Source organism: Cotesia glomerata, linkage group LG10 (assembly GCF_020080835.1).
Source record: "Cotesia glomerata isolate CgM1 linkage group LG10, MPM_Cglom_v2.3, whole genome shotgun sequence".
NCBI classification, from domain to species: Eukaryota; Metazoa; Arthropoda; class Insecta; order Hymenoptera; family Braconidae; genus Cotesia; species Cotesia glomerata.
Window position 1 is genome coordinate 3,513,172 of NC_058167.1, and position 72,089 is coordinate 3,585,260.

Sequence of the window (72,089 nt, forward strand, 5' to 3'; positions counted from 1 at the left end):
TCAACTGAAGATAAGCGCAAAATTATATTGCAATGGTTAGTAAAAGAAGAGGTTATCACAGAAATATTTAATAATAAAAAAAAAATATGTATGAAAATGATTTAACGAAAAATTATAAAGATCTGCCTTTTTCTATCATTGAAGAAGATAATGTCGATTTATCACTAATCAACCGATATTTTACTAAAAGCGGATGGAAAAAATTGAAAAAAATGCTTGAGCAAAAAAAATTAGATTCATGGGAATGCAAGTATTGCAATTTAGATTTAGAAAAAACCATCGACGAGAATGAACTTAATAAAGATAAAAAAATGAAGATTAGCATCGGATGCGATTATTGTTTGGAATGGTACCACTTGAAATGTACAGGACAGTTAAAAAAACCAAGAAAAAAATTGTGGATGTGCGATAATTGTAAAAATAGTTCATGTTAATGTCTGTGAAGTTAGACCACATGTAATAATTTTTTGATATTTTTTTTAAACAAGTTATAAAAAAAATATTCTACAAATTTGAACATGTGGGAAATTTTTCAATTTGTATTGATATTCTCATTATTATTTAGTTGTTATAAAAAATAAAAAATAATTATTACCTGTGCGCTAATTTTAATATTATTTAATCTTACTTAATTCCATTGTCTTATTTTATTTTTACTTAACAATGATAGCCAATAATTTACGATTTAATTAAATAGAATTGTTTTATTTACTAAAACTTCAAACTATTATAATAATTTTATTTAGTATAATAAAATTGTTTCCGTCGTCATTGTATATTGACTAGAAGTAATTTAAAATAGAACTTTACACTGAAAAATTTTCATTTTCTGAACGATATATACTAATGTTTGTACATGTTTCTAAAACTTGTAGGCATCAATTACTCACCTGACAAAAGAAAACTATTATACTTTTATTAAATTAAAATCCACTATTTCACCTTATAAATATTAACTGTTAAATTGAATTCAATAAAAAATTTTCCAATTTTTTTTGTGGCTCTAAGATAAATAGTATGATTACATTTTGACATTACCATTACACTCATATTACACATGGTTCAGATGTAGTTGAAAAGTAGATCCTAAATTCATTCTGAAATTAAAATCATTAATTTTTAATTTTCTTTTCTAATTTGAAGACTTCCAACAAACCTCATTATTCTCTGTGGAATTTTCTTATATTAATGTATTAGTTGGCTTCAAATCATCACATATTTTTCTATTTTTAATTATATAAGATTTATGGTAATATAATTGATATTGGATTAAATATGCATGTTAGTATTTAAAATCTTCATTCCAATATTTCGAGACCAAAGCACACCTCACATCACATGCCTCACATTGTATGAGTACCCTTACCTGCGAATTCATAAAATAATATAAAAATCTTACTTACAGATAATTGATTATTAATACAAACATTAATTAAATATAACATAATGTAATTATTTACAGCTTATCAAATTTTCATAAAAAAAAATCTATTTGGTGTAAAAAATCCATTATAAGCACTAACTTTTCTTTTAAAATAAATACTTTTATAATTCATTAAAAGAAACACCATAACTTTCAATATTTATTTCATTGTTATAACTATTACCATTAATTACAATTAAAATATTAAATATTTGGTTGAGTAGTTGTATTTATTCTCCACTTACCTCTATAGGTCCTTTTAAAATGTCAATCAATTATATCAATTAATTATTGAAAATGAATTAAATATTTTTATAACTAGCTTATTTTCTATATGGAATGTAGACAAAACATAAACATAACCTCTTCGTGTATGTTGTATATTTTATCATTTCTTGAATTACCTCTCTATTTTTTTAAAAAGTATAACTCATATATTTAGCTACACTTCCTTTTCAATATTTTTATTTACCTCTATATCGCACCTATATAAATACACTTATAATTTAGGGCTATTTGCAATATTATATAATTTTGGGAATGTTGGTACTCAATGAAAATCTTCAACATAATAAGACTTAACATATCGGACGAATAAAAATAAATTAATCGTCCGAATATCGGACGAATAAAAATAATTTAATCGTCCGAATATCGGACGAATAAAAAAAAATTAATCGTCCGAATATCGGACGAATAAAAAAAAATTAATCGTCCGAATTATCGGACGGCCAGCAACAGCCAATTTTTTTTTATTTTTTAAAAATAAACAAATATTGTTTACTATTATTTTTTCTGTGTACATAAAAGTTTAATTTTTTAATATAATTATTTTAGGCATTTGTAGTACTATAAGTACTAATAGCAACAGCTAGTGATAACTGCTATCGTCCAATTTTGAGGCAGTTAAAACAAACAATGCCCAATGTAACAATGATATATCCCAATTACGATCGGTTATTGCATGAAGATTGTAAAGAAGAGTTTCCTGATGCAGTTATTAAAGGAACCTTATTCAGTTACTGTAATGTAAGTCCTTATTACCTTATTTATAAAATGGGCCGTAGAAAATGTGCTCCTCCTACGTAGGCGTTCCATGGGTGTTTACAGTGCTGTAGCAGTACCGTATCGAAAAAGTTAAACTACCCAACTATATTCATATAACAACAAGTCTACAACTTAAAGTTATTTAATTTTTATTAAGTGATGTTTTATATGTTCCAGCATATTGTTAATGAATCTTTGATACGTCTTCGTGGAGTTAATATTTTGCGCAAAGATGAAATTATACAGAAAATGTGTGCGTTACCGTTATTACCTCCAGAACAAATTACTATTTGTTACCGGAAAATACGTGAATCTATTCCTAAAGAAACGCAGCAAAGCTATGATAAGTTCTTCAATTTATTTGCGGAGAAATGGATGGAAGGTGTTGGACCGGTAAATTTTTTCAAATTATAATGACTTAAAGTCATTACAAGATGTGGAAAAGGTCAACCTTTAATATCTTCAGTAACTACTGGTACAGTAATAAACACGGAAATAATGATATTTGGAAAATTTTACGTGAGTATATTTGTTAATTTGGATATCTATCGCTTGCTAATTCAATGAAAGTTTAATAATAAATTATTATGATTTTATAATAGGATATAATCAGTACGTAGCGTATGGTGCTGAAAGCAATCTAAAAAATTAGATGAAGGGAAAGATCCGTGTAATAAAATTGTCCAACTTCACATTTAATTCTTCAAGGAGGAAAGCCAGACATAGAAAAATTGTGGAGGAAATTTTTAAATGATACCTTTGACATTGACCACATTTTGAGATGTTTGAGATTACAAGTTCGGCCATGTTATGATATATTAAATAATAGCGATCAACAAAGGATTCGATGCTCGGTTCTGCTCATTGATAATGTACAACAACAAGCGCAATTACAAGAAGAAGGTACTTTCGATTAATCATTAATAACGCATTTTATTGTATTAATAAAAAAATTCGCTAAAATAATTGTGATTAATCATATTTTCAGATAACGATATTGTGATGTTAGACCATGACTACTTGCAAGTAGCTGCTGTTGAGGAAGTCGAACGTCACGCAAATGAAGATGGTATGATTAAAACTATAAATTTTATGACAATTTAATTTTATTATAACTGAGAAAAAAAAAAATTATTGAAGTAGTGATAGTATTAGCAATCATAGAATAATTTAAAATAGTATGATTTGAACTAAAATTTTTTCAATTAAAAATTAATCTCAGAACAAAATTTTAAAACATTTAATATTTAAAAAATAAAAAAAAAAAAATTAAACCTTGATTGTTAGTGCTGTAAAATATACTGTTATAATAAATTTTTTTTTTTTTACAGATGTGATTGCCGCTCATGATATTTGTCAGCCCTTAGATGAAGCAGCAAATCTTGATGCCGCAGATAATGTCATTGCAAACGGTAAAAGCTTATATTTAATATAAAAATGACTTATAGAAATGTTTGATTTCATTAGTAATAATGACTTAATCGTAATTGTTTATTAATAATTCCGTGCTTAAAATTAAACACTGCATTGGTTATAGTTATATTGATATAATACAGCAACTTAATATTTAACAAAATAATGATTTTTATTTATTGTCTTGATTCTAGATTGAAAATATTCATTTTAAAACCATTTTATAAAATAATTGTAAGAAAAAAAAAATTGTAAAGTTATTGAAAAAAAAAAAACTGATACTTATTTATTTTTCGACAGATGTAAATGTCGCTGATGATGTTGGTCAGCTCTTAGCTGAAGCAGCAAATCCTGATGCCGCAGATGCTGTCAATCCAGACGGTTAGTATACAATGTAGCATAATAATACATTTAAGTTTTAAATCTTTTGATTTTGTTTCTAAAACGAAATAAACATATTAATTAAAAAAAAAAAATTTTATGAAAAATTAAACACCGCGATGGTGAAGGTTGTTTTGATAATAATAGCGATCATTGAATCTTTTACAATAGTATGATTTAAACTAAAATTTTTTCAATTAAAAAATAAATCTCTAGATTAAATTGAAGAATATTAAATTTAAAAAATTAAAACTTCGATTGTTACTGCTGTGAAATATACTGTTATAATAATTTTTTTACAGATGTGATTGCCGCTCATGTTGTTGATCAGCCCTTAGCTGAAGCAGCACGTGTTGTCGCCAGGTGATCTGTCTGAAGATGGCAAGTATCACATTAAATATAATAAATTATTAATTTCAATAATCTTTTATTCTATTACAATAATGATATAATGGTATTTATTAGTCAATTATATCGTATGAAGAATTAAAAACCTCGTTGCGTAAAATCATATTGATAAGAATAGAATAATTCAATTTTTAAAATATAAAATGATTTAAAACAACTTGAAATAATTTGGAAGCTTTGGATTTAAATGCTACATAAATATACGTTTGACATAAAGGTAATCATTCCAAATCATCTTTCTGAACCAGGAAAAGATATTGTTATAGTGTAATGTAAGCACATGATTCTATATGATATTACAACACTACAATTTTTTCTGTTTATTAGATATGTTAGTCATAAATTAAAATACTTCAAAAATTTTTAAAGTTTACATTTGCACTGTTATTGTTGTTATGTTTAAGATCAATAATCGAGAAATAACCAATCATTTTTCAAAAATTTATTAATATTTATTATGTATTAAAAAAAATTAATTGTTTATATCATATTTAACAAGTTAATATTAATTCTATAATGATTTTTAATTTTACAGATGACCAAATTGGCATCAATGTGAACGATGATTTTGATTTTTGGCCGATGCTCGAAACGGTAATAATAACAGTCATTTCATTCAAATTTATAATCATTGCGTTACTGCAAAAATACAAAAAAAAAAAAAAATATAAAAACTAATTTTCTTCCATCAATAATTAATGTTTTAAATCTCTTGTTAATTTACAAATATATCTCATTTGATGGCCGATATAGTAGAAGGATACAGAAGTAAGTTAATAATAATTTATTTTTTTTATTGATCAATTCTTAAGTGAAATAATACATTTAATTGATTTTCAGGAATAGCAGAGCTTGAAGCACGTGGCTTTACAAATCTTCGCTATATTGGTAGTGGTGAGTATTGAAAAGAAAAGTAAAAACTCATGAATGAATATACCGTTTGAACGATATAAATAATGACAATATTGATAATGATAATAATTATAATAATGATGATGTATTTAATACATGTTGTATGTATTTATATGTCATTCTGATATAATTATCAAACGTTGTAGGTCGTGTCATTAGTGTCCGCAGAGAAGACGATCATGAAGCTATAGAGGAAGAAGAAGGAAGAGAAGGTAATAATAATAAAATAATAATTTACACCAATAATATTAAATATTTTAGTTTTATTTAAAATCGTATAGATATCGTTAACGCATTCATACGTGGAGTATTTTTTATCCTTTTGGTACCTTCATTAATCAACGATTTTTTATTACAAATAATGCTTATATTTTGGAGAGGATAATAGGTAAGTTCACGACTATTTTTAATATTAAAAAAAAAACTAATTTTAAATATATTACCATATTGCACATAAAATTTGTTTATATTTACAGCTAGGCCTCCGTACCGGAACGACAACGATGAGATTTCCGCTAAGTGCTGCGTGTGTCTAGAGAACCGAATTGCTTAAACATTCGCACCGTGTAATCATTTTATGATTTGCCAAGCATGCCTTGTTCAACTATTAACAGAAGCAGACAGCAATCTATCACCAGGATTGAAATGCCCTGTATGTCGGGCCTTTACAAAAAAAATACGTCACGTATTATTTACCCAATAATTGTCATGACTTTCATTTCAATAATTCAATAAATTAATCAAAATTTTCACAATTTAAAAATGCATTATTTATTTTTGTAATCAATCCATTTGTTTACATGGTTTAAAAGAAAATCAAAAATTCATTTATGCAGAATACTATAAATAATTCAATTTCTGCAACAAATATATAATAAAAATTAATATTTTATAATTGAAATGAATTTTCAATATTATCGCACTGTTTAAAAATGTAGTATTAATTTTTTATATATTCGATTGATGTTGTTAAGTTATGAATATTTAGAAAAAATGTAACTGCATTTTTGATATAATTTTTTTTTTAACCATGTAAATATTGCTGTAATTATTATCTTCATTATAATAATATTAATAATAAAAAAGTTATGAAAATAATTATGATAGTAATTTAAATAACAATATTATTATTTTTTACTTTAATGTAGCAAGAGACATCTTTATAATACACTTGTCACCATTTTAAAGTTAAATGATAATAAAGTGTTACGAAATCAGTATTACCGATCGACAGCAACCTGAAAAAAAATATTTGGCTAGCGGTCGTTTTGTTGATTGTATGTTAGACTAAAAGTTCATCCACCACATGGTTATTTTGTCAATGGTTTTTCTGTTTAACGTTGTTTTGGTTGACAGTTATTTAAATTTTTGTAATGAAAGAAAACATTTGGCTAGCGGTCGTTTTGTTGTTTGTATGTCCGACAAAAAGTTCATTTACCACATGGTTATTTTGTCAATGGTTTTTCTGTTTAACGTTGTTTTGGTTACTAGTCATTTGGATTTTTGAAACTTTTGCTAAATACTACTTGGGCTTATGTTTTTTAGCTAACAGTCTTCTTGGCTGGACGTCATCAAGTGTTTTCACGATTTTGTGTAAATAAATTTGGTTAACTATCGTTTTACTGCTCGTACTATAGGATATATGTCCGTTCGTTATTTTGTCATTTTTATTGCAGTCATTTTTATTTACGTCATTTACGGTTATTATTCATTTGGTTGGTTTACTTTCTGCTAGATGACACTCTGTTAGAAAATTTTTGACTGAGAATCATCTAGGCTCGATGTAATTGGGGGTTCTTCCTGCGTGCCCAACTGCCGCGGCATTCGGCATTATCTATTGACCACGAGATGGTAGTCTAATCACTTTTAGTTACTAAGAATTTAATTGTATTATATTATATTGGTATTGCACAATTAACCATTAAATTTGACTAAGAATCGGGATTTCTAACCTAAGCATAGTTTTTCTATCTACATTTTCAATCCAAGCTACTGTGAAAGTAATTGAAGATTTTATTTACAGAGTAATTGATCAAAATTAAAAAATCACGACACCAAAGCTGACTACCAATTTTTTAAGAAAATTTTTTACCAATCCAAATATATTAACAATGTCAGTTGGAGGAAGCGGTGGTCGAGATTTGGCCCTGTTGATGTTAAAATCATTACCGAGAGTATGTTTGGGAAACTTACGAGCTAATCCTGGTACATTGAAAAAGGTTCCGATCAATTATTGTCAATAATTTTATTTTATTTTTTTTTATTTTTCAAAAAAATATACTTCATTTTAAGAATAAAAGAGGAAGAGGTCAACACGGCGGTGACAAACATGGTCATGGAAACAAAGGCTCTGGTCAACGACAAAATTACATGAGACTTGGATATGAAACAGGAAATAGACCATTCTATCTTAGGTTTGGTTTCGAACCATACTATAAAAATCACCAGTGAGTACTTAACATAATAAAAACTCTGCATTTTGGAATAATAGTTTTATAAATAAAAAAATTTTTTTAGTTTGAGGCGTCAATATCCTCCATTCAGTTTACAACAACTGCAAATGCTTATAGATACAAACCGAATTGATACCTCAAAACCGATTGATCTCGCAACTTTGATAAACACTGGTTTATTTTCTATCGATACAAGGCAGACTCATGCTGGATTCCAACTCACTATTGATGTTTGTATAAGAATCAACTATCTATTAATATACAGTCAGGGTTTTACGGAAACCTTTCAATATTAATTTATTCTCCTAAATTTATGATGGACTTCAAGTAAAACATTTTTAGGGATTTAATAGTAATGATGTGAAACTGAAACAGAGCTCAATTTAACGTAAATATTTTAGGAGTTTGTCATAATCACACGGTAATGTAAGAAAAACCTAAGAAGTTGTGTTAAATTACACCTGATCTTGACTCAATGTTTTTTGCTCTAAATTTTTTAGATCTTTCAAATGTCAAATATAAGCATTTTTTATGTTAAATTTCACTCTAATTTTATTTCAAGTTTAAAAGTACTAGCTATCAGGATCGCAATTGTTTACTTTTTTTTGAAGAGCCGTTTTTTAATTAATAGGGTGCTGATCACTTCAATTCCAAAGTAAATATTGAAGTACAATGGACAACTGAGCCAGTAATAGCGGCAATCGAAAAAAATGGAGGCACGATAACTACAGCTTATTATGATAAGATTAGCTTAGATTGCTTAGCAGATACAAAAAAATTTTTCCAAAGAGGTAATGCATTTTATATTTACTTTATCTTACTCAATTAAATACCTAACGAGTTATTGTTAAATGTTGGTCATTTCACTGAATAGCTTTTTTGTACGCATGATACTCTTTAATTATTTTAATGTTTAGTGATCTTATTTAAGAGCGGTTTATAGTTGATTTTCAAACGTGTTTTTCTCATGTATGTGATAAAATTTCGAAAAAAAAAACGCTTCGCTCTTCGATAGATAATTAAATTATTGGAAAATTTTAATTTATTTAATTTATGCATAAAATGCGTTTTAAGATTCCATTTGTTGTACAAGTATGACAGAGATACTTTCGTTTGTCCAATAGAGGGCGAGAGAGAGAAAAAATGTAAACCCTTCTTAAATGAAGAAAAAAATCAATTAAATTAATCTTTTTATTATTTAAATTACTTTTTGCAAATAGAAGCAATTGTATGGAGCTATTAATTTTTTGTTACAAACAATTGAAGAAATTTTGTTAAAATAATGAATATTCAGGAAATTTCTCAGTGTTTTATATATATTCAATATTATTGTAATCTGAAATTTATAAGAGTGAAATTTTAAACGCTTGGAGTTTATTCTTTTTAAATGTCTGTAATTAGGCAAATATTGAATGTCCGTATTCATTAACTTTTTAATGATACCAAATCGTTATTTAATTTTCAGGTAGTCCAATTCCTCGAAGAATGCTACCACCTATAGATTGCTTAGAATATTACAGCAGTGCAGCTACTCGAGGTTATCTAGCTGATGTACAACATGTTGCACATGAAAGACTTGTTTTATCACAAAAATATGGTTACACTTTACCGGAATTAGAAAATGATCCTGAATTCAACATACTTGCGAAACGTAAAAATCCACGGCAGGTATTTCATGGTCTAGCACCCGGTTGGGTTGTAAGTTTGAAAGATAAAGCTATTTTGAAACCAACAGCTGACTATCTCAAAGAATATTATACTAATTAAATATAGTTAGTGTTAAAAACTAATATCACAGTTGGAATCGTACAATAAATATCAATTGTTTTCAATGTTACTCCGTTTATTTTTTTCTAAGTCTTTTTATTTTCATATTGTTTGAATAACTTGTACATATTATATTTAGATTCAAACACTTAATAATTAAAAAGTGTTGAAATTTGTATGTTTGGTGGCTGTTGCTATCATATCTTGGCTAATAGACCATAATTTAGAAGCTAAACTTAGGTTCAAAGAAGTGTCAGATGGTTTACAACGATAGCAATTACTAAAATACATATTTGAAAGGCCTTCTAATTCGCTTGCTGTTGCACAAAAGACTACTGTACTGGCTGCCTGCTGCAATGATTTTGTAAATGGTCTTACTAAAGCAAAAAGAACTTTGTAGAAACATGAGTAACGGGGTAAATCGGTAAACACCATATTTCCTGGATGACAACTAAAAACACTGACTGATGGCCATCGTTTAGCCAGTTCTTGAGCAAACACAATATTACAAAGCTTTGAGTTGTTATACGCATCCATCGGCCAATACTTGAAGATAGACGGAGATAATTTTAATTGATAAATATCTTCCCTTGTTAGTATTGATGAGAACCTAAATGAATACAAAAGTGAGTTTTGAGAATTTATTAATGTATTGTATTTACTCTACCTGTGTGATTCACTAGCAACCACCACTACTCTACTGTCAGTACTGATTTTCAAATGGTCTTCCAGTAGAACGGTTAAATAATATTGAGACAAATAATTGACTTGGAATGTTTGTTCATAACCATCTTCGGTCAATGAGTACGGATGTGCGAAAATGCCTGCATTCAATATCAATATATCCAATGCACTAAAAAAAGAAATTCATTTCAGTTTTCTAAATTGAGATTTAGATATAAAAAGTTTGGAGAATGCAAAAGTGCACGCCTCATAACGCTCATTCATTAAAAAAAAAAAAAAATAAATTGTGTAATTGGCTAAAAATAAAAAAATAATAACAAATAATTAAGTAATTTCTAACTATGTTTTATATTTAACTTCCCTCTAAGAAAATTGAAAATTTTCAAAAGTTGGGAAGTTATTGGTTTTGCCGCGTTTTTCGAAAATCGAGTTTTCAACGGATGCTGACGTTTTGAGGTCCCTGAAAGCTTCCCCGAATGTTTCCGCGATGATGTCCGTATGTGTGTATGTATGCGCGCGCGCGCGTGTGTGTGTGTGTCGCTACGCTCGTCCGGATAAATAACTCGGTCTTGATAAGAATGCGCCCATGGCCTAAAACTTGTGACGTCACTTCAAGCCGTCAAAATCCCTATCTTTGCGCATATGTATCGAAAATAACTATTTCGAAACGTTTCTTTTTTTTTTCAAAATAGCAACATTAAATGATTTTAGAAAGTATAAAATGGTTTAATTGAAATGGTTTAAGTGTTTTAACGGTGTACATCTACTTATATTATTGTATAAGTGCAATATGGTTGTGACAGAGGCATTTGAAGATCACAAGATTGCTTAACCTTGCCGAGTAGGGGATCAAGTACAACCTCACGCGCTTCGGGCTATGAAGCGTGCAATAATATTGAATAATCTAATGTCTGTGTGAAATATTGATGTTCTGAGTATCGTATTCTTCAAAAAGGAGATGCAACATTATGAGTATCATTCCTTTTCCTCCATTTCACATAAACCCTCTTTTTTTTATTTATAAGTTTAAAGTTATTAAAAACAAATCTTCAAGTTACTGATATTTTTTCCGTAATAAAATTATTTGATTTGATTATAGAATAGATATTTATAGTATAACTGATAAATTTGGATTTGTCTTTGACAAATTTAAGGTAGTTTGGGCTCCAAATGACTTCAACTTGACCCCATATTTTCAACTTCCCGCTAAGAAAATTGAAAATTTTCAAAAATCGGGAAGTTATTGGTTTCACCCCGTTTTTCGAAAATCGAGTTTTCAACGAATTTTGACGTTTTGAGGTCCTAGGAAGCCTCCCCGAATGTTTCCGCGATGATGTCCGTACGTCTGTATGTGTGTGTGTGTGTGTTTTTTTTTGTTTTAAGGGGGGGGGGATCCTTTTTACGGATTCTAGGCATAGTTGTTTGGCCTGGATATGTGGCGACTCGACGCAGTGTCATACTAAAACTCGACGCTAGCGCCCCTACCCATTAAACCCTAAACCCCTTTTCCTCTTTCCCCTAATCCCTCATGGAAACCGCCGTTAGGCATTACTTCGTGAGGGGAGGATCTAGCTACTGCTCTTTCTTCTGGTAGCTAAGGTGTTATTTTACCTTTATTCTAGTTGTTGTCATTTGCTCTTCTTCTTTCGATGGAACGCAAGTCTATGAGGACTTCTGTTGCAAATGTGCTGATGGCGTTCCAGGAGGCTCTTGATGACAACATTGCTTTTACTATTGTCTCTGGTTGGATTTTCTTCTTTAGGATCATCTCCAGCTCATCTCGCTGTGGGTAAAATCGTGGGCACTCAAAGAAAACGTGCTCCGCGTCTTCATTGATTCCTGGGCAGGACGGGCACTCCGGTGAATCATCATGCTTGAAGCGGTGAAGATACGTCCGAAAACATCCATGTCCTGACAACAACTGCGTCAGATAGTAATTGACCTCGCCATGACTTCGGTTTAGCCAAACTTCGATCTTCGGTATGAGACGGTGTGTCCATCTCCCTGTTGTCGCGGCGTCCCACTGCGATTGCCATCGTGCGATGCTGTTCTGCCGTTCTTTAGCTCTGAGTTCCTCGGCACTTTGTGCGGTTGTCCTCTTTCGTTGGTAAAGGTTACGTCTTTCCTCAGCTAGGACTCTGAGCGGCAAAATTCCGGAAATGACACACACTGCTTCCTCTGATATTGTTCGAAAGGCGCTGGCTACTCTTAGCACGCTCAGTCGGTAAACTGGACATGCTTTCCTCCATGATTCTTGGATCTCAAGTGCGTCGGCCCAAATGGATATACCATATGTGAGGACCGATGTAACTACTGATGATAGCAATGACCTCCTTGTCTGCTTCGGGCCACCGATGTTGGACATCAATCGTACTAGGTTGGCTACTACTGCTGATGCTTTGGTGGTCACGTGTTCAACTTGTTGTTTAAAGTTAAGTCGGGCATCGAGCATCACTCCCAGATATCGAATGAATGGTTGGGATGTGATTTCTTGGTCTCCGAAGTTTAGATTGATCGTTTCCACCACTTTTCTGCTAGTGATTACAGCCTTGGTCTTCTGTTTAGCCAGTTGTAAATTTACTGTGTCCATCCACTGGTTAATTTGCTCAAAGGTGATAGCGAACATATGTTTTATCTCATCAAGATGCTTGGCGACTATTACTACGGCTACGTCGTCCGCGTACGCTACCAGTTTGACGTTTCTTGGTAGTTTCAGTCTCAGCAATCCGTTGTACATGACATTCCAGAGAAGTGGACCGAGAACAGAACCCTGCGGTACACCTCCAGTAACATCATACTCCTTTGGACCATTCTTCGTGTCATATCTCAGGACTCTATCTGTGAAGTAGCTAGCGACTATCCTTCGTGGGTATCCTGGTACGTTCATCTCTTGAAGGGCTTGCATGATGCAATCCCAGTTGGCGGAGTTGAAGGCATTTTTTATGTCTAAAGTTGCCACCAGGCAATATTTCTTCGTTCCCCCCTTCCATCTGGTACCGGCAATTGCGTCTTTGGCTATACCGACAACCAGGTTGATCGCGTCCAGGGTTGATCGTCCTTTCCGAAATCCGTACTGATTGTCTGCCAAGAGTAGATCGACAACTGCTTCTATCCTTTGGTGGATTATACGTTCTAGTATCTTACCGGCTGTATCCAGCATGCAGAGTGGACGATAAGATGACGGTTCTTCCGGTGGCTTTTTCCCTTTAGGAAGTAGTACCAGCCGTTGTTGTTTCCACTTCCGAGGAAAAATCCCTTCCTTCAAGCAGATGTTGTAGACGTCGAGGAATAACGCTGGCGCTGCTTTAATAGATGTTTTCAAGGCAATATTAGGGATTCCGTCCAATCCCGGTGCTTTGTTATTCCCGACGCGGTTACAAGCTTCCATCAGTTCTTCTTTCGTGACAGGTGGAATATCATTCAGTTCGTCCTGTGTCAACAGATAGTTGAAAACGCGCTGTCGTGGAAACAGCGCAGTCACGATCTTCTGTAAGAGTTGAGGACACGTAGGAGACGGCATTGGCTGATATTTCAGGTGTGCCATGACTACCTTGTAAGGTCTACCCCACAAGTCTTTGTCCACCTCGTTGATTAGCTCTTTCCAGCAGTTCTTCTTGCTATCCTTGATGGCTTTGTTTAAATGTCGACGAGCTTTCTTGTATTCTGCGACTAGTTCCGCTGAGTCAGGCCGCCGATAACCACGCTGAGATATTCTTCTTTTCTTGAGACACTCTTTCCGTAGGAAGCTGATGTGTTCGTTCCACCAGTGCACCGAAGGTCTTTGGTTCATGCCCCGTTTACGGGGCATGCAGGTGTCGCAAGCCTGGGTCACTCTCTTCATCAAGTCCTTGGTCATTTCTTCTGCAGATCCAGTAGTAAGCGGTTCACTATTTAGGGCAGCTACTAGAGCACCTGGGTCAAAGGATTTCACCTTCCACCCAACGATGTCAAGTTTCTTAGCCGGTCTTCTAGGATTCTGGTCCTTTGATACTTCCCAGAGAATCGCATTGTGATCGCTGGCCGTGTAGATCTCCATCACCTTCCAGTCGTAGTTTCCTCTGATGAGGCTGCTGCTGACAAAAGTAAGATCCACAATAGAACTTGCGTCTCCTTTAGTGTACGTCGGCGCATCGCCGCTGTTTAACAATACTACATCTAACGTAGAAAAAGCTTCCAGTAGTTCTTTACCTCGAGCGTTGGTGTGTTTGCTGCCCCATTCCACTGCCCAGGCGTTGAAGTCTCCAGCTATTGCCACTGGGTAGTACTGCTTCGCGTTCTCCGTCAGTCGATCCAGAAAGTCCATGAATTCAATAATAGTGAGGCTAGGTGGTGCGTAGCAGCTGTAAAAGCGGATGCCATCTACCGATGCTGCTACAAAGCCGGCGCTGCCATTGTTAACGACACTCTGGAAGGGGAGCTTGCGACAGGACCATATGACAGCTTTTTTGGTGCAGTCAGTTTCCCATGGTTGGCCGCCGAGGTGTTTATACGGTTCCGATATAAGCACAAGGTCAAGCTTCTGTTCACGTACTGTCTGCATGAGCAAATCATGTGCTGCTTCACAGTGGTTGATGTTTAGCTGCAGTATTCTCATTTTCGTTTATCAGTTATCTTGTGACAGGGAATTTGAATTCCCGCGGGACTTAATTTTGATTATCGTGCCGCGGTGAGTAGGAGCTACTCTTTACCTTCGGAGCGCGATGAAGTAGTTGTACGACTCGTCACCGGGTCGTATGTATCGCGGAGTCCCCACCGCTGTCCCCGGAAAATGAAGCGCGGGAGCGAAGTTGGAGAGCACGAGCAGAGGTTATAAAAACGCCGGGTGTTGTGTCAAGGCTCTCTTTCTTCCTGCAATTTTTGCGAGTACGTTAAGTAACTGTGTTCCAGCGTGGGATAATTTTCTAAGACAAGTAAGTAGTTGCTTTCTTAAGGCTTCACGAATGGAACGAAGCGATTAAATTTTATTGTCTGGTATTTCGTTAAAAATTACTTGTCGTTAGGCCATTTGGCTGACGATCTTCGTCTTATTCAAAATATTTATTTACTGGAATTTCTAGGATAAATTGATCGAGGATAAGATCGGGAGTTGGGTGTAATTTGGAGATACGAGTTTCTGGAGCCTTGGAAGTCAGTAAGCACAGTGAAGCCGATTCCGTCATTTTCTTTCTACTGGGAAAAGATTTCATCGCTGGAGTACCGGGTTCAGTTGTCAGGTATTCTAAGTTATTTTAGGCCAAATTAATTAATAATCTAATTAAGAGGCCAAAATAATTAAATTTAATTTCTTGAGCGGTCATCTTAGTATTAGCAAGTTTTGTACTTTAGAAATTCATGCGCCAAGGTCATTTAGCTAGTTTTTGTTATTGGACATTTATTTTAAAAGAATGAGATTAATAGTTATTTGTGAATTTACTGTAGATAATTTAATCAGTAATTTATTATAGGCCTGCTGGCTATAATAAGTTAATTTAGTTAATAATTTTCGAGATATAAAGAAAAGTAAATTGGAATAAGAAATAAAAATGCGTAATTAAGTCAGTGAAGGTCATTCTAGAGAGTTCTATGGCTGAGAAATTTTGTTAAGACGCTTAGGATTATAACAGTTGATATTTAGAATTTTTTTTGGGAAATTAAAGTAGTTAATTTAGCGAATGAATTTATTAAGAAATTTATTGAGTTTAAGAATAATTGATTAGAGAAATTAGCTAAGAAGAATTGATGAATCTAGTAAATTTAGAAGATGAGTAATGAACTTTGTCAATAAAAGTATTTAGTGGATTTTGTAAAGATTATTAGTGGAGATTGAGAAAAAAATAAATTAGTGAGTTTAGTAGAATAAATTGATTGATAATTTTAGTTGGAAATTTAGTTAAGTAAGTTAACAATGAATTTAGTTAAGTAAGATGGATTAATGAATTTAATGAATTAAAATTGAAGGTCGGAATTTTGTATTAAGAAATTGTTGGGCAGTAATTTTGGTAAATTTGGAGAATACGAAGTTTGGGATATAGTTTTATTGGTAATTAAGATGTATGAATAATAAAAGAATTTTGAGAAATGAAGTTAACGTCCGGTGAATGATTTTATATGAAATTTAGTAAGATTATATGGTATTCCGTCAGTTGGACGAGGGTTAAGGAATTAATAATCTAGATGCGTAATGGTCTATGATTAATTTTAGAAATTAAGTATAGATGCGTAATGGTCTATGATTAAGTAAGAAAATAGATGCGTAATGATCTATAGTCGAAAGAATTTTAAGATATTTAGTTGTAAGTTTTGGCAAGTGCCTGCGTAGGTGAGAGGTCCTCACAATTAAGTAATTGATAAGTTAACTTCAAGGGTAATATTATTAAGGAATTTTGTTAAAATTAAATTGTTTAAATTAAATAAATAATTGAATTGTAATTGTTTCTCAGTATTAGTTTTTCAGCCTTTCTCAACTTCTCACGACCCGATCTTTCCTTCTCATGCTCCCCGGTTTCTGGGACACCGAGTATAAAATCCCAGTGGCGCCCTTTTCAAAGAGGAAAGGGGTGACCAATTGGACAGGGCTAACCACCCCGTTACAATCTTCTTGAGTGCCTCTTGGTATACTGGGCATCTGCTTGTACTGGCATGATGGGCGTTATTCTCTGTACCGGATTGATCCGCACACAGTGCGCATTTAGCAGGCTTATTACATTCGGCGATTTTGTGTCCCTCTTCTCCACATTTAATGCAATGTTTGGAGCGGTCGACTTCACTTGTGCACTGAACCGCACGGTGTCCAAAATGCCAGCATTTATAACATCGGACTGGTCTTAGTACTGTTCTAATACGACAATTGGTCCAGCCGATCCTAATCTTGCCGTGTTCTCCTACCACTTTCTGCGCTACCGTTGCTGCCAGAGTCACCGACGCAATTTGTGTTCTGCTACGTAAGACCTTACGAATTTTAATGGCCTCTACTGTTATACCACAATCGGTTCCAGCTGCCTCTTGTAAAGCTGTTAGAATGTCATCTTTAGTTGTAGTATCGTCAATATCGCGAATTTCCAGGTCTTCTTCAGGTCCTGTACTAATGACATTTGCGTCCTCCTTAAGTATTCCCGCGATAGTCTTCTGCAGGTCTTTATCTCTATCACTACTGCCTTTCGACAGCGTGATGAGAATGTTCCCTGTCGCGGTCCTGCGTATCTTCTCGACTGTGTTGCGGACCTGATCTGGGCGAACGTCCGCCTTGATCCGTGTAAGTATTTCAGAATACTTATCTATGTTCGCTGGACGGATAATAAGTGCCTCCGGTCTCGTTGCTGTTCTTCTTGGCTTCTGGTTCGGCTTCGGTGGAGGCACCAGAGGTTTTTCTGGGGGCAGTTTCTTGCGCTCCTTCTTCTTGTCCTTTCTGGACTGCACCTTTTCCCAGCCTGGCTTCTTGTTCTGTTCACAAGAGTTTTGAGGAAGATCCTTAATCACTTCCTGCTTCTTGATGGGATGACCAGGTCCAACGTCTTTCAGCTTCTTGGGAGTATGAAAAGCTCCGCCTTCGGGAGAACGAATTTTTCTTTTCAACTTCCTCATAATGCGGCCGTCTTGGTCAAAGGATTCAGTCTCTGCCGTTGTGATAGTTTCACTTTCTTCTTCAGCGACTGATTCTCCGTCACCTTCGGCTCCAGTGTCCATCGCTTCTTCAACAACCACTTGACTGTTTCTCTCCGATGTAGCACAAGGGGTGCGGTGTAATGATGAGCGCCATTCTTCGTCCAGTTTCTTAAACCTTCCAAGAGCATTGACTACACCGGTTGTCTTGGTCTTTATCTCCTTGTGGATATTGACCTTAGTTTGAACAAACTCTTGCAGCTCAATGGTCAGCTTCTCAAGGCGCTCCAACGCTTGCGTTCTCTTTATGTCAGCGCTTGCTTCAATCGCTGCTTGTTGAGCATGAAGCCCGTTTCTATTCTTGTTTGTTTCCTGTAAGTTACTCATACTTTTTTGATTTACCAGCGCATCGTACGGAGTGGAGCGGGTTGCCATAACTAGGAACGGGTGTACCCTCGGAGATAGTACTCCTACCCCAGTTCCCTGAGGCCTAGCCGACACTTAGCCAGTCCCGGAATACACGGACGGACTAGACTTGCTCGGAGCGGTGAAGATTCCGATCTCTAACACTCACTGCGTAATTCCTGATCAAGGCCCGAAGTGGCTGGCTCCTGATCCACTGCTGCAACTTTCACCTCGGCAGAGCAAGCTCACATCAGCCGTGGCCTGCATCGTCGGAAACTACGATACAGGTTCCGGACATTCCCAGTGAGTTACAGCAGGAACCAATCGTCTTGCTAGGTCAGTTAGTGTGACCAACCCATTAAAGGGGAGTTTTGTCCACGGGAGCTTATTTTGTTTGGTTATTTTGCTTGGCTCCTACCCGCTGTACCTCATTAACTAAGAGATTAAGTGTCATCCAAGGACAGCGAGCGTTCTCCCATCCGCTCGGGGAGACGCGCCCGGTAGTAGTATCTCTTCTGCCCCGAGTGTGTGTATGTGTGTGTGTGTGTGTGTGTGTGTGTGTGTGTGTGTGTGTGTGTGTGTGTGTGTGTGTGTGTGTGTGTGTGTGTGTGTGTGTGTGTGTGTGTACGGCCGTATGTAAACCTCTCATAACTTTCGAACGGCTTGACCGATTTTATCGCGGTTGGCACCATTCGGAAGAGCTTGACTAAACTTAGATTTTCACCGATTCGAACCAGTAGATTTTGAGAAATCTGAAAAAAACTTCAAAAAAAAATTTTTTCAAATGTGGTTTTTTTGGAATCACTTTTAAACGGCTTGACCGATCAATTCCAAAAACTAATCAGCTCTTAACATAAAAAAAACACGTCGATTGCCGCTAGCCCGGTCGAAATCGGTTAATTCGGTCGTGAGTTATCGTTAGCGAAAAAAAAATCGTTTTTTGGGAATTACTTTGAAATTCCTTGTTCGATCAATTTAAACTTTAAAGTTCTTTATAAGGCTTAAAAAACTGCGTTAAATGCCACCAACCACGTAAAAATCGGTTCATTCATTCAAAAGTTATTGCGGTTTAAAAATCGAAAAATAGTGTTTTATTCAACTTCTAGCAGATTTTTGAGCTCGAAGAGCTCAAAATGATACGAAAATTATTTTTTAGAGCTCGAAGAGCTCAAAAACGTAATAAATGTAGGTTTGTGCGCTTAAGTACGAAATGAGCGGGAAGTTGCAGGGATGGCCTTTAGGGTCAACCGTTTTCCTAATTTTGTTATATTCATTCGAAAAATTATGATTTAATACATCTATAGAAAAAAAATCAGATTTTTTTTTACCACACCGTTTAAGAGATATAATTAATTAAAGTTTTGCAAAAATACACGATCTCTTATGAGTGTCCTTGTTCAATAACTCCGGAAATGGAGGATTTATAAAAAATCGGCCCACTTGACCCAATAAAAAAAAATTTCCAATAGATAGAACAATTTTTCATACATATTCTATTAAAATTTGATAACGATTTACAACATATTTTTAATTTAATTAATTTTTTAATATCAAAAATCGGTTTCTATCTTTGTTGTTTGTCGGAGACATTATCCCCCCCCCATTTTTATTAGAGAAAAAATGGCGACTTCGGTGCGCGGCAAATTTGAAATTGAAATATAATCATAAAGTTTTTTTGCATTAAAATAAATTGTTATTAAACATACATTAAAAGTTCACGTAAGTTATAGCAGATTTAATATATTGAAGTGATATTTGCAAATTTAATCAATAAATGAACACCGTAAGCAACTGTTTTAAGTACCGACCTTACATAACCTATAACAGTTGTTATTGTTTTGTGACAGCCCAGTACTTGTCAGTTAATATTTTAATAGTTATATTATTATAATTATTTGACCATAATTATGAATTGAATTTAATCAATTAAATTCTGATTAGAAATAATTTTATATTTTATACTATTTTTCGAGTGATCTCTTGCAAAAAAGAAAAAAAAAATATCTATTAATTTGACCTCGGAATGCGACGATCAAAATTACCTTAAAATGTATAATAAATATAAATATGACTTTGAATGCGTAATGTATAATAAAGCATAACTATATTTGTATCATAGAATGCTCATGTATACCCGGGAAAAAATGATCAGGACTGATCAGACCTGTTCATATATGATCAGGCCTGATCAGGCCTGTCCATGCCTGTTCATGTCTGAAGTGTTAAATACGCTCAGACCTGATCAAGCCTGTTCATGCCTGCTCATGTCTGTTCATGCCTGTTCATGTCTGAAGCATTAAATACGCTCAGACCTGATCAAGCCTATTCATGTCTGAACCGTTGAATACGCTCAGACCTGTCCATGCCTGTTCATGTCTGAAGCATTAAATACGCTCAGACCTGATCAGATCTGATCAAGCCTGTTCAGATCTGAAGCATTAAATATGATCAGACCTGTCCATGCCTGTTCATGTCTGAAGCGTTAAATACGCTCAAACCTGATCAGACCTGTCCATGTCTGACCTAGCCTACACTGATAGAAGGATTTCTTAGTATTTAAGAAGATTTCTTTGTATTTAAGAAATCATTTCTTAAACATCATTTTTTAGTATTGAAAAAATATTTCTTAATACAAAGAAATATTTTTTAAATACTAAGAAATTATGTTTAAGGAATGATTTCTTAAATACAAAGAAATCTTCTTAAATGTTAAGAAATCCTTCTATCAGTGTAAAATAGATAAGGATTCAAATTCCATATATCAGCTGACAAGAACTGTTCATGCATGATTTGCCCTCTTAAATGATATTTTAAGTCTGAACGAAAAATTTTATCGAACTATAGGCTGCAGTTCTATTTTTAAAATTAATTTGTTCCGTATGACGTATCAGTTTCTATCCCCTTATAAATTTTAAATGTACAACTTTCATCAAAAATTTCGGCTTATATAAGCATGTACTTTTTATTTTTCCATGCCAAAACGATGATTTTTAACGATGAATTTTGACGCAATGACATAAAATTTTTTACTGTGTTCCATTGAATACGCGAAAAATAAGATTATTTAGTAAAAGTTTGAGTTTGATAGCGTGAAAATACCAAAATATATCAGTTGATATCGATAGGCTATAAGTCCTTTCAAAGTGTCTGTTATTATCTTAAGCTACGCCTTGGTCCATTGCAGTCAGTGTAGCCAACATTCTGAATTCTCTCCTACTAAGACGACCAATCCATTCCACTAAAAAACCACTAACTCGATCAGGTGGATTATATTAAAAATTTTATTTTAATTTTAGGCGCGAATATCTGCTTGAAAATGATTATCTTATTGTATATATTAATTGTATGTGAACATCTATAATAGTGGATCGTGATCTTAATTTATAAAATATGGTAACATTTAAAATTAACATTGGGCATCGACAAACCGTTAATAAAATCAAGTAAAAAATGCAAAAACTAAATTACTATCACTATTTATTAGAAAATGAACATTTTTTATTGATATTAGTTTTTACAATAAATAAATATCTTCATATTTATGATAAAATAAAAACATCGATTTAAAATCTTTTAATAATAATTGCTACAACATGTTAAAATATCTAAATTTTTCAATATATTTATGTATATGTATATATATATATATATATATATATATATATATATATGTATGTCTCTCATTAAATAACAAATAAACATTCTGCTTAGAATATTAATAATAAAGCTATTCATCCTCGTTAAATGAAACATCACTAGACTGTTCGAGATCTGTGGACTTTACATAAACTTCGTTGGTTCTAATTTTTTTTATCACATCAGCAGGAAATTCATAATTATTGCAGCATTTTGATTCCCTTGTTAATCCTCCACGAATTGTTAAAATTGATTTTAACATGTCTGGCTTCATACGATTACGTTGTTTTGTTTTTGTTAAATTCATAGTACTAAATAATCTTTCCACATCGGCATTCGAGTGAGGAAGCGTTAGTAAACAAATAGCAAAACTGGCTAATTCGTTAAAGCGAGAATTATCGAGTGAATCTTTAAATTTAAGAACTTCATACCAAAATTTATTAGTATTTTTTGTTTCTGACCACTTCAAAAGATGAATACGACGCCACTGGTCATCTGCTTTGGCTATATAATTATCATCTTTGCCAAAATGGCGTAACAAATCAACAATAGATTCTTTATTATGACTTAAAGCATGATCAACACTAATCCTGTTGATTTTTTGCATTATACTCAAATTTTCAGGTAATCGTTCTTTTATCTGATTGATCAGATCCACAACAAATTGAATACACCTTTCACGTATAATTATTTCCTGATTTTTGTCAAATCCTTTTGCGACCATACCTGACATGAACGATTCAAATTTATAGCCTAGGTAACATGTTCTATCAACAAAGTCTTGAATTTTTTGAGTAAAAATATTCACTCTCTGCGTTGGTAAAGTTATTTTACTAACCAACATATCAATTAAACCATTTAACTCATCACACAATTTTGTATGGTATGCATCTTTAGTTTCGAACATTTTGTTGACTCTATTGACCTCTACTAAAATAGGACATAAAAATGCAATGTAAGCGTAATTCATATCATCTTCATAATTTTTATACAACAGCTCTGCTTTGTAACTTTTATCTCTAGTTCGAGCAATAGAAAAGTGTGTTTTCAATTCTAACCATTGAGAAAATATCCGAGAAACAGCAGATTCGATTGAGAGCCACCGCGTTTGACACGACCGCACCATTTTTAACGGATTTTGGTCATCGTTGATTGCTGCATAGAGATCTTTATATTCAGTTTGACGTTGTGAAGAATTACTGAACCAGTTATAGGTTTCTTCAATAATAAATTCCAAATTTCTCGGTAAAAAGTTTTTAGCAGCATTAGACACAGCTATTTGTAATGAGTGATAAAGACATCTCACGAGAACAAGATGAGGTACTTCTCTTCTCAAAATAGCAGAAACACCATTGTTTACTCCAACCATCACGGAAGCATTATCAGTACCTATCCCTAATAAATTGTTAATGGGTAAATCATAACGATTTAATGTTTTTTTTTATCGCTGAAACTATACCTGGGGCATCACAATCTCTTAGCTCAACAAGGTCTAAGTATGTAGATATAACTTTCTTATGAGCATTACTATAATAAATTATAATTATTCCAAGGTATTTCGACACAGATACATCCGTAGACTCGTCAAGTAACAAACTGTAATGCTGATTATTTAAATCATTTTTTAAACAATCAAAAAAATGTAGTGCAATTATATTTTTTATGATACTTCCACATTTTGTGCGATGTAGTTTAATCTTGTCTTGATCTTTGTGAGTATGATTAATAACTTCACTTAAATGATCAACTACATTGATACTTGAGTGTACAGCAATATATAAAGCAAAGCCAGCTTCTTCTTGTTGAATATTTGAAACGTTTGCTGGTTTAAATGGTAATTTTGGCTGATTAGCGCTTGTAATTTCCTAGAAAGAAGCAAAATAGAATAATATCAATTAGACTCAACAATATTTTTCTCTGTTGAAACTTTGAATGCTATCTGAGTAATGAAACATACCTTAATTAATCGTACATGCTTAGAGGCAGAAGCATGATCTTTTAAAGTACTGTAGTGGTTTTTTAAAGTTGTCCCACACATCAAACATTTCGATAATTTTTCGCCAGCTTCGTTAACAACTGATGTCAACCAATCTTTAAGTAATGGGTCCGTTAGCCAATCATCTCGAAACTTTTGAATATATAGAGATTTTGGTTTCTTTTTACTGTTCATTTTTCTATTTAATAACCTCAAACCGTTGTATTTTTTTTCTCTTCTGATTTAAACAATTAAGAGATATAATCGAACTGCATGGAAATATCTTGACAATCAATTTAATAGTAAAATTATTTATTTAACATTCAGTATTTTTAACAGTTCTATTTCTTCTATACGTGTTTATGATGTCCAGCAGATGTACTGTGATGTATTTGCAGAGAAAAATTTTTCCCTCCTATATCACAATTTATACTAGATGTCGCTGTAAATGCTAATATACCATAACTGTACGTCTCTGTATGTATCTTCTGATCCTCTAAATTAAAATACATGAAAGTCTTGAAGTTAGTCAAAGGTCGAAACTCGCAAAAAACGGGCCACGATTCATTTATTGATTAAAATTTAGGCGCGCGCGTAGCGTACTATTCAAATTTCTAGTGTTATACATATTTAATTTTAACATTCATGAGAAAAGTAAGTAAAGTGTTTAACTTTTTATGCTGACATGTGATGGTTAAGAAATTAAAATTTGTGTATACTGATGACCATCCATGCTACTAACAAAATCTACTAACTACTAAAAATAAATTTTTTCTACGGTTCAAAAATAAAAACTACTAAATTTAGTGGTAAAACTACTGAGTTGGCAACGCTGATTGCAGTAGTGTCAAAGGCTGCTAAATTGTAAAACACACAAATAATTCTTCATTTTCTATACGTTTTAATTAAAAAAAACTTCAATTTTAAAAGAAAACAATAAAATTATAATTACGGAATAAACCTTGAAGAAAATTTTTTTTTACTTTACATAGAACCATATGTTAATGGAGCGAAAAAAATACATAGCCGTCCCAAATAAATCACTCTCATATACACAGTAAAAAATTTTGCGTCATTGCGTCAAAAACCGTAGTGTTAAAAATTTTTATGTTAAGTATTTAACACATTTTTGTGTTAATTTAACAGAATAAATGTTAAATTTACACATAAAAGTGTTAAATATTTAACACAAAACTTTTTGACGCAATGACGCGAAATTTTTTACTGTGTATAATTAATTATTAATAATTAATAAATTAAGTATAGTACTCCGTTAACTATAAGGATAAGTCATGTATAAAATTCAAATTACTTAAAGTAGTTGGAAAAGTACAGTAGGGTTAAGATAAGTCATTGGGTCAACCGGTAAAGCATCAGTCTGAAGAGCGCAACGTACATGGTTCGAATCCCCGTCGGCAACAATCTTTTTTTTTTCTTTTATGGACCTGATCGAGTCAGACATGATCAGATCTGATCAGACATGAACAGGCATGAGTCTTCAGGTCTGATCAGGTATGAAAAATGACCGGGTCTGATCAGACCTGGCCAGGCATGTTCAGGTCTGATCAGATCTGTTCATGTCTGACTCGATCAGGTCCATAAAAATCGGTGCCGACGGGGATTCGAACCGTACACCTCGTGCTCTTCAGACTGACACTTTACCTCTTGACCAAATGATTCATCTTAACTTGAGAGTATCTTTCGAGCTACTTCAAGTAATTCAAATTTTATACATGATTTATCCTTATAGTTAACGGAGTTCTATACCTAATTTATTAATTATTAATAATTAATTATATATTAGAGTGATTTATTCGGAACGGCTATGTATTTTTTTTCGCTCCATTAACATATGGTTCTACACTGAGAGAGAATTTTATTCAATAGTAATAAAACAGTTTATTTGGACTTGAAAAAAAATTTAGTTAATATTAATAAAATTATATTTCATATAAATAAAATTATATTAGTATTTAATAAAATTTTATAAGTATTTAATAAAATTTTCTTAAATACTAATATGTGTTTATTAAAATAACCACGAACGACGCTTTCGTTTGCTGTCATTAATACGAATATTAAGTCATTAAAAGAAATAATCTCAAAAAAAATTAATATTCATCAATTAATTATAATATATTCAAATATATTTTCACAGTAAAGTCTTTTAATAAATAGTATTAAGATTTTTTAACAAGACATCCTAACCTAACCTATTTGTTTACTTCATGACGAATCACATGGAGAGATTTTAAATAATAAAAATAAATAAATATTCGATTGAATTTATGAAATCATAGTCTTTATTTTTAACAAATGCGTCTCTACATTGTCTGGTTTTCTGCTTCTGTTTTCATTTTATTAAATAATGTCTAACTCTTATCGATTCATTTGTGAAATTTTTAAATTTAAGTGCATAAAAATTAACATCCACTCGGATAACAACAGTTGTAGACTTTGTATTTCAAAATATAGTTCCGACAAAATTCAATTTTACTTAATTATTTATTCAATTAATTACTGATCAATACTTGTTAGTTAGTTGATTAATGAATTTTCTTTATATTACATGTAGATAAATATTCCTTACATACTAAGAAACATTTATTAGTATTTAATAAAATTTTTATTAGTATTTAAGGAAATTTAATTAATATTTAATAAATTTTTATTTGGGATTAGCCAAATAAACGTTTTATTAAATAGTAATAAAATTTCATTACTATTAAATAAAATTGTCTCTCAGTGTAGGCTAGATATCAGACATGGACAGGTCTGATCAGGTCTGAGCGTATTTAAGGCTTCAGACATGAACAGACATGAGCAGGCATGAACAGGTCTGATCAGGTCTGAACGTATTTAACGCTTCAGACATGAACAGACATGAGCAGGCATGAACAGGTCTGATCAGGTCTGAGCGTATTTAATGCTTCAGACATGAACAGGCATGAGCAGGCATGAACAGGTCTGAACGGATTTAACGCTTCAGACATGAACAGACACGAGCAGGCATGAACAGGTCTGATCAGGTCTGAACGTATTTAACGCTTCAGACATGAACAGACATGAGCAGGCATGAACAGGCATGGACAGGTCTGATCAGGTATAATTTCAGGTCTGATCATACATGAACAGGCCTGCTCAGGTCTAATTTCAGGCCTGATCAGATATGAACAGGTCTGATCAGTCCTGATCATTTTTTCCCGGGTACCCGGGAAAAAATGATCAGATCTGATCAGATATGAACAGGCATGAGTGTTCAGGTCTGATCAGATATGAAAAATGACCGGGTCTGATCAGACCTGGCCAGGCATGTTCATGTCTGATCAGATCTGTTCATGCCTGACTCGATCAGGTCCATAAAAAAAAAAAAAAAAGACTCGCGCCGACGGGGATTCGAACCATGTACGTTGCGCTCTTCAGACTGATACTTTACCTATTGACCCAATGACTTATCTTAATTCTAGAGTACCTTTCAAACTACTTTAAGTAATTTAAATTTTATACATGACTTATCCTTATAGTTAACGGAGTTCTATACTTAATTTATTAATTATTAATAATTAATTATACACAGTAAAAAATTTCGCGTCATAGCATCAAAAAATTTTTTGTTAAAAATTTTTATGTTAAATATTTAACACTTTTTTGTGTTGATTTAACAGAATAAATGTTAAATTTACACATAAAAGTGTTAAATATTTAACACAAAAATTTTTGACGCAATGATGCAAAATTTTTTACTATGCATATTAGAGTGATTTATTTGGGACGGCTATGTATTTTTTTCGCTCCATTAACATATGGTTCTATGTAAAGTAAATAAAAAAATTTCCTCAAGGTTCATTCCGTAATTATAATTTTATTGTTTTCTTTTAAAATTGAAGTTTTTTTAAATTAAAACGTATAGGAAATGGAGAATTATTTGTGTGTTCTACAATTTAACAGCCTTTGACACTACTGCTATGGACCAAGGCGTAGCTTAAGATAATAACAGACACCTTGAAAGGACTTATCGATATCAACTGATATATTTTGATATTTTCACGCTATCAAACTCAAACTTTTACTAAATAATCTCATTTTTCGCGTATTCAATGGAACACAGTAAAAAATTTTATGTCATTGCGTCAAAATTCATCGTTAAAAATCATCGTTTTGGCATGGAAAATTAAAAAGTTCATGCTTATATAAGCCGAAATTTTTGATGAAAGTCGTACATTTAAAACTTATAAGGGGATAGAAACTGATACGTCATACGGAACAAATTAATTTTAAAAATAGAACTGCAGTCTATAGTTCGATAAAATTTTTCTTCCAGACTTAAAATATCATTTAAGAGGGTAAATCATGCATGAACAGTTCTTGTCAGCTGATATATGGAGTTTTAATCCTTTTCTATTAGGCTAGAACAGACATGATCGGACATGGAAAGGTCTGAGCGTATTTAACGCTTCAGACATGAACAGGCATGGACAGGTCTGAGCATATTTAATGCTTCAGACATGAGCAGGCATGAACAGGCTTGATCAGATCTGATCAGGTCTGAGCGTATTTAATGCTTCAGACATGAAGACATGAGCAGGCATGAACAGGCTTGATCAGGTCTGAGCGTATTTAATGCTTCAGACATGAGCAGGCATGAACAGGCTTGATCAGGTCTGAGCGTATTTAACGGTTCAGACATGAACAGGCATGAACAGACATGGACAGGTCTGATCAGGCCTAATTTCAGGCCTGATCATACATGAACAGGGCTGATCAGGTCGGATTTCAGGCCTGATCAGATATGAACAGGTCTGATCAGTCCTGATCATTTTTTCCCGGGTAGTCAAAAAAGTTCTGCTTTAAATAATTCTTTCGTAGTCAAATTCAGTTTGTGGTATTGAAAAGGATTCAACTGATTTTTAATTTCTTGTCAATTTGAATTGATTTTTTTCAACAAAAATAATTATTTTTTTTTTTCTAAATAACTTTAAGACTGCTGCACTAATTCATCAAGTAATCAGATCTATTTTTCAAAATAGGGCAGAATACCGAGGATCCCTGATTCAGAAAAATGATTCGAAATGATTACCTTCATGTTAAGAGTATATCTATATATGATTCAAATTCGATGCATTTAAATCATTCTAAATCATCTCAAATTAGATTTCTTAATCAGGGATGGCCTGCAGGATTAATCGTTTTCAAGACTTTTTTAACTTCTCACTATAAAAGTCAATAATTTTCAAAAAATCGAAGTTATTAGTTTCACCTCAGTTTTCAGAAATCGATTTCTCATCAGATTTCCACGTTTTGAGGTCCTGTCAAGCTATTCTGACTATTTTCTTGAGGATGTTCCTTGGTATGTATGTGTGACTTCACCCTAAAAAATTTTTATTTTGAAGATTTTTTTAGCCGGGTTAGAACAAAAAAAGAAACAGTAAGAATAGTGAGAAAATTTTCAATCAGTCGTCATTTTTTTTTAAATTAAAATTTTCAAAATTACGTACGTGCGACGATAACTACATTCTTACTGATTAAAAAGCAATTTGGGTTTTTATTTTGAGATGATCCGTTTTTGAGTTATCGAACCGACCATGGAGGGGGAAATTTTTTCTAGTGCTCTATGAGATTGTTAATAACTTTGTAATAATTAAATATTTTTTAATAAAAATTAAGGGTAATAATCTTTAATGTACCCTTAATAAAGTAAAAAAAATCCGATCCCCAAATTCCTTTATTTTCCCTGTCAAAAAAATTCCCGAAAATCACTTCTTTTTTTCGATCGTCACAGTGGTGTTCCCCCTTAATTCGTTCGAGAGATATCGCTGTCGAAAAAATTAAAAAAAGTTTTTTGTTTCACATGATTCCGAAATTTTGCGTCAGATCAAAGAGCTTGAAATGTATAGAAGTTGTACTATTGAGCTCAAAACTTTGTGATACAAAATTATTCGAGCAATTTGAGCTCGAATATAGCGGAAAGTTTCAGGGATGGCCTGCAAGATCAACTGTTTTTCAAATTTTTTAAACTCTAATCTATATTGACTGAGCTTTATTTCTGGCGAAGTTTCAATAAGATTTGTACTTGCTTGTCTCGAATAGATCAACCAATTATATTGGTTTTCAAGTTGTTTGACGTTTTTTTATTAAGAAGTGCTAATTAGATTTTGAAATCGACCAGTACAGTATTCTCAAAATCTACTGGGCCAGATCGTTTCAAATTTATAGGAAGCTTAAGATGAAGAAATCACTTTCAAAAGCCTGAGTATATGTGTGGAAAACTCATGAGCACATGAACACATGAACACATGAACACACACACACACACACACACACACACACACACACACACACACACACACACACACCTCGTGTCGGGCTTGCTGGGTCCCGCATCGGGCGCCTTCTCAGGTGGCGGATAGGGGAATGCCCGGCATATCTGCACGTCAGATGCGTCGGGTACCGAGGAAACAGAATACTCGGGGTGGACCAAAACCTAGCAAAAGATGATATGGAAATGTCAGAAGATTTTCAAACATTGTTTACAGTACAGAGGATGGATACCTCAGTGCCGGCGAGGGAAGGCGTGCAAACGGGCCTAAACTCGTCGTTATCAAGCGACCGTTTGAACAGTGGAGTAGACCCCATGGCTCTGCTGTATAGCAATGCTAGCAAGGTTACAGGGAGTACGAAATCAGCCCAGATGGCAGAGAACGGACAGCTGAACAACATTCCTTCAAAAAGTGGAGGACCTTTTGCTCCTGCCACTAATCAAACCCACCGAGGAAGAATGAACTCTCTACTGACCGTCACCGGCCAACAGTCACCAATGGAGAGGCTCGGCAACAAGATTGATGAGTTAGCCGACTTCATAAAAGACAAAAAGAATCTCCACCATGAGATCAGAAAATTGGTTTCGTCTATTAGTACGGCATATAGGCTGGCCAACAAATCACCAACGAAGTCGGCGTCAACGACTCAAACATCTCCGAGTCTGAACAAAAAATCACAGCCACCTCTGACCACTCCTAAGAAATTACCACAGCAAGGAGATGGCAACAAGAAGAGGCCGCTGTCCACGCCCAGCCCTTCCTCAGATATTGACAAGCCAGCACAGAAAAAGACAGCCCGGGATGATACCTGGACCAAAGTGACTCGGCAAAACAAGAAAAAGAAAAACAGGAGCCAGTGACTCAAACTGCTACAGCCCAAGACCAGCCAAACAGCGGTGGCTCCAAGAAACCAAGGAGGAAGAAGACAAGAACTAAAGCTGTCCTAGTCCAACCAGCTGAAGGGCGAACATACGCCGATCTCCTGAAGGAAATCAAGGCCAAGGTAAGCCCTGTCGAGACGGGCGTAGACATAAGGTCTATTAAAAAGACTAAACACGGAGGCGTTCTCATTGAAATGGCTCGAAAGACCGAAGACAGCAAGGCATTCACCGATGCAGTAAGAGCAGCTACTGCAAACATCGGCACAGTCAAGACGCTAACACCAACAACAACGATCGAGATCCTCGATTTAGATGAAATCTCTACCGAGAGGGAAGTCCGTGAAGCACTCAAACGTGAATTCACTGACAACCTGGAGGTCAAACGGGTAAATTTGACAAAACCCACACCACGAGGTAATCGGGCAGCCTTCTGCGAACTAGACGAGCCCAGTGCGATTAAGGCTCTTGACAAGGCCCGTATACGGATCGGTTTGGTGAACTGTCGTATACGCCCAGTAGTAAAAGTAACACGTTGTTTTAAATGTCTTGGTTATGGACACCAAACACGTCAGTGTGCGGGACCAGACAGAAGCAGGTGCTGCTACAAATGTGGCGGAGAGAACCACAAGGCCGTAAAGTGCACGGAGAAGTTAAAATGCTTCCTTTGTGCTTCGGACAAAGATGCCCAGGATAGTCTATGCCATATTTCTGGCACTGGAGCGTGTAAGGCATTCCGCAAAGCACTTGCAGAAGCCATGAAAGGTCAGAAATGACACGCATACTACAAGGCAACCTGAATAGGTGCGCCTTGGCGCAAAACCTGCTGCGCCAGCGTGTTTTCGAAGATAAAATTGACGTCTGCTTTATCTGCGAGCAATATCTAAACATCGAAGGTAAAACATGGTTCGCAGACGAAACGGGCATGGCAGCAATTTGGATTGTGAACACAAAGAACGTTACCGTCAACAACAGCGGAGGTGGAGCAGGTTTTGTCTGGATTCAAACCCCCACAACCTACTTCATGAGCGTCTATCTCTCACCTAACGAAGGGATTAGTGTGTTCCGACAGAAACTCGCAAATATAGAAGATGCGGTCACTAAGTTCGACGGCGAAGTTATCGTAGCCGGAGACTTCAACGCTAAATCGGCTGAGTGGGGCGCTGCTTTCTCCGACACCAGAGGAAACGAGGTCGCTGACGTCGTGGCTAGACTCGACCTCATAGTGCTGAACACCGGGAGCACCACGACCTTTAGAAGACCAGGGTACCAAGAATCCATCCTCGACATCTCATTGGCGACTCCAAGGACTGCCAACATGATTGAAGACTGGACAGTATCCGAAGAATACAGTGGCAGTGATCACCAGTTTGTGACATTCAGCGTTGGATTGGCATTTGCTCCGGTTTCACAACGCGACATTTCTAAGCGGAAGTGGAATGCCAAAAGGCTTGATCCAGAGGCATTGCAAGCTTCACTCGCACGAAGCTGGTCTATCCTCCAGAACAACCCGACACCGGATACCTGCAGCGAGACGGAAAAGGCAGTGCTAAACACGATGAAAGAAATTACTGCCGCATGTGACGCCTCTATGCCGCGGCTGAAAAACCAGAGCTTCCACAGGCCGGCGTACTGGTGGTCAGCGGACATAGCAGAAATTCGCAAAATATGCCATCAGCTACGTCGCCGAGCAACGAGAGCTACGAAACGCTCCCCAAGCCAGGACTTGTATTTAAAAGAGTACAAGCAGGCTAAAAAGACGCTAAACCGAGCCATTAAAGCAAGTAAAGCGAAACTGTGGAAAGAGATCTGCAACGATCTCGACAATGACCTCTGGGGTAAAGCCTACCAAATTGTCGCCAAACGACTTGGAAAGGCTTCACCAGAGGCGCCGAAATCTCCTGCCTTGATGGAGAGCATTGTAACGGAGCTTTTCCCCAAACACCCACCGCGGGAGAAGAAACACTACACTAAGAACAGCGAAGTAACACCCTTCACAACTAAGGAATTACAAGACGCGGCCAAGTCACTCAAAACAGGAAAGGCACCTGGACCTGATGGCATCCCGGCATCGGTGATCAAAACTGTAGCCCTGGAATACCCAGACATACTCCTGAACACCTACAACGCATGCTTGGCAACTGGCACGTTTCCCGTGGTCTGGAAACGGCAGAGATTGGTTCTCTTAGACAAAGGTAAGGGAACCCCCATAACACCTTCGTCGTTTAGACAACTCTGTATGCTGGACATTGCTGGAAAACTGCTCGAGAAGCTCATACAAGGGAGACTTCGCAACGACATAGACCGTGCTGGAGGTTTTGCCGCAAACCAACACGGCTTCCGGAAAGGACGTTCAACAGTCGGCGCGATCCAGGAAGTCGTAGCGACAGCGAGACAAGCATGGACTGGTAGCCTCGAAGCCCGCAAGGTGTGTCTTGTCCTCACGCTAGACATTAGAAATGCCTTTAACAGCGCAAATTGGAGAGATATTTTGGACGCCCTGGAGCACAGATTTGACGTGGAGCCGGAGAATCTGGCACTTGTCGACAACTACCTTGACGAGAGAAAGCTGATAGCAGAAACCACGGAAGGTCCACAAGAATACGCCATAACGGCTGGCGTGCCGCAAGGCTCAATAATGGGGCCCGATCTATGGAACGCGGACTACGACGAGCTTCTGGAAATCCCGTTGCCAAAGCAAGTGGAGCTAACGGGCTTTGCAGACGACGTCGCGGACACGATAATAGTAGACAGCGTAGAGGAGGCCGAACTACTCGTTTGGGAAACCATTGATGCTGTCGAGACTTGGCTCGATAAACACCACCTGAAACTCGCAAAACACAAAACACACACATACACACACATGTGTGTCATTTCCGGAACTTTGCCGCTCAGAGTCCTAGCTGAGGAAAGACGGAACCTTTACCAACGAAAGAGGACAACCGCACAAAGTGCCGAGGAACTCAGAGCTAAAGAACGGCAGAACAGCATCGCACGATGGCAATTGCAGTGAGACGCCGCGACAACAGGGAGATGGACACACCGTCTCATACCGAAGATCGAAGTTTGGCTAAACCGAAGTCATGGCGAGGTCAATTACTATCTGACGCAGTTGTTGTCAGGACATGGATGTTTTCGGACGTATTTTCACCGCTTCAAGCATGATGATTCACCGGAGTGCCCGTCCTGCCCAGGAATCAATGAAGACGCGGAGCACGTTTTCTTTGAGTGCCCACGATTTTAGCCACAGCGAGATGAGCTGGAGATGATCCTAAAGAAGAAAATCCAACCAGAGACAATAGTAGAAGCAATGTTGTCATCAAGAGCCTCCTGGAACGCCATCAGCACATTTGCAACAGAAGTCCTCATAGACTTGCGTTCCATCGAAAGAAGAAGAGCAAATGACAACAACTAGAATAAAGGTAAAATAACACCTTAGCTACCAGAAGAAAGAGCAGTAGCTAGATCCTCCCCTCACGAAGTAATGCCTAACGGCGGTTTCCATGAGGGATTAGGGGAAAGAGGAAAAGGGGTTTAGGGTTTAATGGGTAGGGGCGCTAGCGTCGAGTTTTAGTATGACACTGCGTCGAGTCGCCACATATCCAGGCCAAACAACTATGCCTAGAATCCGTAAAAAGGATTCCCCCCCCCCCTTAAAACAAAAAAAAACACACACACACACGTACATACATGCATACAAACATAGTGACATCCTCATAGGAATAGTCAGAACTGCTTTCTAGGACCTTCCTGAATAAAAAAAAGTATTGAGACAAAGAAAAAAGTTTTGAAAAGTATTGGATTGACTAGAAAACCAATACTTTTCAATACTTTTTTCTTTGTCTCAATACTTTTTTTTTTATCAGGGCTGAAAAGATCTGATGAGAACTCCTTCAAAAACCGGAGTGAAACCAATAACTTTCCGATTTTTAAAAAATCAAAGTTTTTTGAAAAATATATCTTGAGAAAATTACAGTTTTTTTTTGAAAAAATTAATCAATTTTATAAAAACTAGTTTCTGAAATTTTTTTTGTATTTCTTTCTGAATAGTGCATTTAGAAACAACGAATTGAAAAAAATAACGTTTTGATATGTCAATTCTTGACAAAATTATGGCTAGTTAAAAAAAAAAAAAATCATTAATTTTTCCATAAATCCGTAACTTTTTTTAGGTTGGGTAAAAAAATTTGAAGAAATTCGGAAAACCGTCTTTGGGAAAGGTAAAACAAGATAAAATATTTTCAGCGAAATCGAAAGAGATCGGGCTCAAAAGTGGTCGATTTGGCATGGATTGCCCCAGAAAGATATAAAGAGATGAAAATCTTTAATAGAATGCAATAGTTAGATTTCTATGAAATCTACTAAAAGTCAAAATTTGCGATAGACCTCTTAATATTCATATTAAGGTAGTACTACCGTTACCACAAAAGAGTCAAATCCCAAAACCTAACCTTATTTGATTAACGTAGTAGATTTCCCTATACTAAATCACGTTGGAGAAAGAGAAACAGAGATAAATTTTGAATGTTTTTTACCCTGGTTAAAAACATTGATTGAAAAGGATTAAAAATGATGAAATTTGAATACTTTCAATTCTTTTTCATGTATATGTAGATATACAGTTTACATGGGGTGACTGATTCCCAATACTTATCAATCAATATTTTTAATCAGGGTAAAGGCAAAAATATGTAAATATTAATATATTTTTTTCAGTTCTCTGTAGGCCTCCAAAAATTTAAGTGGTTAATTAAAATATTATTATGTACCTATATGCCAAGTTTCATCAAATTCTGAACGTCAATTCAAAAACCGGTAGTACTACCTTAAGGACTGATTATACAATATTTTTTTAGTCGACCCGAATAACATTTTTGGTTTATCTTTGAAAAAAGAAATAGAAGTCTTTTTTGCGCTGTCTATAAATGGGCTTTATTTTAGAAAATAATGATCGTAGCAGGGTTAGAAAAAAAGTATTTAAAAGCTTGAAGATTCTATTCATCAGAGATTTTTCGACAACGTTATTTTAAAAAAGAACTTCGATCAATCGATTCGGAAAAACTGTTCAATGAATCGATATGCAATTTAAAAATTTTTCCAATTTTAATCGACCGAAAAAAGAGCGTACAAATTTTTCCAACATTTTTTTGCGATATTTCGTAGGATTACCTGAGAATTGTAATGTCGAAAAAGTTTTGGCCACAAAATATGAGAACAAGAACCTCTAAACTTCTTAATTTTTCTGATTTCTGCTACGATCGTCTTCACTGAAATACAGTCCATCGAATATAATTGAAAAATTCGGAAATTTTTTTTGCTCCTTTAAATTTTTAGAGTAGTGTAGTTAACTTTATTGAATATAATATAATATATTGAATTTTCAGCTGTAATTTGAGTATAAACAGTACATCGGCATACATCTAACTATAAAATTGTATTATTATACGATACCGAAATTTTTGTTTAAATTCATTGACTGCATTCTTAACATTGCGTAATGACGATAAATCCATAAAAAGCGCTTCGCAAGTTGCATTATTTCGTATACTTTTTATCTTTCGAATAGCGTCAGCAGCTTTTTTAGAATTCCGACAAGCCATTATAACTGTGCAACCATGAACAGCTAATGATTTTGCAGTTTCGAATCCTTGAAAAAATTATTCAAATTATAAAAATCTTTTTATTTTCAAGATATTATGAAAAATAATTGCCTTACCAATGCCCGTATTTGATCCGGTTATTAAAGCAACTTTGTTTCTTAAATCTTTACCATGTAAGACAGATAAAGCTGAGCTACTTGCATCGAACCTCTGGCGAACTGATTGAGATGGGTCTCTATATTCAACAGCAAAGGCCAATCGAGGATCAGTATAAGTTGTTGTACATTTTAAATGATCAATAAATAAAGTTTTTCCATTATCCGTAGTACATTTTTCCCAACCAGGTGGCAGTTCTAAGAATCAAAATATGTAAGCATTAAAATTGATAAGAAACGAACGGAGTAATTTTTTTTAATTTGAAACGGAGTGCACCATTATATAAACATGTTTATCCCGCTAATTGGTCGCTCCTAATTAATCAATTTTAATAAACCTCTAGAGTTATTATCACCGTTTCTAGAACTGGAAAAGCAGATAAATAAATCAGAGTCGTGAGAGATTATGAAGAAGGTGCGTAAAATAACTGGAGATCAAGTTCGCTGACCAAATTTTGATTTTATTTAACAAATTTTCCATATTGCAATAGTCTCACCCTTATTTATTAATTACTTAATTGACTCTATTTATACCGGATTCTCAATGCTACTCTCCAAAGAAACACGTGTTTGAGCAAGATTCCTGTTGCACACTCAAGAACTGTGTATAACTGTGTATAACTTGCTCATGGTATAATACTTTGTTGGTTTTTGATGCATTTCTTGCACCAAAAACTTGCAGCCGATGCTTGCAATTTAAATCTGACACAAGTATCTGCAGCAAGACCCATAGGTAAAATTTGACGCTAGCAACTATCGAACTTTAGAGCAGTCTTGCGGAAGCCTTATAAGAGATTGTTTTATGGGCTAGTTTTATACAGGGTGATTCAGAATTACCTTTACAGCGAAAATATTCCGATAGAAGAGACAATTTTGAGCAGAAAACACCTGAGTCGTGATTGAAAATTTTGAGTGGTTTCGGAGTTATTAAAAATTTTAGTTGACCAATCAGATGCGAGATTTAGCATTTAAAAAAAAAGCAAAAGAATAAATAATAAATTTGGCTGCGTTGTGACTTCCAACTTCAAGCTTTACTTTTGTTTTTTTACTTTTTTAAATAATTCTAATTTTAAAAAATTTAAACGAATGTAACCTTCAAAATAAAATTAATTTTTTAGTTACAAAGATAATTTTAAAATTCTAGAAAGTAATTAAATAAATTGACAATGGAGAAAATAAATTGATTTGATGTTTACTATTGAGCGGACAAATTTCAGACTGCTCATCAGGTTAACAATAGGAACTTTTATCAGGTGAAGCACCAGGACAAACTCCAGGCTGCTTATCAGGATAATAATAAGGATTTTTATTAAAAAATTAAAAAGGACAAAATTCAGGTTGCTCATCAGGATAATAATAAGGACTTTTATCAGGTGGAGCACCAGGACAAACTCCAAGCTGCTTATCAGGATAATAATAAGGACTTCTATCAGGTGGAGCACCAGGACCAATTCCAGGCTGCTTATCAGGATAATAATTAGGACTTTTATCAGATAAAGCACCAGGGTAAACTCCAGGCTGCTTGTCAGGATAATAATGACTTTTATCAGGTGAAGCACCAGTGCAAATTCCAGGATACTTATCAGGATAATAATAAGGACTTTTATTAAAAAAATAAAAAGGACGTACTCCACGCTGCTCATCAGGATAATAATAGGGACTTTTATCAAATGGAGCACCAGGACAAACTCCAGGCTGCTTATCAGCATAATAATGAGGACTTTTATAAAAAAAATAAAAACGATGAACTTTAGGCTGCTATCTTGGATAATAATAAGAATGTCTCTAAATGAAGTCTTATAGTTTGTCTTGTCAGTAAGTCCTTCGTATGATTCTAAAGATCAGTCGGAAAGTCGTCCTCGTATTCCATCAGATGAAAGTACTGAGTTTGTCCCGGTGCTCCACTTGATAAAAGCCCTTATGATTATCCTGATGAGTAACCTGAAGTTTGTCCTTTTTAATTTTTTAATAAAAATCCTCATTATTATCCTGATAAGCAGCCTGGAGTTTGTCCTGGTGCTTCACCTGATAAAAGTCCTTATTATTATCTTGAACAGCAGCCTAGAGTTCATTCTTTTTATTTTTCCGATAAAAGTCCTTATTATTATCCTAATGAGCAGTCTGGAATTTGTCCGCTCAATCGTAAACATCAAATTGAAGGTTACATTCGTTTAAATTCTTTGAAATTAGAATTATTTAAAAAAGTAAAAAAAACAAAAGTAAAGCTTGAAGTTGGAAGTCACAACGCAGCCAAATTTATTATTTATTCTTTTGCTTTTTTTTTAAATGCTAAATCTCGCATCTGATTGGTTAACTAAAATTTTTAATAACTCCGAAACCACTCAAAATTTTCAATCACGACTCAGGATTTTTCTGCTCAAAATTGTCTCCTCTATCGGAATATTTTCGCTGTAAAGGTAATTCTGAATCACCCTGTATAAATCGTACCGGATTCTTAACATATCCCGGGAAAAAATGATCAGACCTGATCAGACATGAGTCTTCAGGCCTGATCAGACATGAAAAATGACCATACCTGATCAGGCATGAATTGACCTGATCAGGCCTGATCAGATATGATCAGGTCTGAAAGCCCATTGTTACTTTTAATTAATTGTTTTGCTTAATTTTATGGATATAGTACTTGATAGAGTCATACGAAATTCTCTATAATGAATTAAAATAAAAAAAAAATGATTACATATAATTGTACGTCTGTAACTCCAGCAGTCACCCATCCAAATACTAACCACGCTCAATGCTGCTTAACTTTGATGATATCCGTGTGCCTTGAAGTTCCCGCCTGCTGTGCTGCTATCTTATGTGAAAAAAATTTTATGAAGTACATAACGTATCAAATAAGTTTATCATAAATATAATATAAAAATTGATTTTATAATATATTTTGATAGTCCTAATTTATTTATTTAACCGAATCTGATTATAACATCACATTAATTTAAACAATAAAATAAGTAATGATTTTGATATTAGGCAGGAGCAGAGCAGACCAAAACTTCCCTTAGGTAATGTAACAAATTTTTTATTTCAAAATTATCTAAACGTAATGATAAAAATAATTTTGCACATTTTGTGATGACCAAAAAAATTTTTTTCATCAAAGAAAAAACTTTTATCACATCTCTGACTATACAAGTCTGATCAGATCTACCCGAAAAAAATGATCAGACCTGACCATGCCTGTTCATGTATGATCAGGCCTGAAATTAGACCTGCTGATGCCTGTTCATGTATGATCAGGCCTGAAATTAGACATGGTCATGCCTGTTCATGTCTGAAGCGTTAAATACGCTCAAGCCTGATCATGCCTGTTCATGTCTAAAGTGTTAAATACGCTCAGGCCTGATCATACCTGTTCATGCCTGATCATACCTATTTATGACTGTTCATGCCTGTTCATACTGAGGACCAAATATGCTAAGAAAAAATTTTTGAATATGTTCAAATAATATGATTAATAAATTTGTAAATTATCAATAAACGCATAATTTACTATTCAATAAATAAAAGTATTTGATTATCATTAAAAATCTACCGTAGGGTAAATTTAATTAAATTTTATAGGCCTGGACAGGCATGAACAGGCCTGAGCATATTTAATGCTTCAAACATGAACAGGCATAGACAGGCATGAACAGGCCTGATCAGACATGAGCGTATTTAACCCTTCAGACATGAACAGGCATGGACAGGCCTGATCAGACATGAATAGGCATGGACAGGCCTGACCAGACATAAACAGGCATGAGCGTATTTAACCCTTCAGACATGAACAGGCCTGAGCGTATTTGACGCTTCAGGCATGAACAGGCATAGTCATGATCATGTCTAATTTCAGGCTTGATCATACAAGAATAGGCATGGTCAGGTCTGATCATTTTTTCCCGGGATATATTTTACTTCATTTTCGCAAATCGCTAAAATTTTTACAAAAAAAAAAAAACCCCACCCATGTAGGAAAGTATGGCGGGCCCAGGCCTGGCCTAACTATGTACAACTCTGGGCCAGGGTTGTAAGCCAGAGTTTGCCCAGTCTTGGTTTAAATCTGGAATGATAACGCTGGCTCAAGCCTGGTTACCAGGACTGGCCATGCCTGGCCACCAGGGTTCTCTTGCCTCAGCCATTATATGGCGAACCAGTCTTGACCCAGGCTCGGATAATAATTGGGCCAGCCGAGGCTTGGTTGCCCAGTCTTGACCCAGGCTCGGGTAATCATTGGGTTGGCCAAGGCTGATTACCCAGTCTTGGCCAAAGCATGGGCCAATATCGGTGCGCCAAGCTTGGTTGCCCAGTACTGGGCCAGGCAAGGCCCCGTCATTCAACTCTGGCAGTTCTTACATGGGCATTCGACCTTAATTGAGATGAAAGGTAGATTTCTCAGGAATAGATTATTTTCATTTTTTTCTCAGTAACTTGAGCAGTAAGTGTTGCAAATAAATGTACTATGAATAAAATTGAAGGTATCTTTATAAGCTTTAGAGTGTATTTTTCAGTAATGAGTTATCTTTTTGTAATGAAGAGTTATTCACTGATAAAGGGACCGAAAATGCAATTTTCACTTTTTTGAAAATTTTAAACGGCTACCATTTCTGAACTAATCAACTAATTATTCTAATCTTCGAACTTATTCGAGGTATTTGTCCAAGGAATAAAAGTACCAAGTTTCATTCTGAGATTCATCAAGAATTTAAGGAGCCATCGTGTCCTCAAGCTGCATTATATTACAAAATTATATAGATAAACTTTTGACCCAATGTTATTTTGAGCCTTGCTCGACTAATTAGGTGACATTAAGACAAAATTCTAAGTGAAGTCTGACGTGATGACCAATGCAATAGATAGATGCAATAGATGTAGCAGCTTGCAAGCAGCCCTGGCGGATCTGAAATACCGTAGAATTACGGTAAAAATATTATACGGTAAAAATACGGTCGATATACCGTATGGCCACCGTAGATTACAGTAGCATTCTACTTGCACGGTAGTAACCGTAAAACACCGTAACGTACAGTAAAGAACGGTGAAAATACGGTATAGAACGGTGAAATTACGGTAGCGTACGGTGAATTCAGCGTATTTTAAAATACGGTAGAATATATACTTCTAAACTTTCCGCACTACCGTATTCCAATGGTAACCTACCGTCAAATATACCTTATTTTAGCGATAAGTTACCGTACAATTACGTTACATTACCGTACAATTATGGTACTTTAGCGTACAAAAACAGTACTTTTTTACCAGATAATTATAGTATTTTACTAACAATTACGGTATTTTACCGTACAATCACGGTATCTTACCGTACAATAACGGTAAATTACTGTACAATCACGGTACTTTGCCGTACAATCTCCGTAATTTACGGTGTCATACTGTATTACGGTAAATCACTGTACGTACCATACTCTACCGTACATTAGCCGTACATTACCGTACTCTACCGCATTTTGGATCCGTCAGGGTGGTGAATGAATTGAAAACAAACACTGTGTAGTGAATTAGAACAATACTATATTTTAATGTTATCTACTACTTCATGACTATTTTCTACGATTTTTTAATACTTCTAACGTTTTTCCGCGATCTATTCAAAGTTGGTGGATATGCCAACCAAACCAACTTCAGATTTGGAATTAGCGCATCAAAGACATAAGAAAAATACGTGTAGTTGAAAAAATTTTTTTCGTTTGCGTAATTACAATTTTTCACGATTTTTTTAGCTATTTTGAGTGGTTATTTGCAATTCACTCTAACTTTAAAGGGTCCACCAGCTAAATCAACGTGTGGTTGAAATTAAGCGCATCAAAATACATAAGAAGCATACTAAATTTATTTCAAAAAGAAAATTTCAATTGTAATTTAATATTTACCTCCCGCAACCATTTTTTTACTGCTTGTACGAGGATGTATCCACTGAGTACTTTTTTCAAAGTGGCTGAAATAAAATTATTGAAAAGTTATAGTTGAACACTTTACATTTAAATCTCAAATCTCTATCAATAGTATTTAATAGTGTGTGTCTGAACTCCTTATAACATTTGAACGGCTTAACCGATCGAACTGCGATTCACGGCATTCGGAAGAGTTGAATTGCCATTAGATTTCGTGTGAATTTAAATCAATTCAGTTTTGTAGATTTTGAGAAATCTCAAAAATAAAATTTTTAAAAAAAGGTAAATTTGCAATAACTTTCAAACAAGTATCGACCGATTCCAAAATCTAATCAGCTCTCAAATGCAGAAGACAACATTAATGCCGCTTACTGCATCAAAATCGAGTTATTTGTTCAGGAGATATTTAATTTTGAAAAAATAAAAAAAGCATGGTTTTTAATATCATTTTTGAATTCTTTATCACAGAAAAAAAGTAATGTAAAAACCGTATCAGGTGACACAAAAACAGTACCACTGGTGATGCTAACTGAGGTGATTTTGAAGTTAGATCACATAGTGATGAAAAATCTGTGTCTAATGTATTTTCAAATAGAATTTATTTGATGGCTTCTTTGCTCTAGCCTTGGTTACAATAGACAGTAAATACGCGTAGATGTTTCTTATGTAGGGGAGAAGGGGGTCAATTGAACCAAAAAAAGTTTAGTAATTATTTACTATTCTAATTAAAACTAAATAATAATTTTTTTTTCTTGGAATGATAGTTTATTAAGTCTAATATCATTATCAATACATAAATTAGTTAATAAACAACATGAATTTTTAAAAATTATTAATTTATCCAAACGCGTCAAATGGTTCAATTGACCCCCGCTTGGGGGGCAATTGAACCAATGACATTTATAACTCAAACCCGAACTTTTAATAAATAACATATTAATTGTTACTTTCTAATATTACTGTTGCACATTTTTAATACACATATATTATATTTAATAAATTAAAAATCAATTTAAAAATAATTTTCATTACAAATTGAGTTTATTAAATTGTTAGGTTATTTTCCTGAGTATTTTTCACGTCGAGTCAAGATGCGTGCGCATGTCCCATGCTTCTCCATATGGTTCAATCGTCCACGGGAGTGCTGGTTTAATTGACCCCGTATAATTTTAAAACAATTATTTATTTATTTATTTATTTATTTTCTAGCATACAGGTCTATAGAGATTCATAGGCATCTGTACATAGAGCTAGACATTAGATAAATTATCCTAATTTTATAAAATATTTAAAAAATATATATAATAATTCAAAGTACATAAATTTTTAGAGAAATGTTAATATTACACAAAATCCTTTGTACATTTACAATGACAGATTCTTAATCCAATCTTTTATCCTACAGTTTAGTGTTTTTTTACTACACTTTAATATCTTGAGACTATTAGGTAAAAGGTTAAAATATTTTATTGCAACATAGTAAGCGTTCTTTACGCTAATCCTTTTATTAATTTTAGGGAGAGATATCGACTTAAATCTAGTTCTAGTATCTTTAGCATTGTATTGCTCTTTACACTCTAGATAGTACCGCATTAGGGCTTTTACAATAAAAGTTTTCTTAATATCAAGCGGTATATTTAAAACACCCTGTCCTTCGAAATATTTTAACATATTGTTTTGAATGCTTATAATAGGCTTAATGGCGTTATTATAAGCACCACCTAACAATTATCCCATAATTTATGACACTTTCAAAGAGTCCATAGTACACACTTTTAAGTACATTAATGTTAACAAATTTGGAAAGTTTGTAAAAGAGAAAAACAAAGTATCTTACTTTTTTGGACAATTCATTCACATGTATATTCCATTTCATTTGAGCATCAAAAAACAATCCCAGATATTTACAGTATTCTACTCTAAGAAGCTCTCTATTGTTTATTTTTAGTGTATAATTGACGGGAACACTATCTTTATAACTACCAAATGTAATATAGGTCGACTTATCTATGTTTAGTGAGAGTTGATTATCTCGTAGCCAAACATCAAGTATTTCTAGCCAATTATTCAAGATTGAACTAATTTCAATCCAACTATTTCCTGTACATAGAATTGCCGTGTCGTCTGCATAAGCAACGAGAGAATTCTCCGGCAATGTATAGAAAATGTCATCTATATACAAAATAAACAATAGAGGGCCTAGAATTGTTCCTTGCGGTACACCAACTTTTACATGCAATTAATAGTAAATAATAAATAAATAAACCATTCTATCACTATAAACAAAATTGAGGATTATAAAATATAAGTATATACAACTATTATATTTCCAAGATGGTGGGCGACACGCGTCTCGATAATGATGGCGCTAAAAAGTTTAAGTGTCACTCCAACGTTAAAGTTCCAAAAATAGCTATCTGTATCATTTGTGAAAGTGTATATCATCCTAATGATTTTATTAGACTTAAAAAAGGGAAATTCATTAGTGATCTGCTGGTAGTCTGCTCCGAACACAACGTTGAAAACATAACCTCCAATGGTGATTATCAAAACATTGAGTTAAACGAGAATGCTCGTAAAATTATACCTGAAACCAAAATGCATGAATGTGATAGAGTCAAAGAGGAATTAAGACACAACATCTCTTTGAATAAAACTAGAGAGAGTATGTTAATGGATGATACTGTCATCGATGATGATCTGGCTCTTAAGGGTTGAGAATGATCTTCTAAAACAGTTAAATGAAGAATTGAAAGACAAAAATAACCTCCTAAAAAAACTAATAGATAATAAAGATAAAGAGAATAAGGAACAGCCTGTTAGTTTTGCTGAAATGGTAAAAAGTGAGAAAATTCCTGCAAGAAAAGTAGTACCAAACATCATCATAAAACATAAAGATAAAAGCAATAGAGACACTGATAAAAACGTCAAGAAACAGCTGCTTGGAGAAATCACGGTGCCTGTTCAAAAGATTTATACAAACAAGTCTGGTGATGTTACCATTAGGTGTAAGAACAAGGAGGATGTTGAAAGAACGACTGCGGTTTTAAGTGATAAAATGAAAAAAGACTATAATGTGGAAGTGCAATCGTTTAATCTACCGAAACTTAAAATTCTAGATGTGCAAAATGAAATGAGTTTAAGCGACCTGGAAGAAGACTTGAAAAATAGAAATCCTGCTATGATGGATGGTGTTTTTTCTCTAGTTGGCGAACATAATAATAAGATTAATTAACGCACAGTGATCATTGAAGTATCTCCTGATATATATAATACTATAGTTCTTAATGGTTACAAAATATACATTGGTTATCAATGTTGCAGAGTAATCGATAACATTAATCTAAACTTGTGTTTCAAATATGGTCGTGCTAATCACAGTGGCAAAAACTGCAGAAATCAAACCAAGTGTCTAAGATGTACTGGAGATCATATTACAACTACTTGTCATTCTACTAGCATAAAGTGTATAAATTGTGAATTTTATAACGCAAAATATGGTCAAAATAGATGTTCGAGTCATTACCCAAATGACACAACTAAGTGTGAGTACTTGAAATACAAGCTACAAAGAATTCTAAATACAACGGATTATCCCACATTACCCAAAATACCCAAATACTTGGGAAAAATTCCTGGCGAAGTGAAAGAATCTATTATAGAAACAACTAAGCAATAAACACATTATTTTTATCCATTGAGTCAACAATGCAATAATATAGACAAAACAGACAAACAATTTTACGAGGAAAACTTTAAATACGAAGATTCTTTTGAAAATTTGGATGAACTTAATAAACAGTTCGATAAAAATGACTTGGTAATAATCAACATCAATGTAAGGAGTTTAAATGCGAATTTTGATAAGCTGGAATGTTTTATAAAAAGCCTATCTGTATCGCCTGATATTATCGTGTGCACTGAAACTTGGAACTTAGTCTGTCCGGAATACTATAGTTTGAGTGATTATTTTGTGTATTATAATAACAGTAAGATAAATAAAGCGGACGGTGTGATTATGTACGTTAAAAGGTCTTATGTGTACCACTCGGTATATGTCGAGTCGTTTAATGGTAATAATTTCTTGTCTGCTGAAATTAAAATTAAATGTGAAGTTTCTATCAAAGTGACAGGTATTTATAGATCGCATGATACTGGAAAAGAAGTGTTCATAGAAGCGATTAGAGACTGTGTAAACGAAAATCGTAAATGGAAAAATCATATTATTACAGGTGATTTTAATATAAACTTTCTAATGTCAGACTGTTTTTCTAATGAGCTCCTGAGTGTTTTCCTAGATCTAAATTATATTCCCTACTTTAATTCAATCATTAGGCCTAGCCTAACTGATGTCAATGGTACTTGCATTGCCAACATGTTTGTTAAAGCTGAAATTAATGACATTAGATCGTACTTATATACTAATACATTTACAGACCATTTCTCACTATTCTTAAAAATAAACATTAACAAAAAAGTACTCAATCAGTCAAAAAGTCAGTTTTAAACTTTAAAAATCTAAAAAAAAAATAGTGAACAAATAAATTGGGGTGAGATAGCTTCTTTGGAAAATCCGGAACAAGCAGTTAACAGACTCATTAGTAGTATCCAATTTATTGTAAATAAATCATATATAAAATTAATACAAAATAAAAATAAGAATAAAAGTCTTCCTAAGAAAGACTGGATTACAAAAGGATTTATAAATTCTTGTAAAACGAAAGAATTGTTATATCTAACTTGGGCTAAGGATAAAAATAATATATCTCTTAAAAATGAGTATTTTAGATATTGCAAAATTTTAAATAGTCATAAAAATAGCTAAACAAAATTTTATAAAAAAACAAGTAACTAAATATAAAGATACTAAACAGTTATGGTCTTTTGTTAAAAGTAAAATAGGAAGTAACAAGAGGAAAAATAATACTATTGAATCATTGTTATGTGCTAATACAGTCGTATCAGAAAATCAACAGATCGCTGATGAATTGGTTAATTTTTTCAGTAATGTCGGTAACGATTTAGCTTCAAAAATAGTTAATATTAAACCTCTATATAAAAAATCCTATGAATATAATCAACATAGTATATTCTTACTACCAACTACAAAATTTGAAGTCGAAAAAATAATAAGTGAACTGAAAGAAAAATCTGGGGGAGTGATTGGAATTAGTAGTAAAGTGTTAAAATGTATAGCAATGAATATAAGTGAGCCTCTTGTAACTATCTTTAATATTTGTATGAATCGAGGTATCTGGCCTAGTGCTCTAAAAGCTGCTGAAATAGTTCCTATATTCAAATCGGGAAACAAGCAATTGGCATCAAATTATAGGCCGATATCACTTATATCGAATTTAGCTAAAGTTTTTGAAAAAATTCTGTGTAAAAGGTTAATAACTTTCTTGAACAAACATAAGATTATTTCTGATAAACAATTCGGGTTTGTAAGGTATAAAGGTACCAACGATGCTATTAGTTTTGTTACTGAATATATATATGAGAAAGTAGATAAAAACTATCCAACAATAGTTGCTTCCCTTGATTTAGCAAAATCTTTCGATACTGTTAACCATAATATATTATTAGATAAACTAGAAGCGTATGGAATTATAGGTGTAGTCTTAAAACTAATGAAAAATTACTTAAGTAACAGATATCAATGTGTAAAAATAAATAATTGTATAAGCAAAAATATGACAATAACTGTTGGTGTACCTCAGGGTACAATATTAGGGCCTTTGCTATTTATACTTTACATAAACGATATCTTTAATCTCTTTCCTGACAAAGCAGTTGTCTCATATGCTGACGACACAGCAATTCTATGCTCAGGAAATAGCTGGTCACAAGTACAATCAAAGATTTCTCAGTGGCTTGAATTAGTAAATATATGGCTATGTGTAAATCAACTATCTCTGAATATTGATAAATCCACTTTTATTACTTTTGGATGCTATTCCAATAGTGTCCCGGATCAACTAGAGCTTTCCATTAACGATAAAAAACTAAAAAGAGTCCAATACTGTAAATATTTAGGAATAATACTAGATGGATGTATGAGATGGGAGTATCATATCAGAGAGTTGATAAACAAAATAAAATATTTTATTTTTATTTTTTATAAGCTTAGTTTAGTAATGAATAAAAAAAATCTGAGAATAATATATCATACTTTGATTGAAAGTAATATTAACTATGCTATAACTTTATGGGGGGGAGCTTACAGTAATACTTTAAATGCCGTAGCTTCAATATAGAATAAGTTACTTAAAAAAATTAATAATGAGAATGTACTAGATATTAAAAAAAGTTTCATAGTTAACTCTATACTGCTTCATTATAATGATTGTAAGACTAGTTTTGAGAAAACTGAGGTTAATACTAGAAACAGACTGATCCCTCTGCCTAAACGAAACAAAACTATATCAAGTAAAAGCTCTAATTATATTGCTATCAAGTATTACAACAAACTAGCATATGAACTTAAAAAACTAGATAGTCCGGTCAATTTAGACCAAAAAATGAGAATGAAGTTACATAAAGTCCCAACAAGCTGAATTTCAGTGAAATTGTTCAAAATATAATTATAAACAATGTCTAGAAGTTCCCCATCATTCCCCTGTAAGGAAAAAATTTAATTCAAGGTCAAAGGTCAAAAAAATGAGTTTTTCGCGATTTTCAGCAAAACGGTAAGTTTTATCATAAAAGTACTTCAGACAAAAATTGTAGATCATAAAATTATCTATAAAAAATGTATCGATACTTTTTTTCTTACGAGCCACCGTTTCTGAGATATAACGATTCAAAAAGTTATAAAAGTTGTTATCGTCATAATATGCATGAGTACGCCACGTATATACATCTAGAGTTGTAATATTTTATATAATATATATATATATATATATATATATATATATATATATATATATATATATATATATATATATATATATATTATATATTAAATGATTAAATATTTTTCTATCGGTCATTGTAACTTATACTTACAATATAAAATATACATAAATTTTAACTACAAGAATATCAGGTAAAATGAAACCCAGTCCCTTAATCTTTAAGCCAGTGTAACTTCGAGACATCTGTCTCTTGTTCTATTGTGTGCGTGGCTAGAGTCTTATACCTGTTCAATATGTACAGTCGACGCTCTCTGTATTGGACCTCTCTGTATTTGACCGCTCTCTGTATTTGACCACATTCTTCCTCTGTATTTGACGATTTTACACAGCTCTTATGGACAAGGACGAGTCAAATACAGAGAATGGTCCTGTACGGGCGAGTCAAATACAGAGAGCGTTGACTGTACGTAGACATTTTGGTTCCAGAGTTACTGTCGTATTTGATGGCTATGATGATTGCACGAGAAATATCAAAGCTGCAGAACAACGTCGTCGAACTTTAGCAACATCTTCATCTTCTGATATTTTATTTGATGAACTTATGACAGTCCCAACCAATCAACAGAAATTTCTTACAAATACCCACAACAAGTCTCGGTTCATTTCAATGTTGAAAGAAAAGTTTACGGCTGAAAATATATTGGTAAAACAAGCTAATAATGATGCTGATGTATTGATTATTGAAACAGCAATAGAGCAATTCAATTTGACAAATACAACTATTGTTGTTGGTGAAGATGTTGACTTACTTGTATTACTCACTGCTCGAACGCCAACTGAAAAAACTATTTTTTTCTTAAAACCAGGAAAAGCTCAGCATCAATCAGATATATATTCATCAAAAAGTTTATTTACTTTAGTAAAGTGTAAAGATCATGTACTATTTTTATACGCAATAACTGGCTGTGATACGACATCTGCATTTTACAGGAGGGGTAAAACAGCAGTTTTCAAAATGTTTGAAAAACAAGATTTAATTCAATGTGCTGAAGTTTTTAAAAAGAGTAATTCAACTCAACAAGAAGTTATTACCAACGGCATCCGCTTTCTTCTTTCTATGTACGGAGCTCCTAAAAAAACTACCTGTTTAGATAAGCATCGATATGCATGTTTCGTTAAAAATACTAAAAATAAAAAACAAGTTCAATTAGCTTGTCTTCCTCCAACCTCAGTTGCTGCTCACCAACATCTTTTTCGAGTATATTACCAAGTTCAAGTGTGGCTTGGTTATCAGCTAGACCCTACAGACTGGGGTTGGAAGTTGGTCAACAATATATTAGAGCCAGTTCAAACTTTACTTCCACCTGCGCCGGAAAAACTGCTGAACACTATTTTTTGCAACTGCAAAAAGGGATGCAGTGCTAAATGTGGTTGCAAAAAAGTCGGACTGTCTTGTTCTTTGGCATGCACAAATTGTCAAGGCCGGTCGTGCTCTAATATTGAATCACAAACAATGGAGGATTCGTTTGACTCCGACGAAGTATCATGCGATACATCGCTATTGACGCAATTTACTTGCATCCAAAATGAAGATGAAGAAGAAGAACAAGAAGAAGATCAAGAAGAAGAACAAGAATTTGAAACTTACGAATAAGACGAATAAACTTCAACACTTTTTTTTCATTTACATCGCTTTTATCTTTCCCAATCTTTGAAAATTTCCGTTATTTTGCAATAGTTTTACATTAAACAGGATCACAACTGACCCGTGGAGTAGGCCTACTGGGTAAACCACGTTAAAAAAAACGCGCTAAGTACACTACCTCATAGGTGGCGTGGAAACGTGTGCATATTATGACGATAACAACTTTTATAACTTTTTGAATCGTTATATCTCAGAAACGGTGGCTCATAAGAAAAAAAGTATTGATACATTTTTTATAGATAATTTTATTATCTACAATTTTTGTCTTTTATGAGGTACTTTTATGATAAAACTTACCGTTTTGCTGAAAATCGCGAAAAACTCATTTTTTTGACCTTTGACCTTGAATTAAATTTTTTCCTTACAGGGGAATGATGGGGAACTTCTAGACATTGTTTATAATTATGTTTTGAACAACTTCACAGAAATTCAGCTTGTTGGGACTTTATGTAACTTCGAATGTCTAAATTGACCGGACTAAGATTGCAGCAAAAAGTCAATTAAAAGTAAATTAACAAAATGGATAATACAAATTAATATATAATATAAAACAGTTTATGATCGTCAAATAAGTATCACTATGTTATTTTACTATACGTTTTTCTTGGATTTATGTATACTGTTCCAGTCCTATGTACAGATGTAAAACATCTCTATAGGACAGATATTAATGCGTACTCACTTTTTTTTTGTACTATGTATTTTATGTATCTGTTTTTACTGGTAATAAATATTATTATTATTACTATCACTACAATTTAAACTTTATCAATTAATTCAAAAATGGAAATATTATTAAACAATTTGTCACCAGCCGAAAAGAAAGTTTGCATGCCTAAAAATAAGAAAATCTCAATTTTTCAAAATTTATTAATCGCAATGATTTCAAATTTTGATCATATCCGAGTTTAACATATTAGAATCTAATTCTAAGAGCATGAAGCGTTTTTTCAATTTTTTCGATTTTTCAAGTCGAGTGGTTCAATTGCCCCGTGGTTCATTTGACCCCCTTCTCCCCTATTTATTTTTATTTTAAGAATAATTATGAAAAATATATATGCACACAATGTGAATACAACCGTTACTTGGATTGAAAAGTACAGTGGGTTTGCGCAAGCGCTAAAAAGTGATTTGAAATTCTCACCACAGTGATACAATTTTTGTATCACCTGTGATTCTAAAATTAAACCGATTTTGACATGCAATTTTAGAATCTTTTGTGGTGTACTTTTTAAACCAATAATTTTTTCCATGATCAGATCGGATTAATTTTCGAGAATTTTAGTAAAACTCTCTTAACCGCGCTAAATGCCGCCAAGCATTCTAAAATCGGTTGATTAGTCCGATAGTTATTGCTATATAACTATGCTATACTATAACTAGACTTTTAAACTGGAAGAGCTCAAAAGTGTATAACAGTTCTATCTTGAAGCTAAGAGCTCAAAACAGTTATAAACTCATATTTTTGAACTCGCAAAGCTCAGAAATGTTGCAATAGGAGTAATTTATAGCGCTTTGCATTTGAAATTAGCGAGAAGTTGCATGGATGGCCTATAGGGTCATCCGTTTTACTAATTTTTTTTTTTTTAAATCAAAATTAATAAGATGAAGTTTGGAACAATTACTTAACGTAATAAACATTTCCATCCGCAGTAGCTCGTTCTTCCCATCCAGGCGGTAATTCATCTTCACTATCGGAATCGTTCAATACACTTGCCATCGTGATCTACAATAATTAATTATTAAGAAAATATTTCAACCCAAACAAAATATATGCTTCAAAAGTTACTTACCGATTAAGCAGAATATTTAGTACATAAATAAACTTGTTATATAAATAGAATTTCTTGAAGTTTTGATGAGGTATATCGCAATTTTTAAATTCTTGTATACAGAAACCAACATTTTTTTTTGGTACAAATCATGTTGATTGATGTTGTACTGGAAAATAGATTATGCTAAATCAATGTGGTGAGTCATTAGTAAACATATAATAATATATGGGGTATTCCATGTCAAATCGACCACTTTTGAACTCGACCCCTTTAGATTTAGCTGAAACTTTATCATTCTTTTCTACCCTTTGAAAAACATTTTTGAGAATGTTTTTAAATTTTTTTGTCCAACCCAAAAAAAGATATGAATTTTTCGAAAAAATGGCATTTTTATTTTCAAATAGCCATAACTTTTTTTGATATTGACCTTTGGGTACCTTTTTTTTAAAAAAATTTTTTTTTTTGAATGAACTTTTCAAAAAAATACACAAAAAAAGTTAAATATGATCAATTCTACAAAATAATCGGTTTTTTTTTAGCAAAATCGTTATTTTTTCAGTTGGTCACTTTTTTTTTTTTTTTTCTTAAAAAAAACTTCAATCAATTTGACAACTATTCCCGCTCATCCCGGGCAGGGCCGATTTTTTTGATATTTTTTTTATTTAATTGAAAAGAAAAAAAATTTTTTTTTGTTTTAGAAAATTTGACAATTTTTTTTGAGCTTTTCGAGCTCAAAAACGTCATGGCCGGTTAAATTCAAAGCATTTTGCATTTGAAATTAGTGGGAATGTGCCGGGATGACCTGTAGAAGCAACCGTTTCACCAATTTTTCTAGTTGTCTACTAACCTTACGAAGTGTGAGAAAATTAATTTATCCCAAACGACTTTTAACACCGATGAATTCGTATTTGATATAACATACTCACCAGAAATTGTCACTTCAATCAAATTTTTTACTATAATCATTTTACTCCATTAATTATCTATGTACTATGATAATAAATAGTATATCAATACCAACAACAACAACAACAACCGTAATGGCAGGGAAGGGCACGTAAAATACTTAACGTATTATACTTAGGCTATGTTCCGATATACACTGTAAGCACTGCGCAGTATAACGGCAAATTAGTATACTGTGATGTCGTTTCTTTATAGTCAGTTATACTGGTTACTATTTAAAACGGAACGCGGTCCAGTATACTGTCGTTCTTGTTTTTTCATGCCATTTTCAAACTAATGTTTTTTAATTTAATGTTTGCTTAAACGTTCTCTGTTAAATAAGAAAAGTTATTGTTTGAATATTTAAAAAATAAAATATTTAATGTTGAATTTAATTATAATTTAAATAAATTTCTGATATCAGTAAGTATCCTTTTTATGTTTCAAAAAGTATTTTTTCACAAATACTTGTAAACCTATAAAAAAGGTTATGTATAGTTAAAGTTAATATTTTGTTTGCAAACAATAATAGTATATTAATTAAATTTAAAAAAATATACAGCTAATGGACTACACAATAATCGGGATCGTATTAGCTGGTACAGTTCAAAATTTATTAGAATCCTCAGACGATGATTCTAGTGATGATGAAGATCTCGTCTATTGTTTTGGCAATCGCGATGATCAGAACATTATTCCAAGGATAGAAAATTATGTGGAGACTACTGTTTTTCGAATGACTGATGAGACCTTTAAAAGTCATTTTCGGTAAGTCATCCATTTTCACACATTGAAGTATTTTTTTTTTTTTTTTAATTTTATATTAAGAACTGGAGTTACTATTAGCTAACGATTATTGTGTTATAATATATTTTTCAATTATAGTATGAGACGAGATACTTTTGAATTTCTTATAAATCTACTTGGACCTGAATTGCAAAAACAATCTGTACGTTACGGTAGAAATCCTATTTCTGTCGAAAAACAACTTCTTTTGAGTATTTGGACTATGTCAACACCAGATTCATACAGGTATAATATTAAGTGTTTATTATCTAATGCGATTTTACACGTTTTGAATAACTGTCGAAATGTTAATGTACAAAACATTTTATTACTTTTTAACAGATCCGTTTGTGATCGCTTTAATGTTGGAAAAGTAACAGGATGGAGAACTGTTTGGAAAGTTGTTAAATCTAATTTATAATTATTTACCTGTTTACATCAAATGGCCTACTCATGAAGAAGCAAGAATAACATCTAATCACGTATTTCGAAGGTACGGATTTCCAAATGTTTTAGGAGCAGTCGATGGAACACACATAAGAATCGCTCAGCCCAAAGAACACCATGCCAGCTATATTAATCGCAAAGGATTTCATTCTATTCAAACTCAGGTTTTTGAAAAAATTTTATTTTTAATTTTGCTGATATATATATGTTACTTAATAAAAAAAGATTAATTTTGTAATTTCAGCTAGTTTGCGATCACAAGTTGAAATTTATTCATGCATACTGCGGTGAAGCAGGCTCAGTTCATGATGCCCGTGTTTTCCGCTTATCAAATTTACAAAATTATTGGACACCTGAATTTTTCCCGAATGACAGCCATTTATTAGGAGACAAGGCTTACAGTATCCAACCATGTGTAATGGTACCTTATCGAAATAATGGTAATATGAATCAAGAGACGTTTCGATATAACACGATTCACTCTCGCTCTCGTATGATGATAGAACGAGCAAATGCTTTGTTGAAAGGAAGATTTCGGAGTTTATTAGACGAATTGCCTTTCAAAAGAACTGACTTAATACCATATTATGTTATTGCTTGTTGTATTTTGCATAACATTTGTATTTTGAAAAATGATTTAATAGATATCCCAATTCTTGTGAATCATCAAATTCCACCATTTGACATAGATGTTGAAGCAAACAATGACATGAAAATCGCTGGAATGGAAAAAAGAGAACAGCTGAAAAATTTTCTAAATAATTTGTAAGTTTTGAGCCTTTACGTAAGGAGGTCCTTTCGCCGCCAATGTAAAATAAAAAATATTAGATTATGAGTAAATTTAATTTTTTTCTAATAGTTAAGGTCCTTATTTATCTTATAGTGAGGTTTAAGTTATACTTTACCGGACAAATTTTTGAAAAAATAAAATTTTTAAATGTTAGTATTTGTTCAGAGTCTTACGAGAAAATCAGACGTTTGCAGTATTTCTCGAATTATACTATCAGTCATGGATTAGATGAAGTAAAAAAAAAACTAAAAATCAGATTTTCGAAATATTCAGGTTTCTTTTTTTGCAATAAAATATATCAGTTACCGATATATTTATTGAGAAATCAATATTTAAAAATCCCAAAAAATTCTCAAGTTACCTACAATAAAATGGAGTCAAAAGATTTGGCAACGTTGCGTAGCGCGCGAGCTTCAGACCATTCAATAAATTCAAACTAAACTTTAACGCGCTTATGTTTTTCATGCATACTTATTAGTTAATTTATTGTTAACAAATTTTCATAATTCATAATTGAAAAATAAAACAATAATTAAAAAATACTAGCATTCCTGCCATGAGACATTAGAATGTTATGGTTTGTGACTAAACATTTTTAATTAATTTATTTATTTACACTGTCTGCAAAAAGTTAAACACGGTTAAGGTTATATTGTGCAAATGAAAATGTAAACAACCGAAATAAAGCGTTGCCAAATCACGAACAGGTTACTAACAGCTGATTTACAACAGTCAAATTAATTTTTGTATTTCACTATTTTTTTTTTTTAATTTTCAAAATTTCAACGATTAATGCCTCATATACTATTTATTTTTTAATTTTAGGAATTTTTATGGGTTTTGTATTTTAAATTATTGAAAATTTACTACTACAGTTGTTATGACTCAACTGGAGCGAAAGGACTTCCTTAAGGTGCAATTTCATGCTCACGTTTGACGCTGATTCTTACGAACTAAACAATGTTTAGTTTTGACTGACGCTGCATTAATTTAAGATGGCGCTCCAGTCGAAAATTTCAAATTTCAAAATTCAAAATTTGTACCTTTCCCGCAAAAATTAAATGTTCCTAAAATTGTAATATTAATAAATTAATCTTTATTTTTCGTACAATATCTAGTTGCATTAATACAATTTTATATAAATAAGCCGCATATACTCTTTGGTTAAGATTAATAAACTAAATTATCAATCAAAATCATTATATTTCATATAATCGTAGAAAAAAACTTGATAATTTTTGTAACTCAAAAAATTGATCATTTAATTTCAATACTGTTTTGTTGGAAATTAAAAGTGAATAAATAACAAAATAATTGCAGACAAGATACTTTAGTTTATTAACATCCGAACAAAAACAGTTTCACTGTAAAAAATTGCGCCAAGTCCACGTTCATAGAACTCATCTCAATAACATTTGCACTTTACAAAAAAAATTAGGCTCGTTTCAATAATTTTCATTCTCTACAAAAAGATGTGAAATACAAAAAAATACCAAGAAACCGTCATAATGTTGAAAAAATTGAAACAAAATTTGTTAAAAATTAAAAAAAAAAAATTTTTATCGTACTTGGCGCGCGTCATTGAGTACCCCAAATTTTTTCAGGATAAATGAACATCTTTTTAATGTTGAGAAATTTATAAGTAAGTGAACCTATATTATTTCATAATAAGTTTTACAAAAGTTAGGTAAAATCGACATTCCATACGCAGTTATGCAAACTACATACAAGTCGATGCGCATGCACACATTGGGTCGGTTGCATTGTGAGAATTGTGTTTACTAAAAAATAAAACATATGGCCGACTACATTGGGAAAATGCGGTGTGAGTGCCAATCAAAATGTGTTAATTACAATTAAACGAAGCAATATCAAGCTTTAATACTATAAGGTTCTTCATTAAAGATTAATGACGAAGCTGAAAAAAAATGAATCCGAAAATTTTATATAATTTCAGATTTCTTGAACACACCACCATATTGACAGTTGTTCTCACTAAAGATCTAAAAAAAATTTTAAGAACGGGTTTTTTCACTAAAACTGATAATTAATACACTAAGCAATGTTTTCAATGAGTTCAGTATCCTTGACTCATGTAAATCTATATAAATATATAATATGATTATATATATATATATACAAGCGAAATCGTTTTTTCTTGAGTTGACATGCTTCCGAAAAAATTTGCGGTACTCAATGACGCGCGCCAAGTACGATAAAAAATTTTTTTTTTAATTTTTTAATTTTTAACAAATTTTATTTCAATTTTTTCAACATTATGACGGTTTCTTGGTATTTTTTTTTATTTCACATCTTTTTGTAGAGAATAAAAATTATTGAAACGAGCCTAATTTTTTTTGTAAAGTGCAAATGTTATTGAGATGAGTTCTATGAACGTGGACTTGGCGCAATTTTTTACAGTTAAACTGTTTTTGTTCGGATTAATTTTACACATGACATAAGAATCTGGAATTAATAACCCGAATTAAATTCCTAGTATTATTAACCCGGACAGGCCTATGTGTAAAATAAGTAATGACAAAGACAAATTATTTTCCTTAACCAATTAATCAATAACCCGAAATAAGTCCTAGTATTATTAATAAAATAAAATAAATAAAATAAATAAAATCAGACATGATATTTGTACCTGGAGTTTCCTTAATATTACTCTGTGCACTCCCTCGAAGAGTTGCAACTCCTTTTTGTCCGTGGTGGTGCAAATTTCTCCTCGGTAATTGATCGGTAAAGCCGTTTAAAAGTTATTCCGAAAAATGTCGGAGTCATGTTAAAAAAACACTTGTTTCCAAATATTTCGTCGACGATATCTCTCGAAATCTTCGATTTTCTTAGCGGGAAGTTAAAAATACTTATTTACCGCTATTCTTTTTACTGTAGTTGTAATAAAACGTCTTTTAACGATGTTTTAATGATAAAAAAAGTAAAATAAAATTTATATTCTGATGGAAACGGACACTGTATTCGAGTTCTCTGAATTTATAAATTTTACTTAACAATATTTTTTTTTTAGTTACATTCTATTAATACTATTATTTGTTACTCTCTAGACAAAGAGTGCATTGAAATTTCACACGTGTCTTAATACAACTTTCCCTGGTCATATTTCAAGTTTCGTGTGGCGAAAAATTTTTTTCTTTGTCTCAATACTTTTTTTTTATCAGGGTTATGTACCTGTTTGGTTTTTGATCAAATCAAATAGTACAATTGATCAAGGTCCAAAACATTTTTTTTGAATTACTCAAGATCTCGTTATATGCCTAAAGCTGAAAAAAAAATTAGGATAACGGTTGACCCTAAAGGCCATCCCTGACACTTCCCGCTGATTCCGTTAATACATGGCCGTTTTAATACGATCTGTTTGTTATTTTGAGCTCTTCGAGCTCAAAACGATACCTTTTCTATGCTTTTGAGCTCTTGAGCTCAAAAGTCTGATAGAAGTTTCATAGAACACTATTTTTTGAATTTTTAAACCGCAATAACCTTTGAATGAATGAACCGATTTTTACGCGGTTAGCGGCATTCTATGCAGTTTTTTAAGCCTCATCAAGAATTTCTAAGTTTCAATTGGTCAAACTAGAAATTTCGGAGTAACTCCGAAAAAACACTTTTTTCGGTTTTCTTTCGTTCACGATATCTCTCAAACGAATCAACCGATTTTGACTGGATTGGCGGCGATCGAAGTGGTTTTTCAAGGTTGGAATTGATCGGTAGAGCAATTTAAGAGCTATTTCAAAAAAACCACTTCTGAAAAATTTTTTTTTCCTATTTTTAACTTCCCGCTACGAAAATCGAAGATTTTCAAAAATCGGGAAGTTATTGTTTTCACCCCGTTTTGCAAAAACCGAGTTTTCATCAGATCTCGACGTTTGAAGGTCACAGGAAGCTTCCCTGACTATCCCCGCGAGGTTGTCACGGTGTCTGTATGTATGTGTGTGTGTGTGTGTTTTTTTTTTTTTTTCCCTTAGGGGGGGGGAATCCTTTTTACGGATTCTAGGCATAGCTGTTTGGCCTGGATATGTGGCGACTCGACGCAGCGTCATACTAACTCGACACTAACGCCCCTACCCACTAAACCCTAAACCCCTTTTCCTTCTTTCCTCTAATCCCTCATGGAAACCGCCGTCAGGCATTACTTCGTGAAGGGAGGATCTAGCTACTGCTCTTCCTTCTGGTGGCTAAGGTGTTAACTATCTTCCTTCTATCTTCTGCTATTTGCTCTTTTTCTTTCGGTGGAACGCAAGTCTTTAAGGACTTCTGTTGCAAACGTGTTGGTAGCGTTCCAGGCAGCTTCTGATGATAACATTGCTTCTACTAGTGAATCTGGTTACATTCTCTGGTTCAGGATCCTCTCCAGTTCTTCACGCTGTGGATCGAAACGAGGACATACAAAGAAGACGTGCTCCGCGTCTTCAGCAGCTCCTGGGCAGGACGGGCACTCCGAAGAGTCATCGTGCTTAAAGCGGTGTAGATACTCTCGAAAACACCCATGTCCCGACAACATCTGCGTAAGATAGTAATTGACCTCACCGTGATTCCGGTTAAGCCAAATGTCGATCCGAGGTATGAGACGGTGCGTCCACCTACCCTTCCCTGCAGCATCCCATTGTAGTTGCCATCGGCCTATGCTCTTCTGCCGTTCTTCAATTCTAAGTTCTTCCGGGCTCAGTGCAGTTGACCTTTTTCGTTGGTAAAGGGCCCGTCTTTCCTCTGCTAGAACTCTAAGAGGTAGGGTTCCAGCAATGACGCACACTGCTTCTTCTGATATAGTGCGGAAGGCACTAGCTACTCGTAGGGCACTCAGTCGGTATATTGGTCCAGCTTTTCTCCATGGTTCTTGGGTTTCCAGTGCATCAGCCCAAATGGATATTCCGTAAGTGAGCACTGATATGACTACTGATGACAATAGTAGCCTTCTGCTCTGCATTGGGCCTCCGATGTTAGGCATCAGCCGTGCGAGACTAGCCCTCACTACTGACGCTTTGGCACTGACATGTTCCACCTGCTGTTTGAAGTTGAGTCGTGCATCCAGCATCACTCCCAGATAACGGATAAATGGTTGTGATGTGATTTCTTGTTCTCCGACTCTCAACTTGATGGTTTCTACCGTTTTTCTGCTGGTGATGAGCACTGCCTCGGTTTTATGCTTGGCTAGTTGCAAGTTCATCATGTCCATCCACAAATTGACTCGTCTGAATGTAATATCAAATGCCATTTCTATCTCTTCGAGGTGCTTTGCGACAATCACGACAGCTACGTCATCCGCATATGCTACAAGTTTGACTTCCGTAGGCAATGCTATTCTCAGGAGGCCATCATACATGATGTTCCATAGCAGAGGACCTAAGACTGATCCCTGTGGCACTCCTCCGGAGATTTCGTACACTTCCGTACCATTCGTCGTGTCATATTTCAGGAGCCTGTTCGTGAAGTAGCTCGCTACTATTCTGCGAAGGTATCCTGGTATGTTTTTTTTTTCTAGAGCCCGCATAACGCAGTCCCAGTTAGCGGAGTTGAAGGCATTCTTGATGTCCAAAGCAGCCACCAAGCAGTATTTCCTCTTTCCACCTTTCCATCTCGTTCCGGCGATTGCATCCTTGGCTATATCAACAACCAATTTGATAGCATCCAGAGTTGACCGTCCTTTTCGGAAACCAAACTGGTTCTCTGCTAGGAGTGGATCGACAAAAGCCTCTATTCTCTGATGAATTATGCGCTCGAATATCTTGCCGGCCGTGTCTAACATGCAGAGTGGTCGGTAGGATGACGGTTCTTCCGGCGGCTTTTTCCCCTTCGGAAGTAACACTAGCTGTTGCTGTTTCCACTTCTGGGGAAAAGTCCCTTCCTTCAGGCATGTATCGTAAACGTCCAGAAATAATGTTGGTGCTGCCCTAAGGATTGATTTCAGGGCAATATTAGGAATTCCGTCCAATCCCGGCGCCTTATTATTCCCTACTCGATTTCCTGCCTCTATCAACTCGTCCAACGTGATAGTTGGGATGTCTTCAGAATTGAGCTGCTCCAACTTGAAGGTAAATACCAGCTGTTGGGGAAACAACGTAGTAACAATCTTCTCTAGGAGTTGTGGACACGTAGGTGATGGCATTGGTTGGCATTTCAAGTGGGTCATAACCACCTTATACGGTCTGCCCCATGGATCTTTCTCGACTTCTGCGACCAGTTCCTTCCAGCAACGTCTTTTGCTTTCTTTGATGGCTCTGTTCAGTTCTCGACGGGCCTTTTTATACTCTGCCAACAGCTCTGCGGAGTTAGATCGTCTGTAGCCACGCTGAGACTTTCTTCTTTTTTTAAGACACTTTGAGCGTAGAATGCTAATGTGATCGTTCCACCAGTGCATTGAAGGTCTTGAATTTATGCGACGTTTCCGAGACATACTAGCGTCGCAACCCTGGGTGACTCTTCTCATTAGGTCCTTGGTCTTCTCTTCAGCAGTTTCTACGATGATCGGATTGCAGTCTAAGGCTACTACTAAAGCAGTGAGGTCGAGAGACTTAACTTTCCACCCAACCGCGCTAGCGCTCCTGTTGTCTCTTGTTAGTTTCTGGCCAGTTGATATTTCCCATAGTATCGCACTATGGTCGCTGGCTGTATAGATGTTCAATACTTTCCAAGAAAAACCTCTTCGAGCTAAGCAACTGCTGACAAATGTATGTGTGTGTGTGTGTGTGTGTGTGTGTGTGTGTGTGTGTGTGTGAAAGTATGTGAACCGCTTATAACTTTTGAACGGCTTGACCGATTTCATCGCGGTTGGTGCCATTCAAAAGGGCTTGACCAAACTTAGATTTTGAAAACTATTTGGACCGATTCAGATCAATAGATTTTGAGAAATCTTCAAAAAACTGAAAAAAAAAATTTTTTCAAATGTGGTTTTTTTGGAATAACTTTTAAACGGCTTGATGGTTCAATTCCAAAAACTAATCAGCTCTTAACCTTAAAAAACCACGTCGATCGCCACCAGTCCGGTCAAAATCGGTTGATTCGTTCGAGAGATATCGTGAACGAAAGAAAACCGAAAAAAGTGTTTTTTCGGAATAACTCCGAAATTTTTAGCGCGATCAATTCAAAATTTAAGATTCTTTGTGAGGCTTGAAAAACTGCGTCGAATGCTGCCAACCGGTTTATTCATTCAAAAGTTATTGCGGTTTAAAAATTCAAAAAATAATGTCATCAAATCCCTATCAGACTTTTGAGCTCAAAAGCTCAAAAGCACAGGAAAACAATCTCTTTGAGCTTGGAGAGCTCAAAATAACCCATAAATTGTATTTTTGAGCTCGAAGAGCTCAAAAACGTCATTGGTGCAATTTTAAGCGCCTAAGTATGGAATTAGCGGGAAGTTGCAGGGATGGCCTTCAGGGTCAACCGTTTTCCTAATTTTTTTTTAGATTTCTCTAAATTTCTCAAAATCTATCGGCCCGAAACAGTTCAAATTTTCAGGAAATCTAAGTTTGGCGAAGCCCTTTCGAATGGCACCAACCGCGATGAAATCGGTTCAACCGTTCAAAAGTTATAAAATATTTACATACTTACACACACACACACACACACACACACACACACACACACACACACACACACACACACACATAGTGACACCCTCGCGGGAATAGTCAGGGAAGCTTCCTAGGGCCTCAAAACGTCGAGATCTGATGAAAACTCGATTTTTGAAAAACGGGGTGAAACCAATAACTTCCCGATTTTTGAAAATTTTAAATTTTCTTAGCGGGAAATTAAAAATTCGGACGACGGTTGACCCTAAAGGCCAACCCTGCAACTTCCCGCTCATTCTGTACTTAAGCGCTTAAAATTACACATTACGTTTTTGAGCTCTTCTAGCTCAAAAATATGTTTTTTGTGTCATTTTGAGCTCTTCAAGCTCAAAACTCTAATAGCAGTTTAATAAAACACAATTTTCTGAATTTTCAAACCGCAATAACTTTTGAATGAATGAACCGATTTTTACGTGGTTGGCAGCATTCGACACAGTTTTTGAAGAATATTTAAGTATGAATTGATCAAATCAGAAATTTCGAAGTGATTCTGAAAAAGCACTTTTTTCGGTTTTCTTTCGACAACGATAACTCACGAACGAATCAACCGATTTTGACCGGACTAGCGGCAATCGATGTAGTCTTTCGCTGTTAAGAGCTGATTAGTTTTTGGAATCGATCAATAAAGCCGTTTAAAAGTTATTCCAAGAACACCACTTTTGAAAAAATTTTTTTTTGTAGTTTTTTTGAGATTTCTCAAAATCTACTGGTTCGAATCAGTCCAAAGTGTATTAGGAATCTAAGTTTGGTCAAGACCTTTCGAATGACGCCAACCGCGATGAAATCGGTCAAGCCGTTCAAAAGTTATAAAAGGGTCACCCACACACACACACACACACACACACACACACACACACACACACACACACACACACACACACATACACACACACACTCGGAGCAGAAGAGATACTGCTACCGGGCGCGTCTCCCCGAGCGGATGGGAGAACGCTCGCTGTCCTTGGATGACACTTAATCTCTTAGTTGATGAGGTACAGCGGGTAGGAGCCAAGCAAAATAACCAAACAAAATAAGCTCCCGTGGACAAAACTCCCCTTTAATGGGTTGGTCACACTAACTGACCTAGCAAGACGATTGGTTCCTGCTGTAACTCACTGGGAGTGTCCGGAACCTGTATCGTAGTTTCCGACGATGCAGGCCACGGCTGATGTGAGCTTGCTCTGCCGAGGTGTAAGTTGCAGCAGTGGATCAGGAGCCAGCCACTTCGGGCCTTGATCAGGAAGTACGCAGTGAGTGTTAGAGATCGGAATCTTCACCGCTCCGAGCGAGTCTAGTCCGTCCGTGTATTCCGGGACTGGCTAAGTGTCGGCTAGGCCTCAGGGAACTGGGGTAGGAGTACTATCTCCGAGGGTACACCCGTTCCTAGTTATGACAACCCGCTCCACTCCGTACGATGCGCTGGTAAATCAAAAAAGTATGAGTAACCCACAGGAAACAAACAAGAGTGGAAACGGGCTACATGCCCAACAAGCAGCGATTGAAACGAACGCTGAAATGAAGCGGTCAAAAGCGTTGGAACGCCTAGAGAAACTGACCAGCGAGTTAAATGTTTTCGTTCAGTCAAAGGTCAACATCTACAAGGAGATAAAAAACAAGACGACTAGTGTAGCGAACGCACTTCAACGTTTCAAAAAACTGGACGAAGAATGGCGCTCATCATTACACCGCACCCCTTGTGCTACGTCGGAGAGAAACAGTCAAGTGGTTGTTGAAGAAGCGATGGACACTGGAGCCGAAGGTGACGGAGAATCAGTCGCTGAAGAAGAAAGTGAAACTATCACAACGGCAGAGACTGAATCCTTTGACCAAGACGGCCGCATTATGAGGAAGTTGAAAAGAAAAATTCGTTCTCCCGAAGGCGGAGCTTTTCATACTCCCAAGAAGCTGAAAGACCTTGGACCTGGTGATCCCATCAAGAAGCAGGAAGTAGTTAAGGATCTTCCACAAAACTCTGGTGAACAGAACAAGAAGCCAGGCTGGGAAAAGGTGCAGTCCAGAAAGGACAAGAAGAAGGAACGCAGGAAACTGCCCCCACAAAAACCTCTGGTGCCTCTACCGAAGCCGAACCAGAAGCCAAGAAGAACAGCAACGAGACCGGAGGCACTTATTATCCGTCCAGCGAACAAAGATAAGTATTCTGAAATACTTACATGGATCAAGGCGGACGTTCGCCCGGATCAGGTCCGCAACACAGTCGAGAAGATACGCAGGACCGCTACAGGGAACATTCTCATCACGCTGTCGAAAGGCAGTAGTGATAGAGGTAAAGACCTGCAGAAGACTATCGTGGGAATACTTAAGGAGGACACACATGTCATTAGTACAGGACCTGAAGAAGACCTGGAAATTCGCGATATTGACGATACTACAACTAAAGATGACATTCTAACAGCTTTACAAGAGGCAGCTGGAAACGATTGTGGTATAACAGTAGAGGCCATTAAAATTCGTAAGGTCTTACGTAGCAGAACACAAATTGCGTCGGTGACTCTGGCAGCAACGGTAGCGCAGAAAGTGGTAGGAGAACACGGCAAGATTAGGATCGGCTGGACCAATTGTCGTATTAGAACAGTACTAAGACCAGTCCGATGTTATAAATGCTGGCATTTTGGACACCGTGCGGTTCAGTGCACAAGTGAAGTCGACCGCTCCAAACTTTGCATTAAATGTGGAGAAGAGGGACACAAAATCGCCGAATGTAATAAGCCTGCTAAATGCGCACTGTGTGCGGATCAACCCGGTACCCTGTGAGGCGGCACATGATTTGCTCATGCAGACAGTACGTGAACAGAAGCTTGACCTTGTGCTTATATCGGAACCGTATAAACAACTCGGCGGCCAACCATGGGAAACTGACTGCACCACAAAAGCTGTCATATGGTCCTGTCGCGAGCTCCCCTTCCAGAGTGTCGTTAACAATGGCAGCGCCGGCTTTGTAGCAGCATCGGTAGATGGTATCCGCTTTTACAGCTGCTACACACCACCTAGCCTCACTATTGTTGAATTCATGGACTTTCTGGATCGACTGACGGAGGACGCGAAGCAGTACTACCCAGTGGCAATAGCTGGAGACTTCAACGCCTGGGCAGTGGACTGGGGTAGCAAACACATCAACGCTCGAGGTAAAGAACTACTGGAAGCTTTTTCTACGTTAGATGTAGTATTGTTAAACAGCGGCGATGCAACGACATACACTAAAGGAGACACTAAAAATTTCCTATCGATTGACCGGCATCGGATCTGAAGTACTTAAAACCTACGGAGAAATATCTTTAAATATCCGAAATATCGATATTAATTTCCAGATAGTTGACAATAATTTTCCTATAAAACAAAACGGTATCATCGGCATGTCTTTTCTTACTAAGCAGCAAGCCCTGTTATCTTTTAAAGAAAAATTACCCAGCTCTCTCATATTGGGAAACGAAGAAATTCCTTTTTGCAAACATCCATCTTTTGACCTACCCCCGCGAACTCGGAAATCAATTAAAATACCTGTCAAAAACTATAATCTGGAAGAAGGATACATTAAACGAATAGATTGTGGCCCAGGCATTTTCGTAGGAGAAGCAGTTGTTAAACCTAAAGACGGTCATATAAAAATTTTTGCGATCAATTGTACACATCATCCAGTAAACCTTACAATCCTTTCCGTAGAGCTCGAAGATTTCGAAGTCACCCCCTCTAGCTCGCTCCGCTCGATTAGGCAACCCAGGTATAAACGATCAGCGTTTTTCAGCTGACCGCCTCACGAAGCTCACAAGCCTCCTTAAGCTCGATGATTTAAGTGAAGAGGAGAAAACTAGTATTCTTTCAAGCATAGTTGAATTTCCCTTCCAATTTTATTTACCTGGCGACAAACTTGGTTGTACTAACGCAACTAAACACAAAATAATCACTTCGGACGAAATACCTGTAAACATAAAACAGTATCGCTATCCCCCGGTCCATAGAAAAGAAATTCAAAAACAGGTTGATGACCTTCTCAAAGACGGAATAATCGAACCTTCAGATTCCCCCTATAATTCTCCCCTCTGGATTGTCTCAAAAAAAACCAGACGCTTCTGGCAAACCCCGGTGGCGAATGGTCTTCGATTATCAGCGCCTTAACGAAAAAACTATCAGTGACGCTTACCCCCTTCCTAATATCACCGAGATATTAGACCAGCTGATGGATTGATGCATTGATGGATCGTATACTCACGGGACTACAGGGTATAGAGTTATTCGTTTACATGGACGACATCGTCATCTACGCAAGATCACTCGAAGAGCATACAAAAAAGTTAAATAACTTACTTGCTCGATTAAAGACTGCCGGTTTAGTCTTACAACCCGAAAAATGTAGATTCCTCCAAAAAGAAATAACTTATCTCGGACATATGATTACAAAAGACGGAGTAAAGCTAGACCCTTCAAAAATTAGTGCTGTTAAAACCTTTCGAACACCTTCAAGTAAGAAAGAAATCAAATCGTTTCTTGGATTAATTGGATATTATCGCAGATTTATAAAGGATTTCGCGAAGCTTGCAAAACCAATGACCCAGTTATTAAAGAAAAACGCCACCTTTCAATGGGGAGAAAAACCACAAATCGCGTTTGAAACCCTTAGAGACATCATTTGTTCCGATCCAATTTTGCAATATCCGGATTTTAGTAAACCTTTTGTCGTTACTACAGACGCATCAAATTACGCTCTCGGTGCTGTTCTAAGCCAGGGAGATATCGGTAACAATCTTCCCATAGCGTATAGTTCGCGAACGTTAAGTGATACCGAATGCAGATACTCTACAACGGAAAAAGAACTTCTTGCTATTATTTTCGCGGTAAATCACTTCCGACCCTACCTGTATGGTCATACATTTACCCTCGTGACAGATCACCGTCCGTTGGTGTGGCTACATAACGCCAAAGACCCAACTTCAAAATTAATGCGATGGAGAATCAAGCTTAACGAGTACGATTATAATATTATTTATAAGCCCGGACGAATAAATTCTAACGCTGACGCTCTCTCACGTAATCCTTCTGATAACGTTCAACTACCTACTGCAAATGCTGAAACACTCGTTAGCCCAAGACGTCAGGAACAGGTGCTTGTCTGCGCAGACAACTCACCCGTTACTGATTTCGACGTGGATATCGAGTACGAAGCTATTATTAGTACCTGTTTCTCTGCTAGTGAGGAACTGGTGCAAGAAAACTCAAAACGAAACAACAACGACGCGGTTGACTGTATCTCGGACTTAAATAATTTGCCTGTGCGCTTTGTCGGTGTTCCGGTCCAGTGCCCCATTCCTGGCCGTCTCCAAGGGCTGACCGCAGTGCAACAGGTAATGACGACAAATCCCATATCTGCAACGGGGGAATATCATCACTGGATACAGTCACCTGCACAACCAACGCAGACGATCGAAAATCCACCAGAAACTACTTCTATATCCTCTTCTTTTACTTACAGTAAAGATTTTCTAGCCTTGAGAAAAGATCACTTAGTTCATTTCATACCATCTAATTATGAATTTATCTCTGAAACTAGTAAAGAACTGCTCGAACAAGACCGATTTTCCATCGATAGTATAAAAGAAATCCCAGTAAATGTCGGAGAAGCCGTCGCTCTTAAACACGGACAATATTACGTATTTCACTTAGCCGTCAAAGAAAACCCGTCCGCGCCGGTTAGTCTAGAAAACATAAACTTATGTATTCAAAGTTTGAAACATCTGTTGAACGGGTTAAAAATCTTGACCTGTAGCTTTTCTCAACAACAGAATGACCTAGACCCGATATCGTGGTGTACATTAGAACAAACACTCAAGTCTACCTTCTCGACCCAAGGGTATACGATCACCATCTGTACTAATGAAATACAATTTCCTTCAAAGCCCGAGCAAACTCTCATTCTCTGAGAATATCATGAATCAGTTATAGGTGGTCAGAAAGGAATCTCTAAACTATACAATCGTATTCGTGAAGACTTTTTCTGGAGAGGCATGCGAAAAGACATCGCAGAACTCGTCCGAACTTGTCCAAGTTGCCAAAAATTTAAACTCCCTAGGGTGAAAACCAAACAACCCTTATGCATCACCGATACTCCTCGAGTAGCTTTTGATAAAGTCCAAATGGACATCGTTGGCCCTTTGCCTATAACAGAGACTGGTAACAGGTATCTTCTTACCCTTCAAGATAATCTCACTAAATACTCTGACGCTATCCCTCTTCGCAACATAGACGCTATCACTGTTGCGCTCGCCCTAGCTGAACAATTTACTTCCCGTTTCGGTTGCCCTAAATCTATCCACACAGATCAAGGAAGTAATTTCATGAGTAAGGTAATGAAAACATTTTGCCAAATTTTTAAGATTCAACAAATCAGATCTACCGCCTATCATCCCGAATCTCTTGGATCTCTTGAACGAGCTCACCACACTTTCATCGAGTATCTCAAGCATTATTGCAATAAAAGAGATTGGGATAAATGGATAAGATTCTCTATTTTCTCCTACAACACTTCAACACACGAGTCTACAGGTTTTACCCCCCACGAACTTATCTTCGGGAAGAAAGCCTGTATCTCCTCTGAGTTCTCTAAGCAGCAGGTACCAAAAACATTCATTCAATATTTCGACGACCTTTTCAATACCATTGTCACGACTCAATCAACCGCGGCCGACAATTTAAATAAAGCTAAGAATAAAATCAAGAATCGGTATGATAAAAATATTCACCCACGTAACTTCAAGGTGGATGATTATGTCTATCTACTCCGAGAACCACGAACGTCTAAATTTGACCCCCACTGGGACGGCCCATATAAAATAACTCGCACATTCAGCGATTTAAATGTAGAACTAGCTATTAAGGAAAATCAACGTAGAATAGTTCATAAAAATAAATTAAAATTAGCACATATTAGACCAGAAAACTTATCTGATACAATATAATAGCAACGGCATATTAATTAAATTATACTTTAAGAAAATCTGCGCATGTGATCTGTTATGTACACGAAACTAAATTTAACACGAAGATTATTGTAATAAACCATGTTATCATTCAGGAAAAGCTCTTATTTAAAGAGCTTTTCTTTATAGGGATGGAGGTGTGATGTAGCAGCACATGCCGCCATCTACATAGGATATAAATTAGCGATTTATTTAAATTCAAATCAGACAAATAATTGACTAATAATATAATTATAAGAATAATTATTTGTAGAAAAATAATAAGAATAATATTAAGAACATCGTAACAAAGAAAATAAAAGATATGGAATACTTAAATATAGAATGGTCACTCGAGAGGAAAATAAAATATAATATCTCGAGAAAAGCTATAAAAAGGAGAAACTAAAATCTTAAATAACAAATACATCTTTGTTTCTTAGAGACTCTAGCAAAATACTACAATTTACGACTTTGAATAAAGGACTTTATTATCCTAGGCTCAACTAAATATTCCCTTTTTTTATGGCTTTTCTTCTAACCAGGCAACGACTACGACGCCATGTGTTAAACTCATGGTTAGTTTCACTTTTCCGAGAGAAAATTAAGCGAAGGCGTCACTTTTACTTTTGAGTCCCACTCTTGGAGAAATCGACCAATCAGAAATCATTCTTATAATAAATCCAACCCTAAAGCTAAAATCTCCCCTCTAAAATAAGTTATTAACTCGATGAAAAACTTAGAAAAATTAAGATATAGCAGTAAGCAAGTAACTCCTGTTTATGAAACATCTTACAATATATCTAATATAACTTGCATATAAAATCTCATCATTCATAATACCGAATGCCAAATCCTCATCCTAACTAGTATAAATTAATAATAATATTAATTATTATTCACGAAAGTCCGTAACAGGAATACTTTCGTATTCTTTAGCGAATTTTAAAGAGCCCGCCGATCTGAGCCGAATCTAACTATAATATTGAGACATCTACAGCAGTAAAAACTTACTAAACATCGGATCAGATCATAATAGGAGTAACAGACTCTTATGTTACGTCCCTACCTGCATTCGCAGATGTCTCTGATAGCAAATACGTGCGCTAATTTAAACTCTAAGAATTATACAATAATTTCATAAATATTCATTTTTTATAAATAATAATGTTAAATGATAAGTAAAGAATTCTTAATGTTAAATATTAAATATTAGAAATAGAAAATGATAAGAAAATGTGAAACTCAGCTAACACCTGAGTAAACAAAATATTTTTAAGTTTACA

General features: G+C 34.8%; 5 protein-coding genes and 1 pseudogene across 17 annotated transcripts in view; 3 read left to right on the forward strand and 3 right to left on the reverse strand.

Annotated features, from left to right (window-relative positions):
- Positions 1-121, forward strand: part of LOC123273326 — a 3,038-nt gene extending 2,917 nt beyond the window's left edge. The window contains exon 4 of the mRNA XM_044740732.1: positions 1-121. This exon is cut by the window's left edge and continues 1,027 nt beyond it. Within this exon, the coding sequence (XP_044596667.1) occupies positions 1-105 (105 nt within the window). The 3' untranslated portion in view covers positions 106-121.
- The window catches only part of LOC123272704, an 11,842-nt gene extending 9,765 nt beyond the window's left edge, over positions 1-2,077 (reverse strand). For 5 of the 8 annotated variants that reach the window (XM_044739690.1, XM_044739687.1, XM_044739686.1 and 2 more), the window contains exons 1-3: positions 1,669-2,077; positions 1,157-1,366; positions 1,039-1,097 (exon numbers count right to left, since the gene is read on the reverse strand). The gene's annotated coding sequence lies outside the window, so the exon portion shown is untranslated. The remainder of the gene's footprint in view (positions 1-1,038; positions 1,098-1,156; positions 1,367-1,668) is intronic. The other 3 variants (XM_044739689.1, XM_044739692.1, XM_044739691.1) reach the window with 3 other exon arrangements.
- Positions 2,078-7,459: 5,382 nt separating this feature from the next.
- On the forward strand, positions 7,460-9,874 carry LOC123272712 (39S ribosomal protein L15, mitochondrial). The gene is made up of 5 exons (XM_044739711.1): positions 7,460-7,803; positions 7,877-8,031; positions 8,102-8,267; positions 8,669-8,828; positions 9,503-9,874. The coding sequence occupies exons 1-5, from the start codon at positions 7,696-7,698 to the stop codon at positions 9,802-9,804; spliced, it is 891 nt and encodes a 296-aa protein (XP_044595646.1). The 5' UTR covers positions 7,460-7,695; the 3' UTR covers positions 9,805-9,874.
- Positions 9,875-9,895: 21 nt separating this feature from the next.
- On the reverse strand, positions 9,896-54,279 carry LOC123272705 (WW domain-containing oxidoreductase). 4 transcript variants are annotated; one of them, XM_044739694.1, is made up of 9 exons: positions 54,207-54,279; positions 53,303-53,450; positions 53,135-53,235; positions 42,927-42,991; positions 36,994-37,230; positions 36,708-36,924; positions 33,004-33,009; positions 10,472-10,657; positions 9,896-10,414 (listed from the first exon to the last, which is right to left on the reverse strand). In XM_044739694.1, exons 3-9 carry the CDS (start codon positions 53,227-53,229, stop codon positions 9,961-9,963), a joined length of 1,260 nt encoding a protein of 419 aa, XP_044595629.1. In that variant the 5' UTR covers positions 53,230-53,235; positions 53,303-53,450; positions 54,207-54,279; the 3' UTR covers positions 9,896-9,960. The 4 variants fall into 4 exon arrangements, with proteins under 4 accessions (XP_044595629.1, XP_044595630.1, XP_044595632.1 ...); XM_044739695.1 differs by having other exon boundaries at positions 54,211-54,251; XM_044739697.1 differs by lacking the exon at positions 42,927-42,991.
- LOC123272703 lies at positions 22,153-24,358 on the reverse strand. Of its 3 annotated transcripts, XM_044739684.1 has the most exons (4): positions 24,065-24,358; positions 23,567-23,972; positions 23,166-23,502; positions 22,964-23,037 (listed from the first exon to the last, which is right to left on the reverse strand). In XM_044739684.1, exons 1-4 carry the CDS (start codon positions 24,275-24,277, stop codon positions 23,025-23,027), a joined length of 969 nt encoding a protein of 322 aa, XP_044595619.1. In that variant the 5' UTR covers positions 24,278-24,358; the 3' UTR covers positions 22,964-23,024. The 3 variants fall into 3 exon arrangements, with proteins under 3 accessions (XP_044595618.1, XP_044595617.1, XP_044595619.1); XM_044739683.1 differs by having other exon boundaries at positions 22,153-23,496; XM_044739682.1 differs by having other exon boundaries at positions 22,153-23,502.
- A 273-nt stretch (positions 54,280-54,552) lies between the features above and the next one.
- On the forward strand, positions 54,553-56,302 carry LOC123272707 (annotated as a pseudogene).
- The last annotated feature ends 15,787 nt before the right edge of the window (positions 56,303-72,089 follow it).

Coding starts and splice junctions, on each gene's coding strand:
- LOC123272712 (XM_044739711.1), top strand. CDS start 7,696: ATGTCAGTTGGAGGAAGCGGTGGTCGAGATTTGGCCCTGTTGATGTTA. Junction 8,268..8,668: donor GATTCCAACTCACTATTGAT/GTTTGTATAAGA, acceptor TTTAATTAATAG/GGTGCTGATCACTTCAATTC. Junction 8,829..9,502: donor AAAAAAATTTTTCCAAAGAG/GTAATGCATTTT, acceptor TTTAATTTTCAG/GTAGTCCAATTCCTCGAAGA.
- LOC123272703 (XM_044739682.1), bottom strand. CDS start 24,277: ATGAACAGTAAAAAGAAACCAAAATCTCTATATATTCAAAAGTTTCGA. Junction 23,973..24,064: donor AGCATGTACGATTAATTAAG/GTATGTTTCATT, acceptor GCTTCTTTCTAG/GAAATTACAAGCGCTAATCA. Junction 23,503..23,566: donor AAGAGATTGTGATGCCCCAG/GTATAGTTTCAG, acceptor ACAATTTATTAG/GGATAGGTACTGATAATGCT.
- LOC123272705 (XM_044739694.1), bottom strand. CDS start 53,229: ATGGCAAGTGTATTGAACGATTCCGATAGTGAAGATGAATTACCGCCT. Junction 42,992..53,134: donor GGAAATGTTTATTACGTTAA/GTAATTGTTCCA, acceptor ATTTTATTTCAG/CCACTTTGAAAAAAGTACTC. Junction 37,231..42,926: donor TAAAAAAATGGTTGCGGGAG/GTAAATATTAAA, acceptor TTTGATTCTTAG/AACTGCCACCTGGTTGGGAA.